This window comes from Heptranchias perlo, unplaced genomic scaffold, assembly GCF_035084215.1.
Source record: "Heptranchias perlo isolate sHepPer1 unplaced genomic scaffold, sHepPer1.hap1 HAP1_SCAFFOLD_903, whole genome shotgun sequence".
NCBI lineage: Eukaryota > Metazoa > Chordata > Chondrichthyes > Hexanchiformes > Hexanchidae > Heptranchias > Heptranchias perlo.
The window spans coordinates 14527-75965 of NW_027139944.1; the positions used below are offsets into that span (position 1 = coordinate 14527).

The 61439-nt window shown below is 54.5% G+C and overlaps 1 protein-coding gene across 1 annotated transcript; it reads right to left on the reverse strand.

Moving 5' to 3' along the window:
- Positions 1 to 2661: 2661 nt before the first annotated feature.
- ssbp1 (single-stranded DNA binding protein 1) lies at positions 2662 to 58557 on the reverse strand. The gene is made up of 7 exons (XM_067981771.1): positions 58481 to 58557; positions 57630 to 57674; positions 57423 to 57483; positions 51774 to 51914; positions 45824 to 45911; positions 23456 to 23544; positions 2662 to 2879 (listed from the first exon to the last, which is right to left on the reverse strand). The coding sequence occupies exons 2-7, from the start codon at positions 57651 to 57653 to the stop codon at positions 2836 to 2838; spliced, it is 447 nt and encodes a 148-aa protein (XP_067837872.1). The 5' UTR covers positions 57654 to 57674; positions 58481 to 58557; the 3' UTR covers positions 2662 to 2835.
- Between the last annotated feature and the right edge of the window lie 2882 nt (positions 58558 to 61439).

Genomic DNA, 61439 nt, shown 5'->3' on the forward strand with positions numbered 1-61439 from the left:
GGGGAAATTATAATGGGGAACAAAGAAATGGCAGAACAATTAAACACATACTTTGGTTCTGTCTTCACAAAGGAGGACACAAATAACCTCCCAGAAATGTTTGGGAACCAAGGGTCTAATGAGAGGGAGGAACTGAAGGAAACCAGTATTAGTGAGAAAAAATAGTGCTAGGGAAATTAATGGGGCTAAAGGCTGACAAATCCCCAGGGCCTGATAATTTACATCCCAGAGTACTAAAGGAAGTGGCCCTGGAAATAATGGATGCGTTGGTGATCATCTTCCAAAATTCTATAGACTCTGGAACAGTTCCTACAGATTGGAGGGTGGCAAATGTAACCCCACTATTTAAAAAAGGAGGGAGAGAAAAAACAGAGAATTACAGACCAGTTAGCCTAACATCAGTAGTGGGGAAAATGCTCGAATCTATTATAAAAGATGTGACAACAGAACACTTGGAGGGCATTAACGGGATTGGACAAAGTCAGCATGGGTTTATGAAAGGGAAATCATGCTTAACAAATCCACTGGAGTTTTTTGAGGATGTAACTAGTAGAATAGATAGGGGAGAACCAGTGGATGTGGTGTACTTGGATTTTCAGAAGGCTTTGATAAAGTCCCACACAAGAGGTTAGTGTGCAAAATTAAAGCACATGGGATTGGGGGGAATATACTGGCATGGATTGAGAATTGGTTGACAGACAGGAAACAGAGAGTAGGAATAAACGGGTCTTTTTCGGGGTGGCAGGCAGTGACTAGTGGGGTACCGCAGGGATCAGTGCTTGGGCCCCAGCTATTCACAATATATATCAATGATTTGGATGAGGGAACCAAATGTGATATTTCCAAGTTTGCAGACGACACAAAGCTGGGCTGGAATGTGAGCTGTGAGGAGGATGCAAAGAGGCTCCAATGTGATTTAGATAAGTTGGGTGAGTGGGCAAGAACATGGCAGATGCAGTATAATGTGGATAAATGTGAGGTTATCCACTTTGGTTGTAAAAACAGAAAGGCAGATCTGAATGGTGATAGATTGGGAAAAGGGGAGGTGCAACGAGACCTGGGTGTCCTTGTACACCAATGGTTGAAAGCGAGCATTCAGGTGCAGCAAGCAGTTAGGAAGGTGAATGGTATGTTGGCCTTCATTGTAAGAGGATTTGAGTACAGGAACAGGGATGTCTTACTGCAGTTGTACAGGACCTTGGTGAGACCACGTCTGGAGTATTGTGTGCAGTTTTGGTCTCCTTATCTGAGGAAGGATGTCCTTGCCATGGAGGGAGTGCAACGAAGGTTTACCAGACTGATTGCTGGGATGGCAGGACTGACGTATGAGGAGAGATTGGGTCGACTATGCCTATATTCACTAGAGTTTAGAAGAATGAGAGGGGATCTCATCGAAACATATAAAATTCTAACAGGACTAGACAGACTAGATGCAGGGAGGATGTTCCCAATGTCTGGGGAGTCCAGAACCAGGGGTCACAGTCTCAGGATATGGGGTATGCCATTCAGAACCGAGATGAGGAGAAATTTCTTCACTCAGAGGGTGGTGAACCTGTGGAATTCTCTACCACAGAAGGCAGTGGAGGCCAAGTCATTAGATGTATTCAAGAAGGAGATCGATATATTTCTTAATGCTAAAGGGATCAAGGGATATGGGGAAAAAGCGGGAACAGGGTACTGCGTTAGACAATCAGATATGATCATTTTGAATGGTGGAGCAGGCCCGAAGGGCTGAATGGCCTACTCTTGCTCCTATTTTCTATGTTTCATCAAAAAACTCAATCGATCACAGGGAGGGTCAATCGATTAATCACAGAGTTATGTTGTGTCGATCCCTGTTCACCGTAAGGAGGGTGAGAGAGTGACAGAGACAGAAAGAAAAGCGAGTGAGAGCAATAATTTGCATTTATATAGCACTTTTCACATCCTCAGGACGTCCCAAAGCGCTTTACAGCCAGTGAAGTGCTCTTAAAGTCTGGTCACTGTTGGAATGTAGGAAACGCGGCAGCCAATTTGCGCACAGCAAGATCCCACAAACAGCAATGTGATAAATGACCAGAGAATCTGTTTTAGTGATGTTGGTTGAGGGATAAATATTGACCAGAACACCGGGGAGAACTCCCCTGCTCTTCGAAAAATGCCATGGGAGAGGGCAGTACCGGCCCTCCGACGGTGCAGTGCTCACTCGGTACCGGCCCTCCGACGGTGCAGTGCTCACTCGGTACCGGCCCTCCGACGGTGCAGTGCTCACTCGGTACCGGCCCTCCGACGGTGCAGCGCTCCCTCGGTACCGGCCCTCCGACGGTGCAGTGCTCACTCGGTACCGGCCCTCCGACGGTGCAGTGCTCCCTCAGTACTGACCCTCCGACAGTGCAGCGCTCCCTCAGTACTGACCCTCCGACAGTGCAGCGCTCCCTCGGTACTGACCCTCCGACAGTGCAGCGAACCCTCGGTACTGCATGGCAGTGTGAGCTGTGATTATGGGCTCAAGTCTTTCGAGTGAAACTTGAACCCATGACCTCCTGAGTCGGTGGTGAGAGTGCGGACAGTGAGTCCCGACTGACACGGGAGAGTGTTCCTGAGCCTTTTCTCTTCTTTTGATAACAACTGTGAAGCACAACAATGATCCAGAAATATTCTGAGAATAGACACAGGAGAGGCTTCTGTGAGCAACCATTGATTTATTACAATCTCTGCACATCAAACAACGATCAAAATATCAAAATCACATGATCTGGTGAGCAGGTAATATCCCAATCAAAAGAAAGAAACAGGGAGATAGAAAATGATCAAAGACAGCCCATGTGGAGGAGGGGCCCGAGGAGAGGAATTGGACTAGATCTTCTCTTTAACGGAGTCACTTAAAAATATTATATTATCTGTAAAGAGAAAAAAATGACAATTGGTTAAGTCGGGTAATTTGACGAATAGCAGGACACTTTATTACTGATTCATCTTTGGGTCTTTTCTAAACTTGTCGCCTTCAATCATTTCACATCTTCGACCCCCCTTGTGGGCAGGTCCCACCTCCCCAACCTTCAGGGGGTGTCTATCATTGCCTGGGTAATGAAAGAGGAAATCTTTAAACTGCAGCTCTCGCCTATGCTGACGAAGGGGGAGAGAAGGAGGGGCGGGGGGGAGAGAAGGAGGGGCGGGGGGGAGAGAAGGAGGGGCGGGGGGGAGAGAAGGAGGGGCGGGGGGGAGAGAAGGAGGGGCGGGGGGGGGAGAGAAGGAGGGGCGGGGGGGGGAGAGAAGGAGGGGCGGGGGGGGGAGAGAAGGAGGGGCGGGGGGGGGAGAGAAGGAGGGGCGGGGGGGGGAGAGAAGGAGGGGCGGGGGGGGGAGAGAAGGAGGGGGGGGGAGAGAAGGAGGGGCGGGGGGGGGGAGAGAAGGAGGGGCGGGGGGGGGAGAGAAGGAGGGGCGGGGGGGAGAGAAGGAGGGGCGGGGGGGGAGAGAAGGAGGGGCGGGGGGGGAGAGAAGGAGGGGCGGGGGGGGAGAGAAGGAGGGGCGGGGGGGGGGAGAAGGAGGGGCGGGGGGGGGGAGAGAAGGAGGGGCGGGGGGGGGGAGAAGGAGGGGCGGGGGGGGGGGAGAGAAGGAGGGGCGGGGGGGGGGAGAGAAGGAGGGGCGGGGGGGGGGAGAGAAGGAGGGGCGGGGGGGGAGAGAAGGAGGGGCGGGGGGGGGAGAGAAGGAGGGGCGGGGGGGGGAGAGAAGGAGGGGCGGGGGGGGGAGAGAAGGAGGGGCGGGGGGGGAGAGAAGGAGGGGCGGGGGGGGGAGAGAAGGAGGGGCGGGGGGGGGAGAGAAGGAGGGGCGGGGGGGGAGAGAAGGAGGGGCGGGGGGGGGAGAGAAGGAGGGGCGGGGGGGGGAGAGAAGGAGGGGCGGGGGGGGAGAGAAGGAGGGGCGGGGGGGGGAGAGAAGGAGGGGCGGGGGGGGAGAGAAGGAGGGGCGGGGGGGGAGAGAAGGAGGGGCGGGGGGGGAGAGAAGGAGGGGCGGGGGGGGAGAGAAGGAGGGGCGGGGGGGGGAGAGAAGGAGGGGCGGGGGGGGGAGAGAAGGAGGGGCGGGGGGGGGAGAGAAGGAGGGGCGGGGGGGGAGAGAAGGAGGGGCGGGGGGGGAGAGAAGGAGGGGCGGGGGGGGAGAGAAGGAGGGGCGGGGGGGGAGAGAAGGAGGGGCGGGGGGGGAGAGAAGGAGGGGCGGGGGGGAGAGAAGGAGGGGCGGGGGGGGAGAGAAGGAGGGGCGGGGGGGGAGAGAAGGAGGGGCGGGAGAGAGAAGGAGGGGCGGGGGAGAGAAGGAGGGGCGGGGGAGAGAAGGAGGGGCGGGGGAGAGAAGGAGGGGCGGGGGGGGGGGGGGGGAGAGAAGGAGGGGCGGGGGGGGGGGGGGGAGAGAAGGAGGGGCGGGGGGGAGAGAAGGAGGGGCGGGGGAGAGAAGGAGGGGCGGGGGAGAGAAGGAGGGGCGGGGGAGAGAAGGAGGGGCGGGGGAGAGAAGGAGGGGCGGGGGAGAGAAGGAGGGGCGGGGGGGAGAAGGAGGGGCGGGGGAGAGAAGGAGGGGCGGGGGAGAGAAGGAGGGGCGGGGGGTGGGGGGGGAGAGAAGGAGGCGCGGGGGGGGGGGGGGGAGAGAGAAGGAGGCGCGGTGGGGGGGGGGGGGGGGGAGGGAGAGAGAAGGAGGCGCGGGGGGGGAGGGAGAAGGAGGCGTGGGGGGGGAGGGAGAAGGAGGCGTGGGGGGGGGGGAGAGAGAGAAGGAGGCGCGGGGGGGGGGGGGGGAGAGAGAAGGAGGCGCGGGGGGGGGAGGGAGAAGGAGGCGCGGGGGGGGAGGGAGAAGGAGGCGTGGGGGGGGAGGGAGAAGGAGGCGTGGGGGGGGAGGGAGAAGGAGGCGTGGGGGGGGGGGGGAGAGAGAGAAGGAGGCGCGGGGGGGGGGGAGAGAGAAGGAGGCGCGGGGGGGGAGGGGCGGGGAGACGAGGCGCGGGGGGGGAGGGGCTGGGAGACGAGGCGCGGGGGGGGAGGGGCGGGGAGACGAGGCGCGGGGGGGAGGGGCGGGGAGACGAGGCGCGGGGGGGAGGGGCGGGGAGACGAGGCGCGGGGGGGGAGAGAGAAGGAGGCGCGGGGGGGAGGGGCGGGGAGACGAGGCGCGGGGGGGGAGGGGCGGGGAGACGAGGCGCGGGGGGGAGGGGCGGGGAGACGAGGCGCGGGGGGGAGGGGCGGGGAGACGAGGCGCGGGGGGAGGGGCGGGGAGACGAGGCGCGGGGGGGAGGGGCGGGGAGACGAGGCGCGGGGGGGAGGGGCGGGGAGACGAGGCGCACCATGTGGGATCTTCAGGATGTTTCATGTGACCTGGAGGGCAGGGCCACGTGTCCAGTTGTTCGAGCTCAAGTTGAGGGTTTCTGAGCTTGAGGGGCGGCTGGAGTCCCTGCAGAGCATGAGGGAGGCTGAAGGTTTCCTGGATCGTCCGTTCCAGGAGGTGGTCACCCCACAGTCACAGAGTTCAGGATAGCAAGTGGGGCCATCGGAAAGTGCAGGAAGAGGCAGGCAGTGCAGGAATCTTCCAGGTGTGTGGCATTGAATACCAGTGACGGAGTGCTGTCGTGAACATGGCATCGTGGGACAGAGGACTGCACGGGGGGCACAGTGAAGTGTAGAGATGCAGTCGGCATCGGGGATTCGATAATCAGGGGGACAGACAGGGAGTTTCTGTAACCGTCGAGGTGAGTCCCACATGGTGTGTTACCTCCCTGGTACCAGGGTAAAGGACATCACGGAGAGGGTGCAGAACATTCTGTGAGGGGGAGGGGAACAGCCAGAAGTCGTGGTCCACGAGGGAACCAACGACATTGGAAGGAAGAGGGTCGAGGTCCTGCGGTCAGAGTTTCAGGAGCGAGGGAGGAGATTAAAAAGCAGGAGCTCAAAGGTAGTGATCTCTGGATTACTCCCAGTGTCACGGGATAGTGAGTACAGGAATAGGAAGATCAGGCAGGTTAATGCTGGAGAGATGGTGCAGGAGGGAGGGTTTCAGATTCCTGGGGCATTGGGACCAGTTCTGGGGCAAGAGGGATCTGTTCAAGATGGACGGGTTGCACCTCAACAGGACCGGGACCAATATCCTCGCGGGGAGGTTCACTAGTCTAATGGGGGAGGGTTTAAACTAATTTGGCAGGGGTATGGGCACCAGGATGTAGCATTGGAAAGGAGAAACAAGGGGCACAAAGGACTGGGAGAGACGGACAGCAATACAGCAAGAAATAGTACAGTGGGATCAGACTAGGAGAATCATCCAAACTTATGGCACAGAATGAGGCCATTTGGCCCATCGTGTCCGTGCCACCCAAGAAAGAGCCACCCAGCCTAATCCCACTTTCCCACACTTGGTCCGTAGCCCTGTAGGTTACGGCACTTCAGGTGCACATCCAGGTACTTTTTAAATGAGTTGAGGGTTTCTGCCTCTCCCACCCTCTCAGGCAGTGAGTTCCAGACCCCCACCACCCTCTGGGTGAAAAAAATTCTCAACTCCCCTCTGATCCTTCTACCAATCACTTTAAATCTATGCCCCTGTTTATTGACCTCTCTGCTAAGGGAAATAGGTCCTTCCTATCCACTCTATCTGGGCCCCTCATAATTTTATACACCTCAATTAAATCTCCCCTCAGCCTCCTCTGTTCCAAAGAAAACAACCCCAGCCTATCCAATCTTTCCTCATAGCTAAAATTCTCCAGACCTGGCAACATCCTCGTAAATCTCCTCTGTATCCTCTCTAGTCCAATCACATCCTTCCTGTAATGTGGTGACCAGAACTGTAAGAGAGAATACGAGAAGATCTAAGACTGGTTTACAGTGCATGTGTGTAAACACACGAAGTGTGGTAAATAAGGTTGGTGAACTGCAGGCACAAATAGCCACATGGGAAAATGATGTCATGGCGATAACGGAGACCTGGCTCAATAAGGCAGGATTGGATACTAAATATTCCTGGGTACAAGGTGTTCAGGAAAGAGAGGGAAGGAAAGAAAGGAGGGTGGGTGGCAGTATTGATTAAGGAGAATATTGCAGTGCTGGAGAGAGAGGATGTCCTGGAGGGGTCAAGGACAGAATTTATTTGGTTGGAGTTAAGAAACAATAGAGGTGCCATTACACTACTGGGTGAATCCTATAGGCCACCGACTAGTGGGAAGGAAATAGAGGAGCAAATTTGCAGGGAAATTGCAGAGAGGTGCAAGAACTATAGTGTTGTGATAATGGGGGACTTCAACTATCCTTGATTAGGGAGAACATCACGGCAGTAGTGAGAGGGGATATATCCGAGGGTTCGCCCACTGAGTCCATATGGGTAGAACTGAAAAATAAGAAGGGAGAGATCACTTTGATAGGATTGTACTACAGACCCCCAAATAGTCAACGGGAAATTGAGGAGCAAATATGTAAGGAGATTACAGACAGCTGCAAGAAAAATAGGGTGGTAATAGTAGGGGACTTTAACTTTCCCAACATTGACTGGGACAGCCATAGCATTAGGGGCTTGGATGGAGAGAAATTTGTTGAGTGTATTCAGGAGGAATTTCTCATTCAATATGTGGATGGCCCGACTAGAGAGGGGACAAAACTTGACCTCCTCTTGGGAAATAAGGAAGGGCAGGTGACAGAAGTGTTAGTGAGGGATCACTTTGGGACCAGTGATCATAATTCCATTAGTTTTAAGATAGCTATGGAGAAGGATAGGTCTGGCCCAAAAGTTAAAATTCTAAATTGGGGAAAGGCCAATTTTGATGGTATTAGACAGGAACTTTCAGAAGTTGATTGGGAGAGTCTGTTGGCAGGCAAAGGGACGTCTGGTAAGTGGGAGGCTTTCAAAAGTGTGTTAACCAGGGTTCAGGGTAAGCACATTCCTTATAAAGTGAAGGGCAAGGCTGGTAGAAGTAGGGAACCTTGGATGACTCGGGAGATTGAGGCACTAGTCAAAAATAAGAAGGAGGCATATGACGTGCATAGGCAGCTGGGATCAAGTGGATCCCTTGAAGAGTATAGAGATTGCCGGAGTAGAGTTAAGAGAGAAATCAGGAGGGCAAAAAGGGGATATGAGATTGCTTTGGCAGATCAGGCAAAGGTGAATCCAAAGAGCTTCTACAAATACATAAAGGGCAAAAGGGTAACTAGGGAGAGAGTAGGGCCTCTTAAGGATCAACAAGGTCATCTATGTGCGGAACCACAAGAGATGGGTGAGATCCTGAATGAATATTTCACATCGGTATTTACGGTTGAGAAAGGCATGGATGTTAGGGAACTTGGGGAAATAAATAGTGATGTCTTGAGGAGTGTACATATTAGAGAGAGGGAGGTGCTGGAAGTCTTAACGCGCATCAAGGTAGATAAATCTCCGGGACCTGATGAAATGTATCCCAGGACGTTATGGGAGGTTAGGGAGGAAATTGCGGGTCCCCTAGCAGAGATATTTGAATCATCCACCGCTACAGGTGAGGTGCCTGAAGATTGGAGGGTAGCAAATGTTGTGCCTTTGTTTAAGAAGGGCGGCAGGGAAAAGCCTGGGAACTACAGACCAGTGAGCCTGACATCTGTAGTGGGTAAGTTGTTAGAGGGTATTCTGAGGGACAGAATCTACAGGCATTTGGAGAGGCAGGGACTAATTAGGAACAGTCAGCATGGTTTTGTGAGAGGAAAATCATGTCTCACGAATTTGATTGAGTTTTTTGAAGGGGTAACCAAGAAGATAGATGAGGGCTGTGCAGTAGACGTGGTCTACATGGACTTCAGCAAAGCATTTGACAAGGTACCGCATGGTAGGTTGTTACATAAGGTTAAATCTCATGGGATCCAAGGTGAGGTAGCCAATTGGATACAAAATTGGCTTGACGACAGAAGACAGAGGGTGGTTGTCGAGGGTTGTTTTTCAAACTGGATGCCTGTGTCCAGCGGTGTGCCTCAGGGATCGGTGCTGGGTCCGCTGTTATTTGTTATTTATATTAATGATTTGGATGAGAATTTAGGAGGCATGGTTAGTAAGTTTGCAGATGACACCAAGATTGGTGGCATTGTGGACAGTGAAGAAGGTTATCTAGGATTGCAACGGGATCTTGATAAATTGGGCCAGTGGGCCGATGAATGGCAGATGGAGTTTAATTTAGATAAATGTGAGGTGATGCATTTTGGTAGATCGAATCGGGCCAGGACCTACTCCGTTAATGGTAGGGCGTTGGGGAGAGTTATAGAACAAAGAGATCTAGGAGTACAGATTCATAGCTCCTTGAAAGTGGAGTCACAGGTGGATAGGGTGGTGAAGAAGGCATTCAGCATGCTTGGTTTCATTGGTCAGAACATTGAATGCAGGAGTTGGGATGTCTTGTTGAAGTTGTACAGGGCATTGGTGAGGCCACACTTGGAGTACTGTGTACAGTTCTGGTCACCCTATTATAGAAAGGATATTATTAAACTAGAAAGAGTGCAGAAAAGATTTACTAGGATGCTACCGGGACTTGATGGTTTGACTTACAGGGAGAGGTTAGACAGACTGGGACTTTATTCCCTGGAGAGTAGGAGGTTAAGGGGTGATCTTATAGAAGTCTATAAAATAATGAGGGGCATAGATAAGGTCGATAGTCAAAATCTTTTCCCAAAGGTAGGGGAGTCTATAACGAGGGGGCACAGATTTAAGGTGAGAGGGGAGAGATACAAAAGGATCCAGAGGGGCAATTTTTTCACTCAAAGGGTGGTGAGTGTCTGGAACGAGCTGCCAGAGGCAGTAGTCGAGGCGGGTACAATTTTGTCTTTTAAAAAGCATTTGGACAGTTACATGGGGAAGATGGGTATCGAGGGATATGGGCCAAGTGCAGGCAATTGGGACTAGCTTAGTGGTATAAACTGGGCGACATGGACATGTTGGGCCGAAGGGCCTGTTTCCATGTTGTAACTTCTATGATTCTATGATTCTAGACTGGGAAAGTAATAGTGTAAAGGGCAGAGAGGGGGAGGAATTTCTGAAGTGTGTTCAGGAGAACTTTCTGGATCAGTATGTTTCCAACCCAACGAGGAAGGAGGCATTGCTGGATCTGGTTCTGGGGAATGAGGTGGGTCAAGTGGAGCAAGTGTCAGTGGGGGGGGATCATTTAGGGAACAGTGATCATAATATGATAAGGTTTAGAATAGTTATGGAAAAGAACAAGGAGCAATCTAGAGAAAAAATACTCAATTGGAGGAGGGCCAGTTTCAGTGGGATGAGAACGGATCTGGCCCAGGTAAACTGGAATCAAAGATTGGCAGGCAAAACTGTGATCAAACAATAGGCAGCCTTTAAAGAGGAGATGGTTCGGGTACAGTCTAGGTACATTCCCACGAGAGGGAAAGGTAGGGTAACTAAAGCCAGAGCTCCCTGGGTGATGAAAGAGATAGAGAGTAAGATGAAGCAGAAAAAGGGGACATATGACAAATGTCAGGTTGATAATACAAGTGAGAACCAGGCTGAATATAGAAAGTTCAGAGGGGCAAAGAGAGAGTATGGGAATAGACTGGCAGCCAACACAAAAGGGAATCCAAAAGTCTTCAATAGGCATATAAATAGTAAACGGGTAGTAAGAGGTGGGAGGGAACGATTAGGGACCAAAACGGAGATCTACTCATGGAGGCAGAGGGCCTAAATGAGTACTTTGCATCTGTCTTTACCAAGGAAGAAGATGCTGCCACAGTCACAGTAAGAGGAGGTAGTTGAGACACTGGATGGGCTAAAAATTGATAGAGGAGGTACTAGAAAGGCTAGTTGTAATTAAAGTAGATAAATCACCCGGTCCGGATGGGATGCATCCTAGGTTGCTGAGGGAAGTAAGGGTGCAAATTGCGGAGGTTCTGGCCATAATCTTCCAAACATCCTTAGATACGGGGGTGGTGCCAGTGGACTGGAGAATTGCAAATGTTACACTCCTGTTCAAAAAAGGGTGTAAGGATAAACCCAGCAACTACAGGCCAGTCAGTTTAACCTCAGTGGTGGGGAAACTTTTAGAAACGATAATCCAGGACAGAATTAACAGTCACTTGGACAAGTGTGGATTAATTAAGGAAAGCCAGCACGGATTTATTAAAGGCAAATCATGTTTAACAAACCTGATAGAGTTTTTTGATGAGGTAACAGAGAGGGTCGATGAGGGCAATGCGGTCCATGTGATGTATATGGACTTTCAAAAGGCGTTTGATAAAGTGCCACATAATAGACTTGTCAGCAAAGTTGAAGCCCATGGAATAAAGGGGGCAGTGGCAGGGATACAAAATTGGCTAAGTGACAGGAAACAGAGAGTAGTGGTGAACTGTTGTTTTTCGGACTGGAGGGAGGTGTACAGTGGTGTTCCCCAGGGGTCGGTGCTGGGACCACTGCTTTTCTTGATACATATTAATGACTTGGACTTGGGTGTACAGGGCATAATTTCAAAATTTGCAGATGCAAAGCTTGGAAGTGTAGTAAGCAGTGAGGAGGGTAGTGATAGACTAATGCAGTGATAGACTTCAAGAGGATATAGACAGGCTGGTGGAATGGGCGGACACATGGCAGATGAAATTTAACGCAGAGAAGTGGGAAGTAATACATTTTGGCAGGAAGAACGAGGAGAGGCAATATAAACTAAATGTACAATTCTAAAGGGGGTACAGGAACAGAAAGATCTGGTGGTATATGTACACAAATCATTGAAGGTGGCAGGGCAGGTTGAGAAAGTGGTTAAAAAAGCATACAGGATCCTGGGCTTTATAAATAGAGGCATCGAGTACAAAAGCAAGGAAGTCATGATGAACCTTTATAAAACACTGGTTCGGCCACAACTGGAGTATTGTGTCCAGTTCTGGGCACCGCATTTTAGGAAAGATGTGAAGGCCTTAGAGAGGGTGCAGAAGAGATTTACTAGAATGATTCCAGGGATGAGGGACTTCAGTTACATGGATAGACTGGAGAAGCTGGGGTTGTTCTCCTTGGAACAGAGACGGTTGCGAGGAGATTTGATCGAGGTATTCAAAATCATGAAGGGTCCAGACAGAGTAGATAGAGAGAAACTGCTCCCATTGGTGGAAGGGTCAAGGACCAGAGGACATAGATTTAAGGTGATTGGCAAAAGAACCAAAGGTGACATGAGGAAAATCTTTTTTACACAGTGAGTGGTTAGGATCTGGAATGCACTGCCCGAGGGGGTGGTGGAGGCAGATTCAATCATGGCCTTCAAAAGGGAACTGGATAAGTACTTGAAGGGGAAAAATTTGCAGGGCTACGGGGAAAGGGCGGGGGAGTGGGACTAGCTGGATTGCTCTTACAAAGAGCCAGCACAGGCTCGATGGGCCAAATGGCCTCCTTCCATGCTGTAACCATGCAATGATTCTGTAACCGTTCTATGATTCTATGTGTCCTGGATAACCAGGGTGTACAGGAAGTGTCTCCAGCTGCTCGAGCTCGCGGTCAGGGTTTCAGGGTTTGAGGAGTCGCTGCAGAGCGTACGGGAGGCTGAGAATTTCCTGGATCACACGGTCCAGGAGGTGGTCACCCCACAGCCACAGAGAGCTAAGGAGGGCAGTGAGTGGGTTGGAAGAGGCAGGAATCTTCCCTGAGTGTGGGTGGCCATTCGGCAGGGTAGGGAGTGCAGGAATCTTCCCAGAGTGTGGGTGGCCATTCGGCAGGGTAGGAAGAGGCAGGGTAGGGATGCAAAGAGGCTCCAATGTGATTTAGACAAGTTGGGTGAGTGGGCAAGAACATGGCAGATGCAGTAGAACATGGATAAATGTGAGGTTATCCACTTTGGTTGTAAAAACACAAAGACAGATTATTATCTGAATGGTGATCGATTGGGAAAAGGGGAGGTGCAACGAGACCTGGGTGTCCTTGTACACCAGTCGCTGAAAGTGAGCATTCAGGTGCAGCAAGCAGTTCGGAAGGCAAATGGTATGTTGACCTTCATTGCAAGAGGATTTGAGTACAGGAGCAGGGATGTCTTACTGCAGTTGTACAGGGCCTTGGTGAGACCACACCTGGAGTATTGTGTGCAGTTTTGGTCTCCTTATCTGAGGAAGGATGTCCTTGCCATGGAGGGAGTGCAACGAAGGTTTACCAGACTGATTCCTGGGATGGCAGGACTGACGTATGAGGAGAGATTGGGTCAACTATGCCTATATTCACTGGAGTTTAGAAGAATGAGAGGTGATCTCATCGAAACATATAAAATTCTAACAGGACTAGACAGACTAGATGCAGGGAGGATGTTCCCGATTGCTGGGGAGTCCAGAACCAGGGGTCACAGTCTCAGGATACGGGGTATGCCATTCAGAACCGAGATGAGGAGAAATTTCTTCACTCAGTGGGTGGTGAACCTGTGGAATTCTCTACCACAGAAGGCCGTGGAGGCCAAGTCATTAGATGTATTCAAGAAGGAGATCGATATATTTCTTAATGCTAAAGGGATCAAGGGATATGGGGAAAAAGCGGGAACAGGGTACTGAGTTAGACGATCAGCCATGATCATTTTGAATGGCGGAGCAGGCCCGAGGGCCGAATGGCCTACTCTTGCTCCTATTTTCTATGTTTCTATGAGTGCAGGAATCTTCCCAGAGTGTGGGTGGCCATTCGGCAGAGTAGGGAGTGCAGGAATCTTCCCAGAGTGTGGGTGGCCATTCGGCAGAGTAGGGAGTGCAGGAATCTTTCCAGAGTGTGGGTGGCCATTCGGCAGGGTAGGGAGTGCAGGAATCTTTCCAGAGTGTGGGTGGCCATTCGGCAGGGTAGGGAGTGCAGGAATCTTTCCAGAGTGTGGGTGGCCATTCGGCAGGGTTGGGAGTGCAGGAATCTTTCCAGAGTGTGGGTGGCCATTCGGCAGGGTTGGGAGTGCAGGAATCTTTCCAGAGTGTGGCACTCACTAACAGGTTTTCTGTACTGAATGGATGGGTGTTCAGTGTGAGTGACGGTAACTTGTGGCAGCGCAGTCCAGAGTGAACCCACTGCATCGTGGGACAGAGGACTGCACGGGGGGCACAGTGAAGTGTAGAGATGCAGTCGGCATCGGGGATTCGATAATCAGGGGGACAGACAGGGAGTTTCTGTAACCGTCGAGGTGAGTCCCACATGGTGTGTTACCTCCCTGGTACCAGGGTAAAGGACATCACGGAGAGGGTGCAGAACATTCTGTGAGGGGGAGGGGAACAGCCAGAAGTCGTGGTCCACGAGGGAACCAACGACATTGGAAGGAAGAGGGTCGAGGTCCTGCGGTCAGAGTTTCAGGAGCGAGGGAGGAGATTAAAAAGCAGGAGCTCAAAGGTAGTGATCTCTGGATTACTCCCAGTGTCACGGGATAGTGAGTACAGGAATAGGAAGATCAGGCAGGTTAATGCTGGAGAGATGGTGCAGGAGGGAGGGTTTCAGATTCCTGGGGCATTGGGACCAGTTCTGGGGGAGGTGGGACCTGTACAGGCCGGACGGGTTGCACCTCAACAGGGCCGGGACCAATATCCTCGCGGGGAGGTTCACTCGTGCTGTGGGGGAGGGTTTAAACTAATTTGGCAGGGGGACGGGAACCAGTATGAAGCATCAAAGAGGAGAAACCAAGGTGCACAGAGGACTGGGAGAGTCGAACAACAATAGAATAAAGAATAGTTCAGGAACAGGAGGGACCAGACAGAGGAGAAATGTGAGGCAGTCTAAGATAGGTTTCGAGTGCGTATGCGTAAATGCATGGTTGCAGGTACAAGTCGCCACATGGAATATGATATAGTACGTAAGAACATAAGAAATAGGAGCAGGAGTAGGCCATTCGGCCCCTCGAACCTGTTCCACCATTCAATTAGGTCACGGCTGATCTTTGACCTCAACTCCACTTTCCCGCCCGATCCCCATATCCCTTGATTCCCCTCGAGTCCAGGAATCTGTCGATCTCAGCCTTGAATATACTCAATGACTCAGCATCCACAGCCCTCTGGGGTAGAGAATTCCAATGATTCACATCCCTCAGGGAAGACATTTTTCCTCATTTTGGTCCTAAATGGCCAACCCCTTATCCCTGGTTCTAGACTCTCCAGCGAGGGGAAACAGCCTCTCAGCCTCTACCCTGTCATGCCCTCTAAGAATTTTACATGTTTCATTGAGATCACCTCTCATTCTTCTAAACTCCAGAGAGTATAGACCCATTCTACTCAATCTCTCCTCATAGGACAACCCTCTCATCCCAGGAATCAATCTAGTGAACCTTCATTGCACCGCCTCTAAGGCAAGTATATCCTTCCTGAGATAAGGAGACCAAAACTGTACACAGTACTCCAGGTGAGGTCTCACCAAAGCCCTGTACAATTGTAGTAAGACTTCCTTACTCTTGTACTCCAACCCCCTGCAATAAAGGCCAACATACCATTTGCTTTCCTAATTGCTTGCTGTACCTGCAGGTTAACTTCCTGTGTTTCTCGTACAAGGACACCCAAATCCCTCTGAACACCAACAATTCTTAGTCTCTCACCTTTTAAAAAATATCCTGTTTTTCTATTCTTCCTACCAAAGTGAATAACCTCACATTTCCCCACATTATACTCCATCTGCCACCTTCTTGCCCACTCACTTAACCTGTCTATATCCCTTTGCAGACTCTGTGTCCTCCTCACAGCTTACTTTCCCACCTAGCTTTGTATCATCAGCAAACTTGGATACATTACACTCGGTCCCTTCATCAAGTCATTAATATAGATTGTAAATAGCTGAGGCCCAAGTACTGATCCTTGCGGCACCCGACTAGTTACAACCTGCCAACCTGAAAATGACCCGTTTATCCCTACTCTCTTTTTTCTGTCCGTTAACCAATCCTCTCTCCATGCTAATATATTATCCCCAACCCCATGAGCCCTTATCTTGTGTAACAACCTTTCCTGTGGCACCTTATCGAATGCCTTTTGATAATCCAAATATACCATATCCACTGATTCCCCTTTATCTACCCTGCTAGATACATCCTCAAAAAACTCTCATAGATTTGTCAAACACGATTTCCCTTTCATAAAACTATGTTGACTCTGCCTAATCATATTATGATTTTCTAAGTGCCCTGTTACCACTTCCTTAATAATAGATTCCAGCATTTTCCCGACGACTGATGTCAGGCTAACTGGCCTGTAGTTCCCTGTTTTCTCTCTCCCTCCTTTCTTGAATAGCTGGGTTACATTTGCTACCTTCCAATCCACTGGGACCGTTCTAGAATCTAGGGAATTTTGGAAGATCACAATCAATGCATCCACTATCTCTGCAGCCTCCTCTTTTAGAATCCTTGGATGTAGGCCATCAGGTCCAGGGGATTTATCGGCTTTTAGTCCCATTAATTTCTCCAGTATCTTTTCTTTACTAATATTAATTACTTTAAGTTCCTCACTCTCATTAGACCCTTGGTTCCCCACTATTTCTGGAATGCTTTTTGTGTCTTCTACTGTGAAGACAGATACAAAATATTTGTTTAACGTCTCTGCCATTTCCTGATTCCCCGTTATAATTTCTCCTGTCTATGATGGACCCACGTTTACTTTCACTACTCCTTTTCCACTTTGCCTACCTTTTCTAAAAGGCAAGTACTCTGGAATATTTCGTTCCCAACCTTGGTCACCCTGCAACCACATCTCTGTAATGGCAACGAGATTAAACCCATTTATCTCTATTTGTGCCATTAATTCAGCTCTCTTGTTACGAGAATGCTCCATGCATTCAGATACAGCGCCTTTAATTTTAAACTTTTACTATTTTTCCCTGATGTGATCTTAGTCAGTAATGCCCTGTTACCTTTGTTAAACTCTCTGTCCCTTCCTGACACACTCTGCTTGTTTTTACCTTTGACTACAGCCTTGACTTTTCCCTTCAGAACATAAGAAATAGGAGCAGGAGTAGGCCACATGGCCCCTTGTGCCTGCTCCACCATTCAATCAGATCAAGGCTGATCTTCGACCTCAACTCCACTTTCCTGCCCGATCCCCATTTCCCTTGATTCGACTTATAAATTTACCTTTACCTGAACCCCCCGCCCCCTTTTTCAGTTTAAAGCCCTATCAATCGCCCATGTTATTTGATTCGCCGGGACACTGGTCCCAGCCCGGTTTCAGTGGAGCCCCACCCAATGGAACAGCTCCCTCTTTCCCCAGTACTGGTGCCAGTGCCCCATGAATCGAAACCCCTGTCTCCCCCACACACCACTCTCTGAGCTACGCATTTAACTCTCTGATTTGCACGTGGCTCAGGTAGTAATCCAGAGATTATTACCTTTGAGGTTCTGCTTATTAATTTAGACCTGAGCTCCTCAAACTCCCTCAGCAGATCCTCATTCCTAGTTCTACCTATGTTGTTGGTTCCTACATGGACCATGACAACTGGATCCTCCCCCTCACGCTCCAAGTTCTTCTCCAGCCACGAGGAGATGTCCTCAATCTTGGAACCGGGTAGCCTTCAGGACTCCCAGTCATGGCTGCAGAGAACATTATCCCTCTGACTACCACATTCCTTTTAACTCCCCCCATTGAATGGCCTCCTGTACCACGGTGCCGTGGTCAGTTTGCCCATCCTCCCTGCAGTCTTTGATCTCATCCACACAGATAGCAAGTACCTCGTACCTGTTGGACAAGGTCAAAGGCTGAGGCTCCTCCACCACTAGATCCTGGGTCCTCATACCTGATTAGGGTTAGAACAGTCACACCCTCCTGTCCCTGACCACAGACCAAATCTGAACTACTACCCAACCTAAGGGGTGTGACTGTTATAGTGGCAATAAAGGAGACCAGGCTCAAACAAGGGGAGGAATGGGAACTTAATATACCTGGCTACAGAGTATTCAGGAACGATAGGAAAGAAAAAACAAAGAGTGGGGGCGGCAGTATTGATCAAATAAAGTATTACAGCACTGGAAGGGGATGATGTATCTGAGGGTCAAAGACAGAATCTGTTTGGTTAGAATTAAGGAACAATGGAGGATCTATTACACTACTGGATGTAAACTATAGACCACCAAATAGTGGGAAGGAGATAGAGGGGCAAATTTGCAGGCAAATTACAGAAAGATGCAAGAACTATAGAGTAGTGATAATGGGGGACTTCAATTATCCCAATATAGACTGGGACAGTAACAGTGTAAAGGGTAAAGAGGGGGAGGAATTCCTGAAATGTGTACAAGAGAATTTCCTTGATCAGTGTGTTTCCAGCCCAACGAGGAAGGAAGCAGTGCCGGATCTAGTTCTGGGGAATGAAGTGGGGCAGGTGGAGCATGTTTCAGTGGGGGAGCATTTGGGGAACAGTGATCATAATATCAGTAAGTTTAGAACAGTTCTGGAAAAGGACGAGGAACAATCAAATGTGAAAATACTTAATTGGAGGAGGGCTCATTTCAGAGAGTTAAAAAAGGATCTTGCCCTGGTGGATTGGAATCAAAAATTGGTCAGCAAAATAGTAATTGATCAATGGGAGGCCTTCAAGGAGGAGTTGGTTCGGGTACAGAGTAGACACATTCCTACGAGGGGGAAAGGAAGGGCATTCAAAGCTAGAGCTCCCTGGATGACTAAAGATATAGAGATTAAAATGAAATAGAAAAAGGAGGCTTATGACGAATGTAAGGTTCATAATACAGTAGAGAACCAGGCTGAATACAGAAAGTACAGAGGAGATCTAAAAAGGGAATGAGAGGCAAAGGGAGAGTATGAGAATAGATTAGCAGCTAACATAAAAGGGAACCCAAAAGCCTTTTATAAACATATAAATAATAAAAGGGTCGTCAAAGGAAGGGTGGGACCGATTAGGGACTAAAAAAGAGATCTTCTTGTGGAGGCAGAGGGCATGGCTGAGGCACTAAATGAATACTTTGCATCGGTCTTCACCGGAGAAGAGGATGCTGTCATTGTAGCAGTAAAGGAGGAGGTAGTAGTGATATTGGATAGGATAAAAATAGAGAAAGAGGAGGCACTTAAAAGATTGGCAGAACTCAAAGCAGAAAAGTCACCCGGTCCGGATGGGATGATCCTGGGTTACTGAGGGAAGTAAGGGTGGAAATTGCGGAGGCTCTGGCCACATCATCCTTAGATATGGGGGCGGTGCCGGAGGACTGGAGGATTGCAAATGTTACACCCTTGTTCAAAAAAGGGGAGAGGGATAAACCCGACAATTACAAGCCAGTTAGCCGAATGTTGGTGGTGGGGAAACTTTTAGAGGCAATAATCCGGGACAAAATAGTAACAGACTTCAGGAGGACATAAACAGACTGGTGAAATGGCAGATGAAATTTAATGCAGTTTAACGTGCAGAGTTATGCATTTTGGTGGGAAGAACGAGGAGAGGCAATATAAACTAAATGGTACAATTTGAAAGGGGGTGCAGGAACAGAGAGACCTGGGGGTATATGTACACAAATCTTTGAAGGTGGCAGGGCAGGTTGAGAAAGCGGTTTAAAAAAGCATGAGGAGAATTTTTTTACACAGCAAGTTATGATGATCTGGAATGTGCTGCCTGAAAGGGCGGTGGAAATGGATTCAATAGTAACTTTCAAAAGGGAATTGGATAAATACTTGAAGGGGAAAAGATTGCAGGGCTCTGGGGAAAGGGCAGGGGAGTGGGGCTAACTGGATAGAACTTTCAAAGGGCAGCACAGGCTCGATGGGCCGAATAAAATTATTCAACAAATCCGTGCTGACTTTCATTTATTAACCCACATATTTCCAAGTGACAATTAATTTTGTCCCAGATTATTGTCTCTAAATGTTTCCCCACCACCAACGTTAGGCTGACTGGCCTGTAATTACTGGATTTATCCCTCTCCCATTTTTTGAAATTAATTTGAATGAAATTATACCCTCTGTACCCAAGTCCAGGTCATTAATATAGATCAAGAGGAGCAGTGGTCCTAATACTGACCCCTGGGGAACACCACTGTATACTCCCCTCCAGTCTGAAAAACAACCGTTCACCACTACTCTCTGCTGACCTCAGCCATGCCCTCTGCCTCCACAAGAAGATGGCATCAGATTGAAAGAATACAAGAAGGTCTAAGATAGCTTTAGATGTGTGTAAACACACGAAGCGTGGTAAATAAGGTTGGTGAACTGCAGGCACAAATAGCCACATGGGAAAATGATGTCATGGCGATAACGGAGACCTGGCTCAATAAGGCAGGATTGGATACTAAATATTCCTGGGTACAAGGTGTTCAGGAAAGAGAGGGAAGGAAAGAAAGGAGGGGGGTGGCAGTATTGATTAAGGAGAATATTGCAGTGCTGGAGAGAGAGGATGTCCTGGAGGGGTCAAGGACAGAATCTATTTCGTTAGTTAAGAAACAATAGAGGTGCCATTACACTACTGGGTGAATCCTATAGGCCACCGACTAGTGGGAAGGAGATAGAGGAGCAAATTTGCAGGGAAATTACAGAGAGGTGCAAGAACTATAGTGTTGTGATAATGGGGGACTTCAACTATCCTAATATAGACTGGGAAAGTAATAGTGTAAAGGGCAGAGAGGGGGAGGAATTTCTGAAGTGTGTTCAGGAGAACTTTCTGGATCAGTATGTTTCCAACCCAACGAGGAAGGAGGCATTGCTGGATCTGGTTCTGGGGAATGAGGTGGGTCAAGTGGAGCAAGTGTCAGTGGGGGGGGGATCATTTAGGGAACAGTGATCATAATATGATAAGGTTTAGAATAGTTATGGAAAAGGACAAGGAGCAATCTCGAGAAAAAATACTCAATTGGAGGAGGGCCAGTTTCAGTGGGATGAGAACGGATCTGGCCCGGGTAAACTGGAATCAAAGATTGGCAGGCAAAACTGTGATCAAACAATAGGCAGCCTTTAAAGAGGAGATGGTTCGGGTACAGTCTAGGTACATTCCCACGAGAGGGAAAGGTAGGGCAACTAAAGTCAGAGCTCCCTGGGTGATGAAAGAGATAGAGAGTAAGATGAAGCAGAAAAAGGGGACATATGACAAATGTCAGGTTGATAATACAAGTGAGAACCAGGCTGAATATAGAAAGTTCAGAGGGGCAAAGAGAGAGTATGGGAATAGACTGGCAGCCAACACAAAAGGGAATCCAAAAGTCTTCAATAGGCATATAAATAGTAAACGGGTAGTAAGAGGTGGGAGGGAACGATTAGGGACCAAAAAGGAGATCTACTCATGGAGGCAGAGGGCATGGCTGAGGTACTAAATGAGTACTTTGCATCTGTCTTTACCAAGGAAGAAGATGCTGCCAGAGTCACAGTAAGAGGAGGTAGTTGAGACACTGGATGGGCTAAAAATTGATAAAGAGGAGGTACTAGAAAGTCTAGTTGTACTTAAAGTAGATAAGTCACCCGGTCCGGATGGGATGCATCCTAGGTTGCTGAGGGAAGTAAGGGTGGAAATTGTGGAGGTACTGGCCATAATCTTAGATACGGGGATGGTGCCAGTGGACTGGAGAATTGTAAATGTTACACCCTTGTTCAAAAAAAGGGTGTAAGGATAAACCCAGCAACTACAGGCCAGTCAGTTTAACCTCGGTGGTGGGGAAACTTTTAGAAACGATAATCCAGGACAGAATTAACAGTCACTTGGACAAGTGTGGATTAATTAAGGAAAGCCAGCACGGATTTGTTAAAGGCAAATCGTCTTTAACTAACTCAATTAAGTTTTTTGATGAGGTAACAGAGAGGGTCGATGAGGGCAATGTGGTTGATGTGGTGTATATGGACTTTCAAAAGTCGTTTGATAAAATGCTGCTTAATGGACTTGTCAGCAAAGTTGAAGCTCATGGAATAAAAGGGGCAGTGGCAGCATGGATACAAAATTGGCGAAGTGACAGGAAACAGAGAGTAGTGGTGAACGGTTGTTTTTCAGACAGGAGGGAGGTGTACAGTGGTGTTCCCCAGGGGTCGGTGCTGGGACCACTGCTTTTTTTGATATTTATTAATGACTTGGACCTGGGTGTACAGGGCACAATTTCAAAATGACACGAAACTTGGAAGTGTAGTAAACAGTGAGGAGAATAGTGATAGACTTCAAGAGGATATAGACAGGCTGGTGGAATGGGCGGACATTTTGGCAGGAATTTAATGCAGAGAATTGCAAAGTGATACATTTTGGCAGGAAGAACGAGGAGAGGTAATATAAACTAAAGGGTACAATTCTAAAAGGGGTACAGGAACAGAGAGATCTGGGGGTATGTGTGCACAAATCATTGAAGGTGGCAGGGCAGGTTGAGAAAGCGGTTAAAAAAGCATACGGGATCCTGGGCTTTATAAATAGACATGATGTGGAGATGCCGGTGATGGACTGGGGTTGACAATTGTAAACAATTTTACAACACCAAGTTATAGTCCAGCAATTTTATTTAAAATTTTATTTTAAATTCACAAGCTTTCGGAGATTTTATTTTAAATTCACAAGCTTTCGGAGATTTTTTCCCTGTTTGTTTTTTTATTGAATGTGTATTCGGAGGTTCTGCAGGTAACACCTCTCTGTCTGAACACGGTGATTGCCTTGGCAACGGGCAGTTGCAGGGGCAGTCTGTAAACACCATTTATTATTGTTCAATATGTATAAATGCGTAGGCTTCAAGGAGATCTTGAAACATTTGCCTGAGGAAGGAGAAAATCTCCGAAAGCTTGTGAATTTAAAATAAAATTGCTGGACTATAACTTGGTGTTGTAAAATTGTTTACAATTTATAAATAGAGGCATAGAGTACAAAAGCAAGGAAGTCATGATGAACCTTTATAAAACACTGGTTTGGCCACAGCTGGAGGATTGTGTCCAGTTCTGGGCACCGCCCTTTGGGAAAGATGTGAAGGCCTTAGAGAGGGTGCAGAAGAGATTTACTAGAGTGATTCCAGGGATGAGGGACTTTAGTTACGTGGATAGACTGGAGAAGCTGGGCTTGTTCTCCTTGGAGCAGAGAAGATTAAAGGGAGATTTGATAGAGGTGTTTAAAATCATAAAGGATTTAGATAAAGTGAATTAAGAGAAACTGTTTCCATTGGCAGAAGGGTCAAGAACCAGAAGACATAGATTTAAGGTGATTGGCAAAAGAACCAAAGGTGACATGAGGAAAAACTTTTTTACACAGCAAGTGGTTAGGATCTGGAATGCACTGCCCGAGGGGGTGGTGGAGGCAGATTCAATCATGGCCTTCAAAAGGGAACTGGATAAGTACTTGAAGGGAAAAAATTTGCAGGGCTACGGGGAAAGGGCGGGGGAGTGGGACTAGCTGGATTGCTCTTACAAAGAGCCAGCACAGGCTCGATGGGCCAAATGGCCTCCTTCTGTGCTGTAACCTTTCTATGATTCTATCTGCTTTTTGGTCCATAATCGGCCCCACCTTTCCTTTGACTACTCCTTTACTTTTCATATGTTTATAAAAGACTTTAGTGTTCCTTCTTATGTTCCCTGCTAATCTTTTCTCATTCACTCTCTTTGCCCCTCAGTTCTCCTCTGAACTCTCTTGTTCTGCTCTATTTGACTGATTAAAGGTCAGGTATCCAGGCAGGACCCACCTGCCACCACGGTCGTTGCCTGTCTTCGAACGTTGCTCTTGTCCGTGTATTCACCATAGTCCAGTTTGCCCTCCACGTAAATCCGAGCCCTGCTCAGCAAAAGAGTAAGAGAAATAAATCAGACAGAAGCATCACGGAACTGCTGAGCACAGGGATGGTTCCCAAAGGATCCCGTTCTCGTCAGCAGAATCCCGAGCACATCCACAGCAGAGATGACAGACAGTGTCTGCGACGACCCACTGGGTCTGTAACGGTGAGAGAGTGTCTGCGACGACCCAATGGGTCTGCAACTGAGAGACAGTGTCTGCGACGACCCACTGGGTCTGTAACGGTGAGAGAGTGTCTGCGACGACCCACTGGGTCTGTAACTGAGAGAGTGTCTGCGACGACCCACTGGGTCTGTAACTGAGAGACAGTGTCTGCGACGACCCACTGGGTCTGTAACTGAGAGACAGTGTCTGCCCCTACCCACTGGGTCTGTAACTGAGAGACAGTGTCTGCCCCCGCCCACTGGGTCTGCAACTGAGAGACAGTGTCTGCCCCTACCCACTGGGTCTGTAACCGAGAGACAATGTCTCCCCCAACCCACTGGGTCTGTAACGGTGAGAGAGTGTCTGCGACGACCCACTGGGTCTGTAACTGAGAGACAGTGTCTGCCCCTACCCACTGGGTCTGTAACGGTGAGAGAGTGTCTGCGACGACCCACTGGGTCTGTAACTGAGAGACAGTGTCTGCCCCTACCCACTGGGTCTGTAACGGTGAGAGAGTGTCTGCGACGACCCACTGGGTCTGTAACTGAGAGACAGATAGTGTCTGCGACGACCCACTGGGTCTGTAACGGAGAGACAGACAGTGTCTGCGACTACCCACTGGGTCTGTAACGGAGAGACAGTGTCTGCGACTACCCACTGGGTCTGTAACTGAGAGAGACAGTGTCTGCGACGACCCACTGGGTCTGTAACTGAGAGAGACAGTGTCTGCGACTACCCACTGGGTCTGGAACTGAGAGACAGAGTCTGCGACTACCCACTGGGTCTGTAACTGAGAGACAGTGTCTGCCCCTACCCACTGGATCTGTAACGGTGAGAGAGACAGTGTCTGCCCCTACCCACTGGGTCTGTAACATTCAGGGAGACAGTGTCTGCCCCCGCCCACTGGGTCTGTAACTGAGAGACAGTGTCTGCCCCTACCCACTGGGTCTGTAACCGAGAGACAGTGTCTGCCCCCACCCACTGGGTCTGTAACCGAGAGACAGTGTCTGCCCCCGCCCACTGGGTCTGTAACCGAGAGACAGTGTCTGCCCCCGCCCACTGGGTCTGTAACCGAGAAACAGTGTCTGCCCCTACCCACTGGGTCTGTAACCGAGAGACTGTATCTGCCCCTATGCACTGGGTCTGTAACTGTGACAGAGACAGTGTCTGCCCCTACCCACTGGGTCTGTAACTGAGAGACAGTGTCTGCCCCTACCCACTGGGTCTGTAACTGAGAGACAGTGTCTGCCCCTACCCACTGGGTCTGCAACTGAGAGACAGTGTCTGCGACGACCCACTGGGTCTGTAACTGAGAGACAGTGTCTGCCCCAACCCACTGGGTCTGTAACGGTGAGAGAGTGTCTGCGACGACCCACTGGGTCTGCAACTGAGAAACAGTGTCTGCCCCTACCCACTGGGTCTGTAACGGTGAGAGAGTGTCTGCGACTACCCACTGAGTCTGTAACTGAGAGAGACAGTGTCTGCGACGACCCACTGGGTCTGTAACCGAGAGACAGATAGTGTCTGCGACGACCCACTGGGTCTGTAACGGAGAGACAGACAGTGTCTGCGACGAACCACTGGGTCTGTAACGGAGAGACAGTGTCTGCGACTACCCACTGGGTCTGTAACTGAGAGACAGACAGTGTCTGCGACTACCCACTGGGTCTGTAACTGAGAGAGACAGTGTCTGCGACTACCCACTGGGTCTGTAACTGAGAGAGACAGTGTCTGCAACTACGCACTGGGTCTGTAACAGAGACACAGAATGTGTCTGCGACTAGCCACTGGGTCTGCAACTGAGAGACAGTGTCTGCGACTACCCACTGGGTCTGTAACTGAGAGAGACAGTGTCTGCGACTACCCACTGGGTCTGTAACTGAGAGACAGAAAGTGTCTGCGACTACCCACTGGGTCTGTAACTGAGAGACAGTGTCTGCGACTACCCACTGGGTCTGTAACTGAGAGACAGAGTCTGCGACTACCCACTGGATCTGTAACAGAGAGACAGTGTCTGCCCCTACCCACTGGGTCTGTAACTGTGAGAGAGACAGTGTCTGCCCCTACGCACTGGGTCTGTAATTGTGAGAGAGACAGTGTCTCCCCTACCCACTGGATCTGTAACAGAGAGACAGTGTCTGCCCCTACCCACTGGGTCTGTAACTGTGAGAGAGACAGTGTCTGCCCCTACGCACTGGGTCTGTAACTGTGAGAGAGACAGTGTATGCCAATACCCACTGGGTCTGTAACGGTGAGAGGGACAGTGTATGCCCCTACCCACAGGGTCTGTAACGTTGAGGGAGACAATGTCTGCCCCCGCCCACTGGGTCTGTAACTGAGAGACAGTGTCTGCCCCTACCCACTGGGTCTGTAACCGAGAGACAGTGTCTGCCCCCGCCCACTGGGTCTGTAACCGAGAGACAGTGTCTGCCCCCGTCCACTGGGTCTGTAACCGAGAGACAGTGTCTGCCCCTACCCACTGGGTCTGTAACAGAGAGACAGTGTCTGCCCCTACCCACTGGGTCTGCAACCGAGAGACTGTATCTGCCCCTATGCACTGGGTCTGTAACTGTGACAGAGACAGTGTCTGCCCCTACCCACTGGGTCTGTAACTGAGAGACAGTGTCTGCCCCTACCCACTGGGTCTGCAACAGAGAGACAGTGTCTGCCCCTACCCACTGGGTCTGTAACTGAGAGACAGTGTCTGCCCCTACCCACTGGGTCTGTAACTGAGAGACAATGTCTGCCCCCGCCCACTGGGTCTGTAACTGAGAGACAGTGTCTGCCCCGACCCACTGGGTCTGTAACAGAGAGACAGTGTCTGCCCCCGCCCACTGGGTCTGTAACAGAGAGACAATGTCTGCCCCTACCCACTGGGTCTGTAACTGAGAGACAGGGTCTGCCCCTACCCACTGGGTCTGTAACTGAGACAGACAATGTCTGCCCCCGCACACTGGGTCTGTAACCGAGAGACAATGTCTGCCCCCGCCCACTGGGTCTGTAACTGAGAGACAGTGTCTGCTCCTACCCACTGGGTCTGTAACCGAGAGACAATGTCTGCCCCCGCCCACTGGGTCTGTAACTGAGAGACAGTGTCTGCCCCCGCCCACTGGGTCTGTAACTGAGAGACAGTGTCTGCCCCTACCCACTGGGTCTGTAACAGAGAGACAGTGTCTGCCCCAACCCACTGGGTCTGTAACGGTGAGAGAGTGTCTGCGACGACCCACTGGGTCTGTAACGGTGAGAGAGTGTCTGCGACGACCCACTGGGTCTGTAACTGAGAGACAGTGTCTGCCCCTACCCACTGGGTCTGGAACTGAGAGAGACAGTGTCTGCGACGACCCACTGGGTCTGTAACTGAGAGACAGATAGTGTCTGCGACGACCCACTGGGTCTGTAACGGAGAGACAGACAGTGTCTGCGACTACCCACTGGGTCTGTAACGGAGAGACAGTGTCTGCGACTACCCACTGGGTCTGTAACTGAGAGAGACAGTGTCTGCGACTACCCACTGGGTCTGTAACTGAGAGAGACAGTGTCTGCGACTACCCACTGGGTCTGTAACTGAGAGAGACAGTGTCTGCGACTACCCACTGGGTCTGGAACTGAGAGACAGAGTCTGCGACTACCCACTGGGTCTGTAACTGAGAGACAGTGTCTGCCCCTACCCACTGGGTCTGTAATGGTGAGAGAGACAGTGTCTGCCCCTACCCACTGGATCTGTAACGGTGAGAGAGACAGTGTCTGCCCCTACCCACTGGGTCTGTAACGGTGAGAGAGACAGTGTATGCCCCTACCCACTGGGTCTGTAACGTTGAGGGAGACAGTGTCTGCCCCTACCCACTGGGTCTGTAACATTCAGGGAGACAGTGTCTGCCCCCGCCCACTGGGTCTGTAACTGAGAGACAGTGTCTGCCCCTACCCACTGGGTCTGTAACCGAGAGACAGTGTCTGCCCCCGCCCACTGGGTCTGTAACCGAGAGACAGTGTCTGCCCCCGCCCACTGGGTCTGTAACCGAGAGACAGTGTCTGCCCCCGCCCACTGGGTCTGTAACCGAGAGACAGTGTCTGCCCCTACCCACTGGGTCTGTAACCGAGAGACTGTATCTGCCCCTATGCACTGGGTCTGTAACTGTGACAGAGACAGTGTCTGCCCCTACCCACTGGGTCTGTAACTGAGAGACAGTGTCTGCCCCTACCCACTGGGTCTGCAACTGAGAGACAGTGTCTGCGACGACCCACTGGGTCTGTAACCGAGAGACAGTGTCTGCCCCCGCCCACTGGGTCTGTAACCGAGAGACAGTGTCTGCCCCCGCCCACTGGGTCTGTAACCGAGAAACAGTGTCTGCCCCTACCCACTGGGTCTGCAACCGAGAGACTGTATCTGCCCCTATGCACTGGGTCTGTAACTGTGACAGAGACAGTGTCTGCCCCTACCCACTGGGTCTGCAACTGAGAGACAGTGTCTGCGACGACCCACTGGGTCTGTAACTGAGAGACAGTGTCTGCCCCAACCCACTGGGTCTGTAACGGTGAGAGAGTGTCTGCGACGACCCACTGGGTCTGTAACTGAGAGACAGTGTATGTCCCTACCCACTGGGTCTGTAACGGTGAGAGAGTGTCTGCGACGACCCACTGGGTCTGTAACTGAGAGACAGATAGTGTCTGCGACGACCCACTGGGTCTGTAACGGAGAGACAGTGTCTGCGACTACCCACTGGGTCTGTAACTGAGAGACAGACAGTGTCTGCGACTACCCACTGGGTCTGTAACTGAGAGCGACAGTGTCTGCGACTACCCACTGGGTCTGTAACTGAGAGAGACAGTGTCTGCGACTACCCACTGGGTCTGTAACAGAGAGACAGAAAGTGTCTGCGACTAGCCACTGGGTCTGAAACTGAGAGACAGTGTCTGCGACTACCCACTGGGTCTGTAACTGAGAGACAGAGTCTGCGACTACCCACTGGGTCTGTAACTGAGAGAGACAGTGTCTGCGACTACCCACTGGGTCTGTAACTGAGAGACAGAAAGTGTCTGCGATTGGCCACTGGGTCTGTAACTGAGAGACAGTGTCTGCGACTACCCACTGGGTCTGTAACTGAGAGACAGAGTCTGCGACTACCCACTGGGTCTGTAACTGAGAGACAGTGTCTGCCCCTACCCACTGGGTCTGTAATGGTGAGAGAGACAGTGTCTCCCCTACCCACTGGATCTGTAACAGAGAGACAGTGTCTGCCCCTACCCACTGGGTCTGTAACTGTGAGAGAGACAGTGTCTGCCCCTACGCACTGGGTCTGTAACTGTGAGAGAGACAGTGTATGCCAATACCCACTGGGTCTGTAACGGTGAGAGAGACAGTGTATGCCCCTACCCACTGGGTCTGTAATGTTGAGGGAGACAGTGTCTGCCCCTACCCACTGGGTCTGTAACTGAGAGACAGTGTCTGCCCCTACCCACTGGGTCTGTAACAGAGAGACAGTGTCTGCCCCTACCCACTGGGTCTGTAACCGAGAGACAGTGTCTGCCCCCGCCCACTGGGTCTGTAACCGAGAGACAGTGTCTGCCCCCGCCCACTGGGTCTGTAACCGAGAGACAGTGTCTGCCCCTACCCAATGGGTCTGTAACTGAGAGACAGTGTCTGCCCCTACCCACTGGGTCTGCAACAGAGAGACAGTGTCTGCCCCTACCCACTGGGTCTGTAACATTCAGGGAGACAGTGTCTGCCCCCGCCCACTGGGTCTGTAACTGAGAGACAGTGTCTGCCCCCGCCCACTGGGTCTGTAACTGAGAGACAGTGTCTGCCCCCGCCCACTGGGTCTGTAACAGAGAGACAGTGTCTGCCCCAACCCACTGGGTCTGTAACTGAGAGACAGTGTCTGCCCCTACCCACTGGGTCTGTAACTGAGAGACAGTGTCTGCCCCTACCCACTGGGTCTGTAATGGTGAGAGAGGCAGTGTCTGCTCCTACCCACTAGGTCTGTAACAGAGAGACAGTGTCTGCCCCTACCCACTGGGTCTGTAACCGAGAGACAGTATCTGCCCCTATGCACTGGGTCTGTAACTGTGACAGAGACAGTGTCTGCCCCTACCCACTGGGTCTGTAACCGAGAGACAGTGTCTGCCCCTCCCCACTGGGTCTGTTACTGAGAGACAGTTTCTGCCACTATCGACTGGGTCTGTAACTGTGAGAGAGACAGTGTCTGCCCCCAACCCACTGGGTCTGTAACTGTGAGAGAGACAGTGTCTGCCCCTACCCACTGGGTCTGTAACGGTGAGAGAGACAGTGTCTGCCCCCGCCCACTGGGTCTGTAACTGAGAGACAGTGTCTGCCCCTACCCACTGGGTCTGTAACTATGAGAGAGACAGTGTCTGCCCCTACCCACTGGGTCTGTAACTGAGAGACAGTGTCTGCCCCTATCCACTGGGTCTGCAACCGAGAGACAGTATCTGCCCCTACCCACTGGGTCTGTAACTGAGAGACAGTGTCTGCGAGCACCCACTGGGTCTGTAACGGTGAGAGAGACAGTGTATGCTCCTACCCACTGGGTCTGTAACGTTGAGCGAGACAGTGTCTGCCCCTACCCACTGGGTCTGTAACAGAGACAATGTCTGCCCCTACCCACTGGGTCTGTAACGGAGAGACAGTGTCTGCTCCTACCCACTGGGTCTGTAACCGAGAGACAGTGTCTGCCCCCGCCCACTGGGTCTGCAACTGAGAGACAGTGTCTGCCCCTACCCACTGGGTCTGTAACTGAGAGACAGTGTCTGCCCCTACCCACTGGGTCTGTAACTGAGAGACAGTGTCTGCCCCCGCCCACTGGGTCTGTAACTGAGAGACAGTGTCTGCCCCTACCCACTGGGTCTGTAACTGAGAGACAGTGTCTGCCCCTACCCACTGGGTCTGTAACTGAGAGACAGTGTCTGCCCCTACCCACTGGGTCTGTAACCGAGAGACAGTTTCTGCCCCCGCCCACTGGGTCTGTAACCGAGAGACAGTGTCTGCCCCTACCCACTGGGTCTGTAACCGAGAGACAATGTCTGCCCCTACCCACTGGGTCTGTAACAGAGAGACAGTGTCTGCCCCTATCCACTGGGTCTGCAACAGAGAGACAGTGTCTGCCCCTACCCACTGGGTCTGTAACGGTGAGAGAGACAGTGTCTGCCCCTACCCACTGGGTCTGTAACAGAGAGACAGTGTCTGCCCCCGCCCACTGGGTCTGTAACTGAGAGACAGTGTCTACCCCTACCCACTGGGTCTGTAACGGAGAGACAGTGTCTGCCCCTACCCACTGGGTCTGGAACTGAGAGACAGTGTCTGCCCCTACCCACTGGGTCTGTAACCGAGAGACTGTATCTGCCCCGATGCACTGGGTCTGTAACTGTGACAGAGACAGTGTCTGCCCCTACCCACTGGGTCTGTAACTGAGAGACAGTGTCTGCACCTACCCACTGGGTCTGTAACAGAGAGACAGTGTCTGCCCCCGCCCACTGGGTCTGTAACAGAGAGACAATGTCTGCCCCCGCCCACTGGGTCTGCAACAGAGAGACAGTGTCTGCGCCCGCCCACTGAGTCTGTAACAGAGAGACAATGTCTGCCCCCGCACACTGGGTCTGTAACCGAGAGACAATGTCTGCCCCCGCCCACTGGGTCTGTAACTGAGAGACAGTGTCTGCTCCTACCCACTGGGTCTGTAACCGAGAGACAATGTCTGCGCCCGCACACTGGGTCTGTAACTGAGAGACAATGTCTGCCCCCGCACACTGGGTCTGTAACCGAGAGACAATGTCTGCCCCCGCCCAGTGGGTCTGTAACTGAGAGACAGTGTCTGCTCCTACCCACTGGGTCTGTAACTGAGAGACAATGTCTGTCCCCGCCCACTGGGTCTGTAACCGAGAGACAGTGTCTGCCCCGCACACTGGGTCTGTAACTGAGAGACAGTGTCTGCCCCTACCCACTGGGTCTGAAACTGAGAGACAGAGTCTGCCCCCGCCCACTGGGTCTGTAACTGAGAGACAGTGTCTGCCTCTACCCACTGGGTCTGGAACTGAGAGACAGTGTCTGCCCCTACCCACTGGGTCTGTAACGGTGAGAGAGACAGTGTCTGCCCCTACCCACTGGGTCTGTAACAGAGAGACAGTGTCTGCCCCCGCCCACTGGGTCTGTAACTGAGAGACAGTGTCTACCCCTACCCACTGGGTCTGTAACAGACAGACAGTGTCTGCCCCTACCCAGTGGGTCTGTAACAGAGAGACAGTGTCTGCCCCTACCCACTGGGTCTGTAACTGAGAGACAGTGTCTGCCCCTACCCACTGGGTCTGTAACAGAGAGACAATGTCTGCCCCCGCCCACTGGGTCTGCAACAGAGAGACAGTGTCTGCCGCTACCCACTGGGTCTGTAACTGAGAGACAGTGTCTGCCCCTACCCACTGGGTCTGTAACTGAGACAGACAGTGTCTGCGCCCGCACACTGGGTCTGTAACTGAGAGACAATGTCTGCCCCCGCACACTGGGTCTGCAACCGAGAGACAATGTCTGCCCCCGCCCACTGGGTCTGTAACTGAGAGACAGTGTCTGCTCCTACCCACTGGGTCTGTAACCGAGAGACAATGTCTGCCCCCGCCCACTGGGTCTGTAACAGAGAGACAATGTCTGCCCCCGCTCACTGGGTCTGTAACAGAGAGACAGTGTCTGCCGCTACCCACTGGGTCTGTAACTGAGAGATAGTGTCTGCCCCTACCCACTGGGTCTGTAACTGAGACAGACAGTGTCTGCGCCCGCACACTGGGTCTGTAACTGAGAGACAATGTCTGCCCCCGCACACTGGGTCTGTAACCGAGAGACAATGACTGCCCCCGCCCACTGGGTCTGTAACTGAGAGACAGTGTCTGCTCCTACCCACTGGGTCTGTAACCGAGAGACAATGTCTGCCCCCGCCCACTGGGTCTGTAACCGAGAGACAGTGTCTGCCCCCGCACACTGGGTCTGTAACTGAGAGACAGTGTCTGCCTCTACACACTGGGTCTGGAACTGAGAGACAGTGTCTGCCCCTACCCATTGGGTCTGTAACTGTGAGAGAGACAGTGTCTGCCCCTATCCACTGGGTCTGTAACTGTGAGAGAGACAGTGTCTGCCCCTACCCACTGGGTCTGTAACGGTGCAAGAGACAGTGTCTGCCCCCGCCCACTGGGTCTGTAACTGAGAGACAGTGTCTGCCCCTACCCACTGGGTCTGTAACTATGAGAGAGACAGTGTCTGCCCCTACCCACTGGGTCTGTAACTGAGAGACAGTGTCTGCCCCTATCCACTGGGTCTGTAACCGAGAGACAGTATCTGTCCCTACCCACTGGGTCTGTAACTGAGAGACAGTGTCTGCCCCTACCCACTGGGTCTGTAACTGAGAGACAGTGTCTGCCCCCGCCCACTGGGTCTGTAACTGAGAGACAGTGTCTGCTCCTACCCACTGGGTCTGTAACCGAGAGACAATGTCTGCCCCCGCCCACTGGGTCCGTAACTGGGAGACAGTGTCTGCCCCCGCACACTGGGTCTGTAACTGAGAGACAGTGTCTGCCCCTACCCACTGGGTCTGTAACTGAGAGACAGTGTCTGCCCCCGCCCACTGGGTCTGTAACTGAGAGACAGTGTCTGCCCCTACCCACTGGGTCTGGAACTGAGAGACAGTGTCTGCCCCTACCCGCTGGGTCTGTAACTGAGAGACAGTGTCTGCCCCTACCCACTGGGTCTGTAACTGAGAGACAGTGTCTGCCCCCGCCCACTGGGTCTGTAACTGAGAGACAGTGTCTGCCCCTACCCACTGGGTCTGTAACAGAGAGACAGTGTCTGCCCCTACCCACTGGGTCTGTAACTGAGAGACAGTGTCTGCCCCTACCCACTGGGTCTGTAATGGTGAGAGAGGCAGTGTCTGCCCCTACCCACTGAGTCTGTAACCGAGAGACAGTATCTGCCCCTATGCACTGGGTCTGTAACTATGACAGAGACAGTGTCTGCCCCTACCCACTGGGTCTGTAACCGAGAGACAATGTCTGCCCCCGCCCACTGGGTCTGTAACTGAGAGGCAGTGTCTGCCCCTCCCCACTGGGTCTGTAACTGAGAGACAGTGTCTGCCCCCGCCCACTGGGTCTGTAACTGAGAGACAGTGTCTGCCCCTACCCACTGGGTCTGGAACTGAGAGACAGTGTCTGCCCCTACCCACGGGGTCTGTAACTGAGAGACAGTGTCTGCCCCTACCCACTGGGTCTGTAACTGAGAGACAGTGTCTGCCCCCGCCCACTGGTCTGTAACTGAGAGACAGTGTCTGCCCCTACCCACTGGGTCTGTAACTGAGAGACAGTGTCTGCCCCTACCCACTGGGTCTGTAACTGAGAGACAGTGTCTGCCCCCGCCCACTGGATCTGTAACTGAGAGACAGTGTCTGCCCCGACCCACTGGGTCTGTAACAGAGAGACAGTGTCTGACCCTACCCACTGGGTCTGTAACTGAGAGACAGTGTCTGCCCCTACCCACTGGGTCTGTAACTGAGAGACAGTGTCTGCCCCTACCCACTGGGTCTGTAACCGAGAGACAGTGTCTGCCCCTACCCACTGGGTCTGTAATGGTGAGAGAGACAGTGTCTGCCCCTACACACTGGGACTGTAACAGAGAGACAGTGTCTGCCCCTACCCACTGGGTCTGTAATGGTGAGAGAGGCAGTGTCTGCCCCTACCCACTGGGTCTGGAACCGAGAGACAGTGTCTGCCCCTACCCACTGGGTCTGTAACTGAGAGACAGTGTCTGCCTCCGCCCACTGGGTCTGTAACCGAGAGACAGTGTCTGCCCCTACCCACTGGGTCTGTAACTGTGAGAGAGACAGTGTCTGCCCCTATCCACTGGGTCTGTAACTGTGAGAGAGACAGTGTCTGCCCCTACCCACTGGGTCTGTAACGGTGAGTGAGACAGTGTCTGCCCCCGCCCACTGGGTCTGTAACTGAGAAACAGTGTCTGCCCCAACCCACTGGGTCTGTAACTATGAGAGAGACAGTGTCTGCCCCTACCCACTGGGTCTGTAACTGAGAGACAGTGTCTGCGAGCACCCACTGGGTCTGTAACTGTGAGGGACACAGTGTCTGCAACTGTGAGAGAGACAGTGTCTGCCCCTACCCACTGGGTCTGTAACTGAGAGACAGTGTCTGCCTCCGCCCACTGGGTCTGTAACTGAGAGACAGTGTCTGCCCCTACCCACTGGGTCTGTAACTGTGAGAGAGACAGTGTCTGCCCCTACCCACTGGGTCTGTAACGGTGAGAGAGAGAGTGTCTGCCCCCGCACACTGGGTCTGTAACTGAGAGACAGTGTCTGCCCCTACCCACTGTGTCTGTAACTGAGAGACAGTGTCTGCCCCCGCCCACTGGGTCTGTAACTGAGAGACAGTGTCTGCCCCCACCCACTGGGTCTGTAACTGAGAGACAGTGTCTGCCCCGACCCACTGGGTCTGTAATGGTGAGAGAGGCAGTGTCTGCCCCTACCCACTAGGTCTGTAACAGAGAGACAGTGTCTGCCCCTACCCACTGGGTCTGTAACTGAGAGACAGTGTCTGCCCCTACCCACTGGGTCTGTAACTGAGAGACAGTGTCTGCCCCTACCCACTGGGTCTGTAACCGAGACACAGTATCTGCCCCTACCCACTGGGTCTGTAACTGAGAGACGGTGTCTGCGAGCACCCACTGGGTCTGTAACTGTGAGAGAGACAGTGTCTGCCCCTACGCACTGGGTCTGTAACTGTGAGAGAGACAGTGTCTGCCCCTACCCACTGGGTCTGTAACGGTGAGAGAGACAGTGTCTGCCCCTACCCACTGGGTCTGTAACTGAGAGACAATGTCTGCCCCTACCCACTGGGTCTGTAACTGAGACAATGTCTGCCCCTACCCACTGGGTCTGTAACTGAGAGACAGTGTCTGCCCCCGCCCACTGGGTCTGCAACTGAGAGACAGTGTCTGCGAGCACCCACTGGGTCTGCAACTGTGAGAGAGACAGTGTCTGCCCCTACGCACTGGGTCTGTAACGGTGAGAGAGACAGTGTATGCCCCTACCCACTGGGTCTGTAACGGTGAGAGAGACAGTGTATGCCCCTACCCACTGGGTCTGTAACTGAGAGACAATGTCTGCCCCCACCCACTGGGTCTGTAACTGAGAGACAATGTCTGCCCCCGCCCACTGGGTCTGTAACTGAGAGACAGTGTCTGCCCCCGCCCACTGGGTCTGCAACTGCGAGACAGTGTCTGCCCCCGCCCACTGGGTCTGTAACTGAGAGACAGTGTCTGCCCCTACCCACTGGGTCTGTAACAGAGAGACAGTGTCTGTCCCGACCCACTGGGTCTGTAACTGAGAGACAGTGTCTGCCCCTACCCACTGGGTCTGTAACCGAGAGACAGTGTCTGCCCCCGCCCACTGGGTCTGTAACCGAGAGACAGTGTCTGCCCCTACCCACTGGGTCTGTAACCGAGAGACAATGTCTGCCCCGACCCACTGGGTCTGTAACAGAGAGACAGTGTCTGCCCCGACCCACTGGGTCTGTAACAGAGAGACAGTGTCTGCCCCTACCCACTGGGTCTGTAACTGAGAGACAGTGTCTGCGAGCACCCACTGGGTCTGTCACTGTGAGGGAGACAGTGTCTGCCCCTACCCACTGGGTCTGTAACTGTGAGAGAGACAGTGTCTGCCCCTACCCACTGGGTCTGTAACTGAGAGACAGTGTCTGCCCCCGCCCACTGGATCTGTAACTGAGAGACAGTGTCTGCCCCGACCCACTGGGTCTGTAACAGAGAGACAGTGTCTGCCCCTACCCACTGGGTCTGTAACTGAGAGACAGTGTCTGCCCCTACCCACTGGGTCTGTAACTGAGAGACAGTGTCTGCCCCTACCCACTGGGTCTGTAACCGAGAGACAGTGTCTGCCCCTACCCACTGGGTCTGTAACTGAGAGACAGTGTCTGCCCTAACCCACTGGGTCTGTAATGGTGAGAGAGACAGTGTCTGCCCCTACACACTGGGACTGTAACAGAGAGACAGTGTCTGCCCCTACCCACTGGGTCTGTAATGGTGAGAGAGGCAGTGTCTGCCCCTACCCACTGGGTCTGTAACCAAGAGACAGTATCTGCCCCTATGCACTGGGTCTGTAACTGTGACAGAGACAGTGTCTGCCCCTACCCACTGGGTCTGGAACCGAGAGACAGTGTCTGCCCCTACCCACTGGGTCTGTAACTGAGAGACAGTGTCTGCCTCCGCCCACTGGGTCTGTAACCGAGAGACAGTGTCTGCCCCTACCCACTGGGTCTGTAACTGTGAGAGAGACAGTGTCTGCCCCTATCCACTGGGTCTGTAACTGTGAGAGAGACAGTGTCTGCCCCTACCCACTGGGTCTGTAACGGTGAGAGAGACAGTGTCGGCCCCCGCCCACTGGGTCTGCAACTGAGAGATAGTGTCTGCCCCAACCCACTGGGTCTGTAACTATGAGAGAGACAGTGTCTGCCCCTACCCACTGGGTCTGTAACGGTGAGTGAGACAGTGTCTGCCCCCGCCCACTGGGTCTGTAACTGAGAAACAGTGTCTGCCCCTATCCACTGGGTCTGTAACCCAGAGACAGTGTCTGCCCCTACCCACTGGGTCTGTAACTGAGAGACAGTGTCTGCGAGCACCCACTGGGTCTGTAACTGTGAGGGACACAGTGTCTGCAACTGTGAGAGAGACAGTGTCTGCCCCTACCCACTGGGTCTGTAACTGAGAGACAGTGTCTGCCTCCGCCCACTGGGTCTGTAACTGAGAGACAGTGTCTGCCCCTACCCACTGGGTCTGTAACTGTGAGAGAGACAGTGTCTGCCCCTATCCACTGGGTCTGTAACTGTGAGAGAGACAGTGTCTGCCCCTACCCACTGGGTCTGTAACGGTGAGAGAGACAGTGTCTGCCCCCGCACACTGGGTCTGTAACTGAGAGACAGTGTCTGCCCCTACCCACTGTGTCTGTAACTGAGAGACAGTGTCTGCCCCCGCCCACTGGGTCTGTAACTGAGAGACAGTGTCTGCCCCGACCCACTGGGTCTGTAACAGAGAGACAGTGTCTGCCCCGACCCACTGGGTCTGTAACTGAGAGACAGTGTCTGCCCCTACCCACTGGGTCTGTAACTGAGAGACAGTGTCTGCCCCGACCCACTGGGTCTGTAATGGTGAGAGAGGCAGTGTCTGCCCCTACCCACTAGGTCTGTAACAGAGAGACAGTGTCTGCCCCTACCCACTGGGTCTGTAACTGAGAGACAGTGTCTGCCCCTACCCACTGGGTCTGTAACTGAGAGACAGTGTCTGCCCCAACCCACTGGGTCTGTAACCGAGACACAGTATCTGCCCCTACCCACTGGGTCTGTAACTGAGAGACGGTGTGTGCGAGCACCCACTGGGTCTGTAACTGTGAGAGAGACAGTGTCTGCCCCTACGCACTGGGTCTGTAACTGTGAGAGAGACAGTGTCTGCCCCTACCCACTGGGTCTGTAACGGTGAGAGAGACAGTGTATGCCCCTACCCACTGGGTCTGTAACGTTGAGCAAGACAGTGTCTGCCCCTACCCACTGGGTCTGTAACTGAGAGACAATGTCTGCCCCTACCCACTGGGTCTGTAACTGAGACAATGTCTGCCCCTACCCACTGGGTCTGTAACTGAGAGACAGTGTCTGCCCCCGCCCACTGGGTCTGCAACTGAGAGACAGTGTCTGCGAGCACCCACTGGGTCTGCAACTGTGAGAGAGACAGTGTCTGCCCCTACGCACTGGGTCTGTAACGGTGAGAGAGACAGTGTATGCCCCTACCCACTGGGTCTGTAACGGTGAGAGAGACAGTGTATGCCCCTACCCACTGGGTCTGTAACTGAGAGACAATGTCTGCCCCTACCCACTGGGTCTGTAACTGAGAGACAATGTCTGCCCCCGCCCACTGGGTCTGTAACTGAGAGACAGTGTCTGCCCCCGCCCACTGGGTCTGCAACTGCGAGACAGTGTCTGCCCCCGCCCACTGGGTCTGTAACTGAGAGACAGTGTCTGCCCCTACCCACTGGGTCTGTAACAGAGAGACAGTGTCTGTCCCGACCCACTGGGTCTGTAACTGAGAGACAGTGTCTGCCCCTACCCACTGGGTCTGTAACCGAGAGACAGTGTCTGCCCCCACCCACTGGGTCTGTAACCGAGAGACAGTGTCTGCCCCTACCCACTGGGTCTGTAACCGAGAGACAATGTCTGCCCCGACCCACTGGGTCTGTAACAGAGAGACAGTGTCTGCCCCGACCCACTGGGTCTGTAACAGAGAGACAGTGTCTGCCCCTACCCACTGGGTCTGTAACAGAGAGACAGTGTCTGCCCCTACCCACTGGGTCTGTAACAGAGAGACAGTATCTGCCCCTACCCACTGGGTCTGTAACTGAGAGACAGTGTCTGCCCCTACCCACTGGGTCTGTAACTGAGAGACAGTGTCTGCGAGCACCCACTGGGTCTGTCACTGTGAGGGAGACAGTGTCTGCCCCCACGCACTGGGTCTGTAATTGTGAGAGAGACAGTGTCTGCCCCTACCCACTGGGTCTGTAACGGTGAGAGAGACAGTGTATGCCCCTACCCACTGGGTCTGTAACGTTGAGCGAGACAGTGTCTGCCCCTACCCACTGGGTCTGTAACTGAGAGACAATGTCTGCCCCCGCACACTGGGTCTGTAACCGAGAGACAATGTCTGCCCCCGCCCACTGGGTCTGTAACTGAGAGACAGTGTCTGCTCCAACCCACTGGGTCTGTAACCGAGAGACAATGTCTGCCCCCGCCCACTGGGTCTGTAACTGAGAGACAGTGTCTGCCCCCGCACACTGGGTCTGTAACTGAGAGACAATGTCTGCCCCTACCCACTGGGTCTGTAACTGAGAGACAGTGTCTGCCCCCGCCCACTGGGTCTGTAACTGAGAGACAGTGTCTGCCCCTACCCACTGGGTCTGGAACTAAGAGACAGTGTCTGCCCCTACCCACTGGGTCTGTAACTGAGAGACAGTGTCTGCCCCTACCCACTGGGTCTGTAATGGTGAGAGAGACAGTGTCTGCCCCTACCCACTGGGTCTGTAACAGAGAGACAGTGTCTGCCCCTACCCACTGGGTCTGTAACTGAGAGACAGTGTCTGCCCCTACCCACTGGGTCTGTAACCGAGAGACAGTGTCTGCCCCTACCCACTGGGTCTGTAACTGAGAGACAGTGTCTGCCCTAACCCACTGGGTCTGTAATGGTGAGAGAGACAGTGTCTGCCCCTACACACTGGGACTGTAACAGAGAGACAGTGTCTGCCCCTACCCACTGGGTCTGTAATGGTGAGAGAGGCAGTGTCTGCCCCTACCCACTGGGTCTGTAACCAAGAGACAGTATCTGCCCCTATGCACTGGGTCTGTAACTGTGACAGAGACAGTGTCTGCCCCTACCCACTGGGTCTGGAACCGAGAGACAGTGTCTGCCCCTACCCACTGGGTCTGTAACTGAGAGACAGTGTCTGCCTCCGCCCACTGGGTCTGTAACCGAGAGACAGTGTCTGCCCCTACCCACTGGGTCTGTAACTGTGAGAGAGACAGTGTCTGCCCCTATCCACTGGGTCTGTAACTGTGAGAGAGACAGTGTCTGCCCCTACCCACTGGGTCTGTAACGGTGAGAGAGACAGTGTCGGCCCCCGCCCACTGGGTCTGCAACTGAGAGATAGTGTCTGCCCCAACCCACTGGGTCTGTAACTATGAGAGAGACAGTGTCTGCCCCTACCCACTGGGTCTGTAACGGTGAGTGAGACAGTGTCTGCCCCCGCCCACTGGGTCTGTAACTGAGAAACAGTGTCTGCCCCTATCCACTGGGTCTGTAACCCAGAGACAGTGTCTGCCCCTACCCACTGGGTCTGTAACTGAGAGACAGTGTCTGCGAGCACCCACTGGGTCTGTAACTGTGAGGGACACAGTGTCTGCAACTGTGAGAGAGACAGTGTCTGCCCCTACCCACTGGGTCTGTAACTGAGAGACAGTGTCTGCCTCCGCCCACTGGGTCTGTAACTGAGAGACAGTGTCTGCCCCTACCCACTGGGTCTGTAACTGTGAGAGAGACAGTGTCTGCCCCTATCCACTGGGTCTGTAACTGTGAGAGAGACAGTGTCTGCCCCTACCCACTGGGTCTGTAACGGTGAGAGAGACAGTGTCTGCCCCCGCACACTGGGTCTGTAACTGAGAGACAGTGTCTGCCCCTACCCACTGTGTCTGTAACTGAGAGACAGTGTCTGCCCCCGCCCACTGGGTCTGTAACTGAGAGACAGTGTCTGCCCCGACCCACTGGGTCTGTAACAGAGAGACAGTGTCTGCCCCGACCCACTGGGTCTGTAACTGAGAGACAGTGTCTGCCCCTACCCACTGGGTCTGTAACTGAGAGACAGTGTCTGCCCCGACCCACTGGGTCTGTAATGGTGAGAGAGGCAGTGTCTGCCCCTACCCACTAGGTCTGTAACAGAGAGACAGTGTCTGCCCCTACCCACTGGGTCTGTAACTGAGAGACAGTGTCTGCCCCTACCCACTGGGTCTGTAACTGAGAGACAGTGTCTGCCCCAACCCACTGGGTCTGTAACCGAGACACAGTATCTGCCCCTACCCACTGGGTCTGTAACTGAGAGACGGTGTCTGCGAGCACCCACTGGGTCTGTAACTGTGAGAGAGACAGTGTCTGCCCCTACGCACTGGGTCTGTAACTGTGAGAGAGACAGTGTCTGCCCCTACCCACTGGGTCTGTAACGGTGAGAGAGACAGTGTATGCCCCTACCCACTGGGTCTGTAACGTTGAGCAAGACAGTGTCTGCCCCTACCCACTGGGTCTGTAACTGAGAGACAATGTCTGCCCCTACCCACTGGGTCTGTAACTGAGACAATGTCTGCCCCTACCCACTGGGTCTGTAACTGAGAGACAGTGTCTGCCCCCGCCCACTGGGTCTGCAACTGAGAGACAGTGTCTGCGAGCACCCACTGGGTCTGCAACTGTGAGAGAGACAGTGTCTGCCCCTACGCACTGGGTCTGTAACGGTGAGAGAGACAGTGTATGCCCCTACCCACTGGGTCTGTAACGGTGAGAGAGACAGTGTATGCCCCTACCCACTGGGTCTGTAACTGAGAGACAATGTCTGCCCCTACCCACTGGGTCTGTAACTGAGAGACAATGTCTGCCCCCGCCCACTGGGTCTGTAACTGAGAGACAGTGTCTGCCCCCGCCCACTGGGTCTGCAACTGCGAGACAGTGTCTGCCCCCGCCCACTGGGTCTGTAACTGAGAGACAGTGTCTGCCCCTACCCACTGGGTCTGTAACAGAGAGACAGTGTCTGTCCCGACCCACTGGGTCTGTAACTGAGAGACAGTGTCTGCCCCTACCCACTGGGTCTGTAACCGAGAGACAGTGTCTGCCCCCACCCACTGGGTCTGTAACCGAGAGACAGTGTCTGCCCCTACCCACTGGGTCTGTAACCGAGAGACAATGTCTGCCCCGACCCACTGGGTCTGTAACAGAGAGACAGTGTCTGCCCCGACCCACTGGGTCTGTAACAGAGAGACAGTGTCTGCCCCTACCCACTGGGTCTGTAACAGAGAGACAGTGTCTGCCCCTACCCACTGGGTCTGTAACAGAGAGACAGTATCTGCCCCTACCCACTGGGTCTGTAACTGAGAGACAGTGTCTGCCCCTACCCACTGGGTCTGTAACTGAGAGACAGTGTCTGCGAGCACCCACTGGGTCTGTCACTGTGAGGGAGACAGTGTCTGCCCCCACGCACTGGGTCTGTAATTGTGAGAGAGACAGTGTCTGCCCCTACCCACTGGGTCTGTAACGGTGAGAGAGACAGTGTATGCCCCTACCCACTGGGTCTGTAACGTTGAGCGAGACAGTGTCTGCCCCTACCCACTGGGTCTGTAACTGAGAGACAATGTCTGCCCCCGCACACTGGGTCTGTAACCGAGAGACAATGTCTGCCCCCGCCCACTGGGTCTGTAACTGAGAGACAGTGTCTGCTCCAACCCACTGGGTCTGTAACCGAGAGACAATGTCTGCCCCCGCCCACTGGGTCTGTAACTGAGAGACAGTGTCTGCCCCCGCACACTGGGTCTGTAACTGAGAGACAATGTCTGCCCCTACCCACTGGGTCTGTAACTGAGAGACAGTGTCTGCCCCCGCCCACTGGGTCTGTAACTGAGAGACAGTGTCTGCCCCTACCCACTGGGTCTGGAACTAAGAGATAGTGTCTGCCCCTACCCACTGGGTCTGTAACTGAGAGACAGTGTCTGCCCCTACCCACTGGGTCTGTAATGGTGAGAGAGACAGTGTCTGCCCCTACCCACTGGGTCTGTAACAGAGAGACAGTGTCTGCCCCTACCCACTGGGTCTGCAATGGTGAGAGAGGCAGTGTCTGCCCCTATCCACTGGGTCTGTAACCGAGAGACAGTATCTGCCCCTATCCACTGGGTCTGTAACTGTGACAGAGACAGTGTCTGCCCCTACCCACTGGGTCTGTAACCGAGAGACAGTGTCTGCCCCTACCCACTGGGTCTGTAACTGAGAGACAGTGTCTGCCCCTATCCACTGGGTCTGTAACCGAGACACAGTATCTGCCCCTACCCACTGGGTCTGTAACTGAGAGACGGTGTCTGCGAGCACCCACTGGGTCTGTAACTGTGAGAGAGACAGTGTCTGCCCCTACGCACTGAGTCTGTAACGGTGAGAGAGACAGTGTCTGCCCCTACGCACTGGGTCTGTAACGGTGAGATAGACAGTGTATGCCCCTACCCACTGGGTCTGTAACGTTGAGCGAGACAGTGTCTGCCCCTACCCACTGGGTCTGTAACTGAGAGACAATGTCTGCCCCTACCCACTGGGTCTGTAACTGAGACAATGTCTGCCCCTACCCACTGGGTCTGTAACTGAGAGACAGTGTCTGCCCCCGCCCACTGGGTCTGCAACTGAGAGACAGTGTCTGCGAGCACCCACTGGGTCTGTAACTGTGAGAGAGACAGTGTCTGCCCCTACGCACTGGGTCTGTAACTGTGAGAGAGACAGTGTATGCCCCTACCCACTGGGTCTGTAACGGTGAGAGAGACAGTGTCTGCCCCTACCCACTGGGTCTGTAACATTCAGGGAGACAGTGTCTGCCCCCGCCCACTGGGTCTGTAACTGAGAGACAATGTCTGCCCCTACCCACTGGGTCTGTAACTGAGAGACAATGTCTGCCCCCGCCCACTGGGTCTGTAACCGAGAGACAATGTCTGCCCCTACCCACTGGGTCTGTAACAGAGAGACAGTGTCTGCCCCTACCCACTGGGTCTGTAACAGAGAGACAGTGTCTGCCCCTACCCACTGGGTCTGTAACGGTGAGAGAGACAGTGTCTGCCCCTACCCACTGGGTCTGTAACAGAGAGACAGTGTCTGCCCCCGCCCACTGGGTCTGTAACTGAGAGACAGTGTCTACCCCTACCCACTGGGTCTGTAACAGAGAGACAGTGTCTGCCCCTACCCACTGGGTGTGTAACTGAGAGACAGTGTCTGCCCCTACCCACTGGGTCTGCAACCAAGAGACTGTATCTGCCCCTATGCACTGGGTCTGTAACTGTGACAGAGACAGTGTCTGCCCCTACCCACTGGGTCTGTAACTGAGAGACAGTGTCTGCCCCTACCCACTGGGTCTGTAACAGAGAGACAGTGTCTGCCCCTACCCACTGGGTCTGTAACTGAGAGACAGTGTTTGCCCCCGCCCACTGGGTCTGTAACAGAGAGACAGTGTCTGCCCCTACCCACTGGGTCTGTAACTGAGACAGACAGTGTCTGCCCCTACCCACTGGGTCTGTAACTGAGAGACAGTGTTTGCCCCCGCCCACTGGGTCTGTAACAGAGAGACAGTGTTTGCCCCCGCCCACTGGGTCTGTAACAGAGAGACAGTGTCTGCCCCCGCCCACTGGGTCTGTAACAGAGAGACAATGTCTGCCCCCGCCCACTGGGTCTGTAACAGAGAGACAGTTTCTGCCCCTACCCACTGGGTCTGTAACTGAGAGACAGTGTCTGCCCCTACCCACTGGGTCTGTAACTGAGACAGACAGTGTCTGCGCCCGCACACTGGGTCTGTAACGGTGAGAGAGACAGTTTCTGCCCCTACCCACTGGGTCTGTAACTGAGAGACAGTGTCTGCCCCTACCCACTGGGTCTGTAACTGAGACAGACAGTGTCTGCGCCCGCACACTGGGTCTGTAACTGAGAGACAATGTCTGCCCCCGCACACTGGATCTGTAACCGAGGGACAATGTCTGCCCCCGCCCACTGGGTCTGTAACTGAGAGACAGTGTCTGCTCCTACCCACTGGGTCTGTAACCGAGAGACAATGTCTGCCCCCGCACACTGGGTCTGTAACTGAGAGACAATGTCTGCCCCCGCCCACTGGGTCTGTAACTGAGAGACAGTGTCTGCCCCTACCCACTGGGTCTGGAACTGAGAGACAGTGTCTGCCCCCGCCCACTGGGTCTGTAACTGAGAGACAGTGTCTGCCCCTACCCACTGGGTCTGTAACTGAGAGACAGTGTCTGCCCCCACCCACTGGGTCTGTAACTGAGAGACAGTGTCTGCCCCCACCCACTGGGTCTGTAACTGAGAGACAGTGTCTGCCCCCACCCACTGGGTCTGTAACTGAGAGACAGTGTCTGCCCCCGCCCACTGGGTCTGTAACTGAGAGACAGTGTCTGCCCCCACCCACTGGGTCTGTAACTGAGAGACAGTGTCTGCCCCCACCCACTGGGTCTGTAACTGAGAGACAGTGTCTGCCCCCACCCACTGGGTCTGTAACTGAGAGACAGTGTCTGCCCCCACCCACTGGGTCTGTAACTGAGAGACAATGTCTGCCCCCGCCCACTGGGTCTGTAACCGAGAGACAATGTCTGCCCCTACCCACCTCTGCTCAGTCAGGAGACAACACAGAGTCAACAGGTTCATCTGCTGATATCTGATAGTGAAGCTGTGCTGTGTCAGGAGACAAACCAGAGAGCCCTGTGGAGGACGGGTGTGATCTTCACCTACCCTTTCTTCACATACTGATACGCCAAATCCCTCAAACCAGGTCTGAAGATGGAGATTCGATGCCAAGTTGTCTTCTGGCTGATGTCTCCTGCAATAATTGAGCAATAACTTTACCAAAGCATTGTTGAGCCTGATACACGTCACGTCACACAATCCCGAGGTGATTCACGCCTCCCCATGATAGAACCGTACACTCAGACACCATTCGGCCCATCCTGCCTGCGTCGGCTCGTTGAAAAAGATGTCCATTTAGTCCCACTAAAATGATCGGGGAATTTTTGGGGGCAGGGGCACCGGTCGGAACGGCCGGCGGGGGCGGTCGGAACGGCGGGAGGGGGCGGGGGCACCGGGCGGAACGGCCGGCGGGGGCGGGGGCACCGGTCGGAACGGCGGGCGGGGGCACCGGTCGGAACGGCGGGCGGGGGCACCGGTCGGAACGGCGGGCGGGGGCACCGGTCGGAAAGGCGGGCGGGGCGGGGGCACCGGTCGGAACGGTGGGCGGGGGCGGGGCCACCGGTCGGAACGGCGGGCGGGGGCGGGGCCACCGGTCGGAACGGCGGGCGGGGGCGGGGCCACCGGTCGGAACGGCGGGCGGGGGCGGGGCCACCGGTCGGAACGGCGGGCGGGGGCGGGGCAAACAGGTTGAGCTTGTGAAAGAATCTGACCTCTCACCAGCCCCCCCACCCTTGGGTGAAGCAGGGTTGGGGAAGGATGGACGGAGGGTTAGGGGTGAGGTGAGTACCTGCAGAACAAGGGTCAGGGTTTAGTGGGTAGCTCAAAGGAAGGGTAGTGATGGGAGGGGGTGGTAGGAAGAACAGTGGTGAAGGGGTCTGGGATGCGATGTAATTGTGTGGATACAGGAGAAGGAACGAGTCCAGTCAATGGGAACAGAGCTTGTGAGCACCATATTTCCCCCATTATCACAAATGCAGCCTGCTGTTGATTCTGGCTCTTTTCTTAATTTGCAAGAACTTCCTGTCCATAAAACCTTACTCCCACTCACCCTCCTGGCTCTCCATTTCACAATTCTTCAAATAAACTTTATCTGACACTTCCCTCTTGCGTTTCTTCAGAAATTGCTAGAAACTGCAGCAAAATATTCCATCAGTACAGCTGAGTGAACTGTGCTGATACATCCTGGGAAATTAGGGATACTGTACATGCTCAGACTTTCCAATTCAAATTCAACCCACACCATCACAGCTCTGGGCAAACTCAACAAGCCCAAAGCCCAGGCATCTGTGAGAGACTGAGGTCTCTGAATGAAAGATTTAAAAGACACCAAGACAATTCAAAGGATAAAGCTGGTTATGATGAAAGATTTTATTTTTTGATATTACCTTGCTACTGCATTTCCCTGCATACATTAAACTGAGAGACAATTAAAAGCCTCTGCTGGCTGTGAAACACTTCTAGAAATGAAACTTCTTAGAAATTTCAGTTACTGAGAAAAAAGGGCAGATCAAAAAACATTTCAGCTAAAAGATTTTCAGTCAACGTTGAGTGAGTTGTGGGGAAAAGCCCCGCCATGTACAGACTGTGGGGTTACAGGGTGGGCAGTTCACATCGGTAAATCCCACATAACATGGGCACAACAGTTTATAATAGGAAAAAGTTGACATAACAGTGATAAAATGTGAGGACAGGCAATGCAGACAGAAAGTGTGCAGAGACGCAGATGTTTATATAAAATATAGATATATAGATTAAACAAACTATTGGTACATATTAACAGTTATCAATGTATATTAATTGAACTATTAAGTTAATGTGACTTAATGTATATTATTGGAACTAATGTATAATTGTTTATTCCTATTTATTAATGTAACTACATTAATGTAACTAATGTAGACTTGTGTAATTAATATATAGTTCCACTTCTATACATAATTAAGCATTAATGAAAGTATCTGAATGCATTGAGTGCAAGATTATTGATGGAGCTCATCGACTTCTTTGTCACTAAGATTGAGTTCAGCTGCCTCTGACACTTCCCTCCCTCCCCCTCGCTCACCGAGCCAAACTTCCCCTAAGGATCCCCCCCGTCCTAGCCCTGAATCTTTCTCTAATTTCTCTCCTGTCTCTCCTCATTCTCTCTCCAAACTCATCTTGACCATGAGACCCACCTCCTTCTCCCTCGACCCTATTCCCACTAAACTGCTGACCACCCAACTTCCCTTCCTGGCCCCCATGCCAGCTGATATTGTTAACGGTTCCCTCTCCTCAGGTGCTGTCCCCCTTCCCTTCAAATCTGCTGTCATCACCCGCTCCTCAAAAAACCCACCCTTGACCCCCTCTGTCCTTGCAAACTACCCCCCCATCTCCAACCTCCCTTTCCTCTCCAAAGTCCTTCAACATGTTGTCGTCTCCCAAATCCGTGTCCATCTTTCCCATAACTCCATGTTTGAATCCCTCCAATCAGGTTTCCGCCCCTTATCAAAACGGCCCTTATCAAAGTCACAAATGAGATCCTCTGTGACTGTGACTGTGGTAAACTCTCCCTCCTCATCCTTCTCCACCTGTCTGCAGCCTTTCACACGATTGACCACTCCATCCGCCTCCAACGCCTCTCCTCCATTGTCCAGCTGGGTGGGACTGCCTTCACCTGCTTCCATTCTTATCTATCCAGTCGTATCGGAGAATCTCCTGTAATGGCTTCTCTTCTCTCTCCCACACCGTTACCTCTGGAGTCCCCAAGGATCGATCCTTGGCCCCCTCCTATTTCTCATCTACATGCTGCCCCTCGGCGACATCATCAGGTTCCACATGTACACTGACGACACCCAGCTCTACCTCACCACCACCTCCCTCGACCCCTCCACTGTCTCTCGTTTTTCACATTGCTTGTCCGACATCCAGTACTGGATGAGCAAAAATTTCCTCCAATTAAATATTGGGAAGACCGAAGCCATTGTCTTCGGTCCCCACTGCAAACTGCTCCCTAGGCCACCGACTCCACCCCTCTCTGGTCACTGACTGAAGCTGAATCAGACCGTTCCACATCCTTGGCGTCCTATTTGACCCTGAGATGAGCTTCTGACCACATATCCTCTCCATCACCAAGATCGCCTACTTCCACCTCCGCAACATCGCCCGTCTCCGCCCCGCCTCAGCTCATCTGCTGCAGAAACCCTCATCCATGCCTTTGTTACCTCCAGACTGGACCATTCCAATGGTCTCCTGGCCGGCCTCCCGTCTTCCACCCTCCCTAAACTTCAGCTCATCCAAAACTCTGCTGCTCGTATCCTAACTCGCACCAAGTCCCGTTCACCCATCACCCCTGTGCTCACCGACCTACTTTGGCTCCAGGTCTGGGAACACCTCAATTTTAAAATTCTCATCCTTGTTTTCAAATCCCTCCATGGCCTCGCCCCCTCCCTATCTCTGTAACCTCCTCCAGCCCTACAACTCTCTGATCTGAATCGGGGACAGGGACTCAATAAAATTAACATAAGTAAAGCAACAGTAATGAAGAAAATAATAGCACTAAAGAGTGACAAATCCCCAGGACCAGATGGTTTCCATCCCAGGGTTTTAAAGGAAGCAGGTGAGCACATTGCAGATGCCCGAACTATAATCTTTCAAAGTTCTCTCGATTCAGGAACTGTCCCGCTAGATTGGAAAATTGCACATGTCACTCTGCTTTTTAAGAAAGGAGCAAGAGGGAAACCAGAGAATTATAGACCAGTTAGCCTAACATCTGTTGTGGGGAAAATGCTGGAGTCGATAATTAAGGATAGGGTGACTGAACACCTCGAGAATTTTCAGTTAATCAGAGAGAGCCAGCATGGATTTGTGAAAGGTAGGTCGTGCCTGACAAACCTGATTGAATTTTTTGAAGAGGTGACTAAAGTAGTGGACAGGGGAATGTCAATGGATGTTATTTATATGGACTTCCAGAAGGCATTTGATAAGGTCCCACATAAGAGACTGTTAGCTAAGATAGAAGCCCATGGAATAGAGGGAAAAGTACGGACTTGGTTAGGAAGTTGGCTGAGCGAAAGGCGACAGAGAGTAGGGATAGTGGGTAGGTACTCACATTGGCAGGATGTGACTAGTGGAGTCCCGCAGGGATCTGTCTTGGGGTCTCAATTATTCACAATATTTATTAACGGCTTAGATGAAGGCATAGAAAGTCTCATCTAAATTTGCCGATGACACAAAGATTGGTGGCATTGTAAGCAGTGTAGATGGAAACATAAAATTACAAAGGGATATCGATAGATTAGGTGAATGGGCAAAACTGTGGCAAATGGAATTCAACGGCAATTGATACGAGCTCAATTGCTAAATTTAAATCTGAGATAGATAGCTTTTTGGCAACCAAAGGTATTAAGGGATATGGGCCAAAGGCAGGTATATGGAGTTAGATCACAGATCAGCCACGATCTTATCAAATGGCGGAGCAGGCACGAGGGGCTGAATGGCCTACTCCTGTTCCTATGTTCCTATCTCTGCACTCTTCATGTGAGGTCATCCACTTTGGATCAAAAAAGGATAGAACAGGGTACTTTCTAAATGGTAAAAAGTTAAAAACAGTGGATGTCCAAAGGGACTTAGGGGTTCAGGTACAGAGATCATTGAAGTGTCATGAACAGGTGCAGAAAATAATCAAGAAGGCTAATGGAATGCTGGCCTTTATATCTAGAGGACTAAAGTACAAGGGGGCAGAAGTTATGCTGCAGCTATACAAAACCTGGTTAGACCGCACCTGTGAGCAGTTCTGGGCACCGCACCTTCGGAAGGACATATTGGCCTTGGAGGGAGTGCAGCGTAGGTTTACTGGAATGATACCCGGACTTCAAGGGTTAAGTTATGAGGAGAGATTACACAAATTGGGGTTGTATTCTGTAGAGTTTCGAAGGTTAAGGGGTGATCTGATCGAAGTTTATAAGATATTAAGGGGAACGGATAGGTTGGATGGAGAGAAACTATTTCCGCTGGTTGGGGATTCTAGGAGTAGGGGGCACAGTCTAAAAATTAGAGCCAGACCTTTCAGGAGTGAGATTAGAAAACATTTCTACACACAAAGGGTGGTAGAAGTTTGGAACTCTCTTCCGCAAACGGCAATTGATACTGGCTCAATTGCTAAATTTAAATCTGAGATAGATAGCTTTTTGGCAACCAAAGGTATTAAGGGATATGGGCCAAAGGCAGGTATATGGAGTTAGATCACAGATCAGCCACGATCTTATCAAATGGCGGAGCAGGCACGAGGGGCTGAATGGCCTACTCCTGTTCCTATGTTCCTATCTCTGCACTCTTCCAATTCTCGCCTTTTGTGCATCCCAAATTTTCATCGCTCCACCACTGGCGGCCGTGCCTTCAGCTGCCTAGGCCCTCAGCTCTGGAATTCCCTCCTTAAACCTCTCCGTCTCCCTCCCTCTCTCTCTCCTCCTTTAATACACTCCTTAAAACCTACCGATTTGACCAGGCTTTTGGTCACCTGTCCTAATATTTCCTTATGTGGCTCGGTGTCAAATTTTGTTTGAAAACGGCTTGTGAAGCGTCCTGGGATGTTTTCCACTTGCGCGGGAGACCAGAGGCTAGGGGCTAAGGTAGTCATTAATAAATCCAATAGGGAATTCAGGAGAAACCTCTTCACCCAGAGAGTGGTGAAAATGTGGAACTCGCTACCACGAGGAGTGGTTGAGGTGAATAGTGTCGATGCATTTAAGGGGAAGCTACATAAACACGAGAGGGAGAAAGGAATAGAAGGATATGCTGATAGGGTGAGATGAAGTAGGGAGGGAGGAGGCTCGTGTGGAACATAAAGGCCGGCATAGACCAGTTGGGCCAAATGGCCTGTTTCTGTGCTGTAGTTTCAATGCAACTCGATTGCACCTTAGTTTTATGGTGAGCTTAGCACTAGGGCTCACACGAGACACATTCTGAGGCTCACACCTCACTCAGCAGCAGACATTCAGGAGGTGTTTGGTGTCATTACCTGACGCAAATGTATCGCTGTCCCCTGATCGCCACATTTCATTGGTTGCCAACGAGAAGATTGTTACAGGATTCTTGCCATCGACCTGTCGCATCACAGGGTCCTGCCCAACCCGGCCGAGCAGCTGGACCCGGTTCAGGGCTGGAGACAAACAAACCAAGAACCAGAATACCAGCTGTCTGGAAATAACACCATTACCGACTGATAAACACACTGCAACACTTACCAAGGAACTAAAATAAGGGGCTACGGCGAGAACAGCCTCCAAAAGGTGAGGTCACCGCCGCCCGGCCCCGGGGTCACCGTGGGGTCGCCACGCCTTCCAAGGGGGCCGCACCTGAAATGGAGTTAAGGGCAAAGATGCAGAGCCATCCGTCAAATGACCAATCACGTATCCAATTGCTTAAATGTAAACAAATCCAAAACAGTTTGATTGATGATGATAACAGGCACTGAGCAATGAGGTCTTCACCCACAACACTGCAGCTCACCATGAGAAATCGACCAGATCAGTAATATTAGAATACACCATGGGATTAAAAGGACAGGGGCAGTGTGGATACAAGATTGACGAAGGGACAGAAAGCAGAGAGTAGTGGGGAACAGTTGTTTTTCAGACTGGAGGGGAGTGTACAGTGGTGTTCCCCAGGGTCAGTATTAGGACCACTGCTCTTTTTGATATATATTAATGACCTGGACTTGGGTACAGAGGGTATAATTTCAAAGTTTGCAGATGACATGAAACTCAGAAATGTTGTAAACAATGTGGGGGATAGTAACAGACTTCAAGAGGATAAGACGGACTGGTGAAATGGGCAGACACATGGCAGATGAAATTTAACACAGAAAAATGTGAAGTGATTCATTTTGGCAGGAAGAACGAGGAGAGGCAATATAAACTAAATGTACAATTCTAAAACGGGGTGCAGGAACAGAGAGACCTGGGGGTATATGTGCACAAATCGTTGAAGGTGGCAGGGCAGGTTGTGAAAGTGGTTAAAAAAGCATACGGGATCCTGGGCTTTATAAATAGAGGCATCGAGTACAAAAGCAAGGAAGTCGTGATGAACCTTTATAAAACACTGGTTCGGCCACAACTGGAGTATTGTGTCCAGTTCTGGGCACCGCACTTCAGGAAAGATGCGAAGGCCTTAGAGAGGGTGCAGAAGAGATTTACTGGAATGATTCCAGGGATGAGGGACTTTAGTTACATGGATAGACTGGAGAAGCTGGGATTGTACTCCTTGGAACAGAGACGGTTGCGAGGAGATTTGATCGAGGTATTCAAAATCATGAAGGGTTTTGATAAAGAAAATAAGGAGAAACTGTTTCCAGTGGTAGGAGAGTCGGCAATCAAAGCTCATAGATTTAAGGTGATTGGCAAAAGAACCAAAGGTGACATGAGGAAAAACTTTTTTACACAGCGAGTGGTTAGGATCTGGAATGCACTGCCTGAGGGGGTGGTGGAGGCAGATTCAATCATGGCCTTCAAAAGGGAACTGGATAAGTACTTGAAGGGAAAAAATTTGCAGGGCTACGGGGAAAGAGCAGGGGAACGGGACGAATTGGATAGCTCTTTCAAAGAGCTGGCACAATGGGCCGAATGGCCACCTTCTGTGCTGTAACCATTCTGATACTGTGTGCACCCGTCATTATACCCTGAGATTACCCTCCAACCCGCCACAGGAGACTAGTGGTAGGGGCAAAAGGGGCAAGGCCGGGTTGGGGAGGGGGGGGCGAGGCCGGGTTGGGGAGGGGGGGGCGGCCGGGTTGGGGAGGGGGGGGCGAGGCCGGGTTGGGGAGGGGGGGGGCGAGGCCGGGTTGGGGAGGGGGGGGCGAGGCCGGGTTGGGGAGGGGGGGGCGAGGCCGGGTTGGGGAGGGGGGGGGCGAGGCCGGGTTGGGGAGGGGGGGGGCGAGGCCGGGTTGGGGAGGGGGGGGGGCGAGGCCGGGTTGGGGAGGGGGGGGGCGAGGCCGGGTTGGGGAGGGGGGGGGGCGAGGCCGGGTTGGGGAGGGGGGGGGGCGAGGCCGGGTTGGGGAGGGGGGGGCGAGGCCGGGTTGGGGAGGGGGGGGGCGAGGCCGGGTTGGGGAGGGGGGGGGGCGAGGCCGGGTTGGGGAGGGGGGGGCGAGGCCGGGTTGGGGAGGGGGGGGGCGAGGCCGGGTTGGGGAGGGGGGGGGGCGAGGCCGGGTTGGGGAGGGGGGGGGGCGAGGCCGGGTTGGGGAGGGGGGGGGGGCGAGGCCGGGTGGGGAGGGGTGGGGGGGGCAAGGCCGGGTGGGGAGGGGGGCGAGGCCGGGTGGGGCGGGGCCGGGTGGGGAGGGGGGGGGGGCAAGGCCGGGGGGGGGGGGGGTGGGGGGCGAGGCCGGGTGGGGGGGGGGGGGGGGGCGAGGCCGGGTTGGGGGGGGGGGGGCGAGGCCGGGTTGGGGAGGGGGGGGCGAGGCCGGGTTGGGGAGGGGGGGGGCGAGGCCGGGTTGGGGAGGGGGGGGGCGAGGCCGGGGAGGGGGGGGGGCGAGGCCGGGTTGGGGAGGGGGGGGGCGAGGCCGGGTTGGGGAGGGGGGGGGGGCGAGGCCGGGTGGGGAGGGGGGGGGGGGGGGCAAGGCCGGGTGGGGAGGGGGGGTGGGGGGCGAGGCCGGGTGGGGCGGGGCCGGGTGGGGAGGGGGGGGGGGGGGGCGAGGCCGGGTTGGGGGGGGGGGGGGGAGGCGAGGCCGGGTGGGGGGCGAGGCCGGGTGGGGAGGGGGGGGGGGGGCGAGGCCGGGTGGGGCGGGGGGGGGGCGAGGCCGGGGGGGGGGGGGGGGGCCGGGTGGGGAGGGGGGGGCGGGCGAGGCCGGGTGGGGAGGGGGGGGGCGAGGCCGGGTGGGGAGGGGGGGTGGGGAGGGGGGGGGGGGGGCGAGGCCGGGGGGGGGGGGGGGGGGGCCGGGTGGGGAGGGGGGGGCGGGCGAGGCCGGGTGGGGAGGGGGGGGGGCGAGGCCGGGTGGGGGGGGGGGGGGGAGGCGAGGCCGGGTGGGGGGCGAGGCCGGGTGGGGAGGGGGGGGGCGAGGCGGGTGGGGAGGGGGGGGGGGCGAGGCTGGGTGGGGAGGGGGGGGGGGCGAGGCTGGGTGGGGAGGGGGGGGGGCGAGGCCGGGTGGGGCGGGGGGGGGCGAGGCCGGGGGGGGGGGGGGGGGGGGGCCGGGTGGGGAGGGGGGGCGGGCGAGGCCGGGTGGGGAGGGGGGGGGGAGGCGAGGCCGGGTGGGGGGGGGGGGGGGGGGAGGCCGGGTGGGGAGGGGGGGGGGGGCGAGGCCGGGTGGGGGAGGGGGGGGGCGAGGCCGGGTGGGGGGCGAGGCCGGGTGGGGAGGGGGGGGGGGGGGGCGAGGCCGGGTGGGGCGGGGGGGGGGGCGAGGCCGGGTGGGGCGGGGGGGGGGGCGAGGCCGGGTGGGGCGGGGGGGGGGGCGAGGCCGGGTGGGGGGCGAGGCCGGGTGGGGAGGGGGGGGGGGGGCGAGGCCGGGTGGGGCGGGGGGGGGGGGCGAGGCCGGGTGGGGCGGGGGGGGGGGGGCGAGGCGGGTGGGGGGCGAGGCCGGGTGGGGGGCGAGGCCGGGTGGGGGGCGGGGAGGGGGGGGGGGCGAGGCCGGGTGGGGCGGGGGGGGGGCGAGGCCGGGTGGGGCGGGGGGGGGGGGGCGAGGCCGGGTGGGGGGCGAGGCCGGGTGGGGGGCGAGGCCGGATGGGGAGGGGGGGGGGGGCGAGGCCGGGTGGGGAGGGGGGGGGGGGCGAGGCCGGGTGGGGCGGGGGGGGGGGGCGAGGCCGGGTGGGGAGGGGGGGGGGGCGAGGCCGGGTGGGGAGGGGGGGGGGCGAGGCGGGTGGGGAGGGGGGGGGGCGAGGCCGGGTGGGGCGGGGGGGGGGGGCGAGGCCGGGTGGGGCGGGGGGGGGGGGGAGGCCGGGTGGGGCGGGGGGGGGGGGGGCGAGGCCGGGTGGGGCGGGGGGGGGGCGAGGCCGGGTGGGGCGGGGGGGGGGGGGGGCGAGGCCGGGTGGGGGGCGAGGCCGGGTGGGGCGGGGGGGGGGGGGGGGGCGAGGCCGGGTGGGGCGGGGGGGGGGGGGCGAGGCCGGGTGGGGCGGGGGGGGGGGGGCGAGGCCGGGTGGGGGGCGAGGCCGGGTGGGGGGCAAGGCCGGGTGGGGGGCGGGGAGGGGGGGGGGGCGAGGCCGGGTGGGGCGGGGGGGGGGGCGAGGCCGGGTGGGGCGGGGGGGGGGCGAGGCCGGGTGGGGCGGGGGGGGGGCGAGGCCGGGTGGGGCGGGGGGGGGGGGCGAGGCCGGGTGGGGCGGGGGGGGGGGCGAGGCCGGGTGGGGGGCGAGGCCGGGTGGGGGGCGAGGCCGGATGGGGAGGGGGGGGGGGCGAGGCCGGGTGGGGAGGGGGGGGGGCGAGGCCGGGTGGGGAGGGGGGGGGGGCGAGGCCGGGTGGGGAGGGGGGGGGGCGAGGCCGGGTGGGGCGGGGGGGGGGGGGCGAGCCGGGTGGGGCGGGGGGGGGGGGGGCGAGGCCGGGTGGGGAGGGGGGGGGGGGGGCGAGGCCGGGTGGGGAGGGGGGGGGGGGGCGCGAGGCCGGGTGGGAAGGGGGGGGGCGAGGCCGGGTGGGGAGGGGGGGGGGGGCGAGGCCGGGTGGGGAGGGGGGGGGGGGCGAGGCCGGGTGGGGAGGGGGGGGGGGGGGCGAGGCCGGGTGGGGAGGGGGGGGGAGGCGAGGCCGGGTGGGGCGGGGGGGGGGGGGGCGAGGCCGGGTGGGGCGGGGGGGGGGGGGCGAGGCCGGGTGGGGAGGGGGGGGGGGGGGCGAGGCCGGGTGGGGAGGGGGGGGGGGGGGGCGCGAGGCCGGGTGGGGAAGGGGGGGGGGCGAGGCCGGGTGGGGAGGGGGGGGGGGCGAGGCCGGGTGGGGAGGGGGGGGGGGGCGAGGCCGGGGTGGGGAGGGGGGGGGGGGGCGAGGCCGGGTGGGGAGGGGGGGGGAGGCGAGGCCGGGTGGGGAGGGGGGGGGGGGGGGGCAAGGCCGGGTGGGGAGGGGGGGGGGGGGGGGGCAAGGCCGGGTGGGGAGGGGGGGTGGGGGGGCAAGGCCGGGTGGGGCGGGGCCGGGTGGGGAGGGGGGGGGGGGGGCGAGGCCGGGTGGGGCGGGGGGGGGGGCGAGGCCGGGTGGGGCGGGGGGGGGGGGGGGAGGCGAGGCCGGGTGGGGAGGGGGGGTGGGGCGAGGCCGGGTGGGGAGGGGGGGGGAGGCGAGGCCGGGTGGGGAGGGGGGGGGGGGGGGGCAAGGCCGGGTGGGGAGGGGGGGGGGGGGGGGGGGCAAGGCCGGGTGGGGAGGGGGGGGTGGGGGGGCAAGGCCGGGTGGGGCGGGGCCGGGTGGGGAGGGGGGGGGGGGGGGGCGAGGCCGGGTGGGGCGGGGGGGGGGGGCGAGGCCGGGTGGGGCGGGGGGGGGGGGGGGAGGCGAGGCCGGGTGGGGAGGGGGGGGGGGGCGGGGGGGGGGCAGTGGTGACAATAAGGAAGTTTCTGTAGACACTCTGAGGTTGAATGAGGAAAGAGAGTCGAGAATGGGAGTTCAAGACAAGCAGAGATCCCCATCCAGAGCCCTGGAGCACAGGGAGGGATGATAACAAATGCAGTGGAGAAACAGAAACCATTGATGAGGGACAGGGAGTGAAGGAGGTGCTACTCACATCTCTCCAGTATGAGGGAGGAGGCATCAGTCGATCGATGTCTAACCAGCTGTCGAATTGCCTGCAGGTATATCAACATACACATTATGTAGAACAAAATGGACCGGTCCAGGTCCGGGCCCCAGGCTGTCCCCCGCCCGACCCGTCCGGGCCCCGGGCAAATGTCACACTGAACACATGTACAAATTATTTAAACAGGAAACTCACATTGCAAACTGGTCCTCGCCACATCTTCAGGTGATTGATTTGCTCCTGAAAGGAGTTTCAAGGGGAGGCACATTTTAAAAATACTGCAATGTGAGTGATTTAAATAGATTCCATCACACTGCTCTCAAAACACCGCACCAAACCAAAACTACTACTGTCAGTCTATTACAGGAAACCAGACACTGTCAGTCTATTACAGGAAACCAGACACTGTCAGTCTATTACAGGAAACCAGACACTGTCAGTCTATTACAGGAAACCAGACACTGTCAGTCTATTACAGGAAACCAGACACTGTCAGTCTATTACAGGAAACCAGACACTGTCAGTCTATTACAGGAAACCAGACACTGTCAGTCTATTACAGGAAACCAGACACTGTCAGTCTATTACAGGAAACCAGACACTGTCAGTCTATTACAGGAAACCAGACACTGTCAGTCTATTACAGGAAACCAGACACTGTCAGTCTATTACAGGAAACCAGACACTGTCAGTCTATTACAGGAAACCAGACACTGTCAGTCTATTACAGGAAACCAGACACTGTCAGTCTATTACAGGCAGTTGCAGGAAACCAGACACTGTCAGTCTATTACAGGCAGTTGCAGGAAACCAGACACTGTCAGTGCATTACAGGAAATCAGTCACTGTCAGTCTATTACAGGCAGTTACTGCACAATTCTGGCCTCTTGCACATCCCCAATTTGAATCACTCCACCATTGGTGGGTGAGCCTTCAGCTGCATAGGCCCCAAGCCTCTGGATTTCTCGACCTGACCTCCCCCCACCTTTCTCTTCTCCTTTAAGACACTCCTTAAAATCTACCTCTTCAACCAAGCTATTGGTCACCTGTCTGAATTTCTCCCAGTGTGCATCGGGATCAATTTTGTGTGATAATCGCTCCTGTGAAGCGCCTTGGGATGTTTTACTACGTTAAAGGTGCTATATAAATGCAAGTTGTTGATGTTATTGGTCACTGTGTATGGAAGGCACTGACATTACTTCAGACACCAGGCGAGTCTCTCCCCCCACCCCGGAACTCGCTCTCTCTCTCTCTCCATCCATCTATCTCCCCCTGTCCCGGGGGGTCTCTCTCTCTCTCTCTCTCTCTCTATATCTATCTCCCCCTGTCCCGGGGGTCTCTCTCTCTCTCTCTCTATATCTATCTCCCCCTGTCCCGGGGGTCTCTCTCTCTCTCTCTATATCTATCTCCCCCTGTCCCGGGGGTCTCTCTCTCTCTCTCTATATCTATCTCCCCCTGTCCCGGGGGTCTCTCTCTCTCTCTCTATATCTATCTCCCCCTGTCCCGGGGGCTCTCTCTCTCTCTCTCTATATCCATCTCCCCCTGTCCCGGGGGTCTCTCTCTCTCTCTCTATATCTATCTCCCCCTGTCCCGGGGGTCTCTCTCTCTCTATCTATCTATCTCCCCGTCCCGGGGGTCTCTCTCTCTCTCTCTATCTATCTATCTATCTCCCCCTGTCCCGGGGGGGCTCTCTCTCTCTCTATCTATCTCCCCCTGTCCCGGGGGTCTCTCTCTCTCTCTCTATCTATCTCCCCCTGTCCCGGGGGTCTCTCTCTCTCTCTATATCTATCTCCCCCTGTCCCGGGGGGTCTCTCTCTCTCTCTCTATCTATCGATCTATCTCCCCGTCCCGGGGGTCTCTCTCTCTCTCTATATCTATCTCCCCCTGTCCCGGGGGGGTCTCTCTCTCTCTCTCTATCTATCGATCTATCTCCCCGTCCCGGGGGTCTCTCTCTCTCTCTATCTATCTATCTATCTATCTCCCCGTCCCGGGGGTCTCTCTCTCTCTCTATCTATCCATCTATCTCCCCGTCCCGGGGGTCTCTCTCTCTCTCTCTATCTATCTATCTATCTCCCCCTGTCCCGGGGGTCTCTCTCTCTCTATCTATCTATCTCCCCGTCCCGGGGGTCTCTCTCTCTCTCTCTATCTATCTATCTCCCCCTGTCCCGGGGGGGCTCTCTCTCTCTCTCTCTCTATCTATCTATCTCCCCGTCCCGGGGTCTCTCTCTCTCTCTCTCTCTCTATCTATCTATCTATCTCCCCCTGTCCCGGGGGTCTCTCTCTCTCTCTCTCTCTCTCTCTATCTATCAATCTATCTCCCCCTGTCCCGGGGGTCTCTCTCTCTCTCTCTATCTATCTATCTCCCCCTGTCCCGGGGGTCTCTCTCTCTCTCTCTATCTATCTATCTCCCCCTGTCCCGGGGGTCTCTCTCTCTCTATCTATCTATCTCCCCGTCCCGGGGGTCTCTCTCTCTCTCTATCTATCTATCTCCCCCTGTCCCGGGGGGCTCTCTCTCTCTCTCTCTCTCTCTATCTATCTCCCCCTGTCCCGGGGGTCTCTCTCTCTCTCTCTATCTATCTCCCCCTGTCCCGGGGGGTCTCTCTCTCTCTCTCTATCTATCGATCTATCTCCCCGTCCCGGGGGTCTCTCTCTCTCTCTATCTATCTATCTATCTATCTCCCCGTCCCGGGGGTCTCTCTCTCTCTCTATCTATCCATCTATCTCCCCGTCCCGGGGTCTCTCTCTCTCTCTCTATCTATCTATCTATCTCCCCCTGTCCCGGGGGTCTCTCTCTCTCTATCTATCTATCTCCCCGTCCCGGGGGTCTCTCTCTCTCTCTCTATCTATCTATCTCCCCCTGTCCCGGGGGGGCTCTCTCTCTCTCTCTCTATCTATCTATCTCCCCGTCCCGGGGGTCTCTCTCTCTCTCTCTCTATCTATCTATCTCCCCCTGTCCCGGGGGTCTCTCTCTCTCTCTCTCTCTCTCTCTCTATCTATCTATCTATCTCCCCCTGTCCCGGGGGTCTCTCTCTCTCTCTCTATCTATCTATCTCCCCCTGTCCCGGGGGGTCTCTCTCTCTCTCTCTCTCTATCTATCTCCCCGTCCCGGGGGTCTCTCTCTCTCTCTCCCTCAATCTATCTCCCCGTCCCGGGGGTCTCTCTCTCTCTCTCTATCTATCTATCTCCCCCTGTCCCGGGGGGGCTCTCTCTCTCTCTCTATCTATCTATCTCCCCGTCCCGGGGGTCTCTCTCTCTCTCTCTCTCTCTATCTATCTATCTCCCCCTGTCCCGGGGGTCTCTCTCTCTCTCTCTCTATCTATCTATCTCCCCCTGTCCCGGGGGGTCTCTCTCTCTATCTATCTATCTATCTCCCCGTCCCGGGGGTCTCTCTCTCTCTATCTATCCATCTATCTCCCCGTCCCGGGGGTCTCTCTCTCTCTCTCTATCTATCTATCTATCTCCCCCTGTCCCGGGGGTCTCTCTCTCTCTATCTATCTATCTCCCGTCCCGGGGGTCTCTCTCTATCTATCTATCTCCCCCTGTCCCGGGGGGGCTCTCTCTCTCTCTCTATCTATCTATCTCCCCGTCCCGGGGGTCTCTCTCTCTCTCTCTCTCTATCTATCTATCTATCTCCCCCTGTCCCGGGGGTCTCTCTCTCTCTCTCTATCTATCTATCTCCCCCTGTCCCGGGGGGTCTCTCTCTCTCTCTCTCTATCTATCTCCCCATCCCGGGGGTCTCTCTCTCTCTCCCTCAATCTATCTCCCCGTCCCGGGGGTCTCTCTCTCTCTCTCCCTCTATCTATCTCCCCGTCCCGGGGGTCTCTCTCTCCCTCTCTCTCCCCCACCCCCCTGTCCCGGGGGTCTCTCTCTCTCTCTCTCTCTCCTCCCTGTCCCGGGTCTCTCTCTCTCTCTCTCTCTCTCCTCCCTGTCTCGGGTCTCTCTCTCTCTCTCTCTCTCTCTCCTCCCTGTCTCGGGTCTCTCTCTCTCTCTCTCTCTCCTCCCTGA

What these genes read in the sequence shown, in the direction of transcription:
- ssbp1 (XM_067981771.1), bottom strand. Translation starts at nt 57,653, where the DNA reads ATGTGGCGAGGACCAGTTTGCAAT. An exon ending in CTCCCTCATACTGGAGAGAT is followed by an intron (nt 51,915 to 57,422) that starts GTGAGTAGCACC and finishes GTTTGTCTCCAG; the next exon opens with CCCTGAACCGGGTCCAGCTG. An exon ending in GGCAACGACCGTGGTGGCAG is followed by an intron (nt 2,880 to 23,455) that starts GTGGGTCCTGCC and finishes TTCTCTTTACAG; the next exon opens with ATAATATAATATTTTTAAGT.